This window comes from Bos indicus, chromosome 3, assembly GCF_029378745.1.
Source record: "Bos indicus isolate NIAB-ARS_2022 breed Sahiwal x Tharparkar chromosome 3, NIAB-ARS_B.indTharparkar_mat_pri_1.0, whole genome shotgun sequence".
Taxonomy (NCBI): Eukaryota; Metazoa; Chordata; class Mammalia; order Artiodactyla; family Bovidae; genus Bos; species Bos indicus.
The window spans coordinates 38,936,607-38,997,447 of record NC_091762.1 but is presented as its reverse complement, the minus strand read 5'-3'; the positions used below and the strand labels follow the sequence as shown (position 1 = coordinate 38,997,447).

At 36.3% G+C, this 60,841-nt stretch overlaps 1 non-coding gene across 1 annotated transcript; it reads right to left on the bottom strand.

Annotated features, from left to right (window-relative positions):
• Window positions 1–34,752: 34,752 nt before the first annotated feature.
• Window positions 34,753–34,824, bottom strand: TRNAY-AUA (transfer RNA tyrosine (anticodon AUA)). Its single transcript has one exon. It is a non-coding gene; the product is annotated as a tRNA-Tyr (tRNA).
• Window positions 34,825–60,841: the final 26,017 nt, after the last annotated feature.

Here is a 60,841-nt window from a genome sequence, read left to right as displayed (position 1 = left end):
ATAAATACTGTGACTGTTCACTTGAGGCAGATAAGTACCACTTTTCCAGAGTTCAATGTCAAAAAATGCCTTACTTTCTTGATCTCTGGTATGTATGTATATATGTGTCCTCAGCTGTGTCTGACTCTTTTTGACCCCATGGGCTGTAACCTGGTAGGCTCCTTTGTCCATGGGATTTATCCTGGCAAGAATACTGGAGAGGGCTGCCATTTCCTTCTCCAGGAGATTATCCTGACCCAAGGATCGAACCCTCATCTTCAGATTCTTTACCACTGAGCCACCAGGGCAAGCCCTCCTTGGTCTCTGGAACCAAGTCTATATAAGGAGGCTGCCTTGCCTGTACCTGAGTGCAAGCCAAAACTTGAGGAAATAAACAATCCAAGAGTTAAGTGAGAATACCAAGGTTAGTAACCTAAAGAAAATAATATACACAATTTGGCTTCAGATGTAGTTGGTGAGCCATAGGGCATGGAAGAAATGCACAGGCAAAAACCTGTTGTAGTCATTAGAAGAGATGAATGAAAAGATTATTTGGAAAGATGTGGAAGTAGCATAAATGGCCCATGATTGGATTTTTTTTTTTTTTTTTACTTGAGCACAATGCATATATGCTGGATCATTTCAGTGGTCAGAACTGTAGTGGTAACAATGACCTAATCCTTTATTAACAGTCAATAAATGGGGATCTTCTTAAAAGGCTGGAATATCAGCATATAGCAGAGAATAGGAATGGGAACTAAATACAATTTTCAAAAGACTGGGGTGTGCTGCAGTGTTATTAAATATGGCAGAAAAGCTAAAAACTGAGATCTTTTGAAATGTTGGCTATTATTACAAGGTGACAGTCAAGGAGCTAGTCAAAGTGCTAGGAATATAATCCTGAATTTAAAGGGAAAGTTTTGAAAGAGTAGTGAGCAAATATAGACTAACAGTACACAGATTACTGACTCAAGAAATTTTGGAAGACTGAAACCAATTTTCAAAGATGTACTGGGAAAGATTTGAGGTTTTTAGGTAAGTACTTCAATAGGTCTCAAAGATGTGCAGCGTGAAATAATTTGATGGCAGAAAATTATGAAAGAAACAGGAAGTTTAGAACAGATGCCAGCATGAATACCAACATGAAGGGCATTTTTAATTCTTATACGAGAAGGGAAGCAGTGTAGACTGTAGGATTCTTTGTTAAGACTTTTTAGGAAAGGAGTAAGGACAGAGAAAATTTTGACTTTATTAAAAGAAATGTATGTACTGTAATACAAACAAAACTCTAATAATAGAAATATTTTGAATTATATGGAAATGTATTTCTTGAGAATAAGAAGTTTGAGGTAGTAAAAATCATTTGGCCTCTACTGTTATGATTTGCAGTATATCCCAAAATGTGCAGTAATGGATGAAAATTTGCCTCTCTTCCTGTTATTTAAATATATTTTGGTAATTAGGTAAATTGTAGACATTTACTTAGAGTCCACAGTAGAATAATCCCAAATTGTATTATTTGACCTAGAAATTTAAAATATGTCATTAGAATGGACTTGTACTTTTAAAATTGTGATGGGCAAGCAGATCGAAGATATCTGTCAAATCAAAATCATTCTATAGACATATTCTCTCTGTGACACATGCAAAGCTCAAGTGCCAGATTTGGGTCTTGAACACTGAGATGTACATCTTGCATTTTCACCATCTCATTATTTTGACAGGGTGTCTTGGAGAGCTGAGATACACTAGCTGTAACAGGAGTTGTGAATGTTGGCAGTGTAAGCACCCAAACATATAACTCCAGAAAACTTTCTTGGATCATAATAGTCTGAGAATTCCAGCAGGTTATGAGTCATCAATTAGAGAGTTTGCCTTGTAAGTAAGGAAAATAAGGCACAGTGTAATATTGTTATTTTGGGTGGATCTCATTGAAACCCTTATGGCTACTCATAATTAAATATTTTTATGTACATATATATGTATATATGTGTTTGTATGTGTGTGTGTGTGTGTGTGTATATATATATATAGAGAGAGAGAGAGAGAGAGAGAGAGAGAGAGTTTCTGCAAGTCACTACTGGACCCAACTTGACATTGAATAATTGAACTCCTGTGAGAATACTGTGATTTTTTTAGACTTTAGCCCCATATTAATTGACATTTTGCATCAACTTTATTTGCTGCAGACAATGTGGCAACTATTAAAACTGTGGGGTAATGAGTTCCCTTTGGTTTCTCTTTTCTTTGCCATGTATGCCTCCTCTGCTTTTGCTTTTGCTTCCTGACTGTTCTCCAGATGTCAGTGGCCAAGTTTTGGCTCCCTGGCCCTTCCCCTTCTAAGACAGCTCCATCCCAGCAAGCCTTCTATGATCAGTTAGCCTTATTTCCAGATATCATCTTCTCACCAGAATATAATTTTAATTCCTTATTTTAACTGATTTCATTTAATTAAACATTCATTTAATTAAACATGTCTGCATGTTAAGTAAAATGAAGGCCAGTCACATGCATTTTAGTAAGATCAACCTTACTGAAATAATCAATGAGGAAAGTCTGGATTCATGGAAGGAATTAATATTTTACTTTTTTATTTTTTTAATTTAAATTTATTTATTTTAATTAGAGGCTAATTACTTTACAATATTATATTAGTTTTGCCATACATCAACATGAATCTGCCACGGGTGTACACGTGTTCCCAATCCTGAATCCCCCTCCCAACTCCCTCCCCATACCATCCCTCTGGGTCATCACCTAGATGTCCCATCAGTAGATGAATGGATAGGAATTAATATTTTATAGAAGCATTTCAGATCACAGGTCAGGCAATCCACGGATATAGTGTGATCTGCATGTGTGCAAAGGATGGTGTGGGGGGGGAGTCTTCATCTCACTTTTTTATTCATGTATTTATTCATAGGACTGAAACATTCCATGACTAAATTATCCCCATTCCAGTTTTGGAATAGCACTGTGTTGCCTTTACTGTACTCCTTTGTCCTGTATTCTTAGAAAAGGCTCCAGGGTTGATAATCATCTCTTTGCAAAGGCTTTTCTTCACTTTTCTCCAGTCTCCCAGGAGTAGGAACATTGGCTTCTCCCGTTTTGCGATCCAGCACTTAATGAGGTGCAAGCCTCAGGGTGTGCTTCATGAAGAAAGAAAATTTTCCTGAGCGACTGACATATTTTGAAGGACTTTTTAAAACCTCTGAAGGAAGCATATATAACTTTGTCAACAGCTCAGCTGAGTTGGAGAGAGCTAAATTCTCAGGTATTCAATTAGGTAATCAAAGCAAACACAAAATCAAAGTAACTATAAAACCTTTAATAATTTACTGGATAGTATAAGCAAGATGCTAAAACCGGAGATGGTGCCTACTCGCCTATGTTCATTACCCCCAGCCAAACGCATAGGAAGTGCACCAAGTGAGGGACGGGTGCATTATCATCTCACGGTCCAGGTCCAGGGAACTCCTCAGGACTCCTAACGCACTGGTACTCTAAGGGCCCTGGGGCAGGGGTAAGGAGACAGTATAGGCTAGGAGTGGAAAAGTGTCTTCAGTACCCCCGCGCCTCCCCCCACTCCCCCCCGCTCATAAAGATGCCCATGAGACACGAATAAAGAGACCTAGGAATTAAAGTGGCTGGCCTGATGATGCAAATATGTACAGTCAGCAGGCGGTACCTGCAGGGCTGGAAGGGCCAAGGGTAAGGGATGACTGTATGTACAAATACACAGAAGTCCGCGAGGCCTGGAATGCAACTCCCTTTGAGACTGTGCGCTGGCTGTGCACCAAATGTGATGTGGGCACGTGTGGCTTTCTTTCTCCATGTGGCCTGTCAAGTAAAGCCTTTGTTGTAGCCTGTGGTTGGGCCTAGACAACCACACATAGATTTTTAATCAGTACTCAGGTTTCTCAAACTTAAAGTGAATTATTGAAAATCTGCATAACCGCTTTAGGAGTTGTTTGCAGGGTTGGGTGGGGATTCGCCTTTCTTTAACCTTTCTTTGTAGAGAAAATTATAAAACACTGTCGACTAAGAACATTTTTCTCTACAAATTGCAACGAAGTTGGCATACATCTTTTAAATAAACAGTATACATGTATCTAAGTAACAGCTCACATAAATAGCATCCAGAATCTTTTAAGATGTTTTAAGGAAACAAAACCTTGTTTTATAGAATTGCAATGCTCAGTGTTCTGTAGCAAACCATTTTCTCTTGTAATGGTTCTTATTTATACCAAAACACAAGGTGTTTATTTATCTAGGTATTACACCTCTCATAATCTCTCTTCTCCCTAATTTTGGAAAATAAATATAACATGTTCTCTTTACGAGTTAATTATGTAGAAGAAATGGTACTACATTCCTAAGCATTAGAGCATTTTGAGGGACATGTACTGCTTTAAATATTTTGAGGAACATCTGGATTAGTCACTCTGCACAGTTCTAACTCTTAACATGATGCACAGTATACACCTAAGAAATAGCCACAAATGCAAATGAGTTCCTCCATTTTGCTGATTTTGGTGCCCATTATGAATCTCTCCAGAAAACAACTGTATCCAGTGTTGCTGCTGCTGCTAAGTCGGTTCAGTCGTGTCTGACTCTGCAGCCCCATAGATGGCAGCCCACCAGGCTCCGCCATCCCTGGGATTCTCCAGGCAAGAACACTGGAGTGGGTTGCCATTTCCTTCTCCAATGCATAAAAGTGAAAGTGAAGTCGCTCAGTTGTGTCCGACTCTTAGCGACCCCATGGACTGCAGCCTACCAGGCTCCTCCGTCCATGGGATTTTCCAGGCAAGAGTACTGGAGTGGGGTGCCATTGCCTTCTCTGGTATCCAATATTGTTGTCATATAATTCCACAGGTTCTTCTCTGCTCAGTTTATAGTTGGAAGTTATTAATACAATATCCTGTGAAATAGAGGAAAGAGACTTGGCAATTATACGGAAAGCTAGTATGTAGCACACAGACTATTTCCATAAAGGAGGAAACCTTTATATTAAATTTGGAAAACTCAGGAGTGGCCACAGGACTGGAAAAGGTCAGTTTTCATTCCAATTCCAAAGAAAGGCAATGCCAAAGAATGCTCAAACTACTGCACAGTTGCACTCATCTCACATGCTAGTTAAGTAATGCTCAAAATTCTCCAAGCCAGGCTTCAACAACACATGAACCATGAACTTCCTGATGTTCAAGCTGGTTTTAGAAAAGGCAGAGGAACCAGAGATCAAATTGCCAACATTTGCTGGATCATGGAAAAAGCAAGAGAGTTCCAGAAAAACATCTATTTCTGCTTTATTGACTATGCCAAAGCCTTTGACTGTGTGGATCACAATAAACTGTGGAAAATTCTGAAAGAGATGGGAATACTAGACCACCTGACTGCCTCTTAAGAAATCTGTATGCAGGTCAGGAAGCAACAGTTAGAACTGGACATGGAACAATAGACTGGTTCCAAATAGGAAAAGGAGTACGTCAAGGCTGTATATTGTTACCCTGCTTATTTAACTTCTATGCAGAGTACATCATGAGAAACGCTGGACTGGAAGAAGCACAAGCTGGAATCAAGATTGCTGGGAGAAATATCAATAACCTCAGATATCAGATGACACCACCCTTATGGCAGAAAGTGGAACTCAAAAGCCTCTTGATGAAAGTGAAAGAGGAGAGTGAAAAAGTTGGCTTAAAGCTCAACATTCAAAAAACGAAGATCATGGCATCTGGTCCCATCACTTCATGGGAAATAGATGGGGAAACAGTGGAAACAGTGTCAGACTTTATGTTTTGGGGCTGCAAAAACCACCGCAGATGGTGACTGCAGCCATGAAATTAAAAGACACTTATTCCTTGGAAGGAAAGTTGTGAGAAACCTAGATAGCATATTCAAAAGCAGAGACATTACTTTGCCAACAAAGGTTCGTCTAGTCAAGGCTATGGTTTTTCCTGTGGTCATGTGTGGATGTGAGGGTTGGACTGTGAAGAAGGCTGAGCGCTGAAGAATTGATGCTTTTGAACTGTGGTGTTGGAGAAGACTCTTGAGAGTCCCTTGGACTGCAAGGAGATCCAACCAGTCCATTCTGAAGGAGATCAGCCCTGGGATTTCTTTGGAAGGAATGATGCTAAAGCTGAAACTCCAGTACTTTGGCCACCTCATGAGAAGAGTTGACTCATTGGAAAGACTTGATGTTGGGAGCGATTGGGGGCAGGAGGAGAAGGGGACGATTGAGGATGAGATGGCTGGATGGCATCACTGACTTGATGGATGTGAGTCTGAGTGAACTCTGGGAGTTTGTGATGGACAGGGAGGCCTGGTGAACTGCGATTCATGGGGTCGCAAAGAGGTGGACACGACTGAGCAACTGAACTGAACTGAACTGATAACAAAGGAAGATGGCTCTACAGGTGAACATCAGCTTAACATTTCAGTTGTGCTACACAGGAAACTGAAAAAAAAAAAAAAAAAAACAAAAAAAAAACACCACCACAGAATTTTATTTCTCAAATGTGTTTGGGATGATTTAATAAATAGTAACAGAATTCCCAGTAAAGTTAGAATTATAATTAATAGAGTATGTCACAGACACACTCTACTCAAAAATCTCAGTATGTACCATACAGTGATGGTAGTAAATACTATTAGATTTTATACTTGAGATTTGCTAAGAGAGTAAATTTTAAGCATACTCAGCAAAAAAGAAAAGAAACACCAAACTATATGTGGTAATCGATATAGTAATTGACTTATTTGTGGTAATCATTTCACAATGTATGCATGGTATATCAAATTAACACATGTGCATGTTACATGTATATAAGTTTATTTGCTAAGTAAATACCTCAGTAATGTCAGAATAAAAAAAGAAGGGAGAGTGGACTGTATAACAACTCTCCTGCCTCCACTTCTGTACTCAGTCCTCTGATGATCTGATTAGGTGTAGAATTCCATGGGGAAAGGTGGCCCAGATAGAGTCAGCACCGCCTTTGGTTTTAGACTCTTGCTTATCCCACTGCAGTGAGTGATTAAAGGCTTAACTCTAAATTTGTGGCTTGTTGCTTTAATTGGCTGCTCTGGTATCTAGCAGCTGGGTTCTTCTAGCTCAGATGAGCACTTGAAAATAATCACAGGTCTATTTAAAACCTTTGTGCCAAGTCAAAACTGTTTTATCTTGTTTAATACACTCTCTTGCAGAATACATAAGATTTACCCTTCCTGTCACATTGTTTTACAGTTGAATCTATTAATATTCAACAACACAGGATGCCTAAATATTCAGGGCACCTGATTAGTATTTGAGGTCAAGTTTTGAGGCTTTGCCTGTGTTATCATACTCTTCCTAAATTTTAGCCCTGATCTCAGGCAATGGTCACAGCCTTGTTTCGTTAGTGAGAAGTCGAAGTCGTATCTCAGATTCTCACAGTGAGCTTCTTTGACATTTTAAACAGTTCTTGGTGACCTCTGTTGCAACAGCTCTAAGTTTCATTTTGACTAACTTATTTTTTCTTTCTAGTGTCAGTGGACATATTTTTCTTGATTTTGAAAATGAATGCATCTTTTAAATTTCCTTTCCTATTTTTGTTTTCCATTGACCTGTAGTTATATTTTTGATCAGTAATGTTTTATATATTTTTATATTTAACAATGATTGTTTTTTGACTGTAGTTATCAGAAATACAACCTCTATGTAATTGAAGATTTGTTGAGTTGAGAATTGAAAACAACTGATCTCTGGCCTGTGATAACTTGAAGCAGGGCTTTGGTTCCTGACCAGAGATTGAGGTCGTGTTATGGCAGTGTGACTACCAAATCCTAACCATTAGACCAGTGGTCAGTGACAAGGCCCTGGCCCTTTTGCTTTGCAGAAACAGAATTCCCACAAAGACGGAAAGTAGTGAAACAAGAACAGTATTTATTAGGAGGAGAAAAACTCTTGTCTATTCACAAGTACTGTGAATAGACACAAAGGCAGACTCAGAGAAACTCGCTGAGTCATACCCTTATAGTTTGAATTATTTTCATGGGGAGTTTCTTCTGGGTTTTGTTTGGCCAATCCTTTTGATTTGCCTGGTTCAGAATCCATATTAGATACATCTCAGGATACTCCCATGTATGCACACTCATCTCCTGCCTCGCAACCAATAGGTTTTTTTACACATAATTTTTAATGAAGAATAGTTAGCCAGTATTTTTGACTGAAACAGTTGCATCTTGATTCTGAATACATGAGTATAAATGTCCATTTTTAGTATAACCTACATTTCTTCTAGTCTCCCTCACCCACATTTCAAGTAAAATAATGTAATATTTATTAAAAGCTGTTGTTATTCAAATATATTTTTCTAAATTTTATAACTTTAAGGGCTTGATGACAAAAGTCTTTTGATATAGTGCGGAATTTTAGAATTAGAAGGGACCTTCACATATGTTATAGCAGATTGACCTCCTTAAGGATTGAAGTGAAGTGAAATGAAAGTTGATCAGTCGTGTCTGACTCTTCGAATACCATGGACTGTATAGTCCTTGGAATTCTCTAAAACAGAATACTGGAGTGGGTAGCCTTTCCCTTCTCCAGGTGATCTTCCCAGCCCAGAGGTTGAACCCAGGTTTCCCGCATTTCAGGCAGATTCTTTACCAGCTGAGCCACAAAGGGAAGCCCCAAAAGACTGCAGTGGGTAGTCTGTCCCTTCTCCAGTGGATCTTCTCGACTCAGGAATTGAACCAGGGTGTCTTGCACTGTAGGCAGATTCTTTACCAACTGAGCTTTTAGGGAAGTTTTCTTATGGATTATTTTATCTAATTTTTGCTCATTCTATTAATTCTCATATTCCTAGAGTATATTATTCTAGTATAGTATTCTATTCTATACTGATTATTCAGTCAAGTGCATTCCAATTCAATTTGAGTACATATAAGCACATAATTAGAGAAAAAATAAACAGTATCTTTAAATATGCTATATATTATTTTAAATTCCCATATAAACTGCATATATAAATGATTGTAACTATTTTTGACTCAGAGTTCTTGAATATCAGTTTTTGAAAATATTTAAACAGATAGTAAAAATAAATTAATCTTTAAAATTTCATAGGGCATTAATGCTCAGTGAAAGAAGTCAGACATAAAAGAATACATATTGTATGACTTCACTGTTATAAACTAACCAGTAAAGACAAATCTACAGAGATATAAAATAAAGTTATGGTTATCTTGGAGAGTGTTGAGCACAAAGTCCTTTTTAGTATTTGGGAATGTTTTAAAATTTGATCTTAGTGAAATGCAGTGATGGTTTTACAATTCTTAACTATACTAAATTCACTGGTTTTTCAAAATGTGATTATTTTGACAGAAAATTTGATATAAAATAGTTTGACATTAAAAAAAAGTGGTCAGTGATTTTAGAGTCAGGTGGAGTTGGGTTTAAGTCACAGCTTCACCATCAATTGGTTATCTGACTTTGAACAACTTATTTAACTTCTCTGCCCCTTGGTTTTTCTCATCTGAAATGGGGGCACTAGTACCTACTTCACAATGTTGAATTAGAATTAACTGAAATAAGGTAAATAAAACATACTGCATCTTTTCTGACAAATAGTTAGATTAAGTTAATGGTACACGATCTGCTTGAGATATTTAGGTGTCTTGCTCTAGGAAAATAAAGCTGGCCTCGTGGACCCACATCAAGTTTTTTTTTTTTTTTTTCCCCTATAGCAAACATAGGGAACTAGATCTACTGTGTCCCCAGCATCAAGTCTTGCATACTGTATTTCTCACTCAAATGCCAGCATTGTTTTCTCAGTTAAAAAATTTTTTCTTCTGCCTCTTTAAGATCAAAATTGCATGCTGATTAAATATTAACGTAAGTGAGGTTGGGATTTAATGTTCTTTGTTGCTGTTGTTGAAGTCTTACAGAAAGGATACAGCAGTAGTGTCCCATTAAAACTTGACTATGATTTGATTTGTTCAATATTTCTATACACCTCTTTGTGAATACATTGATATAAGGGTTCCATAAGAATGAAAAGTGCTGAGGGTCTGATTTAAAGATTTTGTTGCTCTTGGGCTAACAGGGACCATAGTTAATTGCAACTGTTGGCAGTAAACAACTCCAATGTGAGGGCTATTGAGCTGCAATCATTTTAACAAGGTTTCCTGGGTGACAGAGCCTATGGTGCCAGCAACTCATTTGAAAAGATTGAAGCCACAAATAATAATACTAACTGAGCCCTCTGGATTAATGAGATACACTAATTCAATTCAGAGGAGCAAAACTTCATAGCTTGTTTTAACTGGTTGTGATTTTTATTAAATATGCCATTTAATTTGAAAGCAAAGCATTAGTCTTTGGCCCTATATCTACGTGTTTCTGTATTATAAATGAAGAAACATATTCAGTTGTAAAGTTTCAGAATGTTCTGATGTGAAAAAAGTGATGCTCTTTTTCCCTTGATGTTTCCACTACTGTTTTCTCTTATAAAGACCCAAAGAGATTTTGTAATACAGACACTAAACTGATTCAGATATGGTAATGCTGCATTTCAGTACTTTTATCCTTTGTATACTCAGAAATATTAAAAATCAAACACTTCTAAGCACTCTTTTCCTTACTCCCACAATGATCCTTTAAACTGTTTTGTGGTTTCTAGGCAAGGTAATGCTGTGGGTTCTTTGTGCCATAGCCTTAGGCTGCAAATGCTCTGAGTCCTTCAGTTTTATCCTTCATAATTGTTCAAACTGCCTCAGTGCCAGCAGCACTGGCTTTCACATTGAGTCTCAGCCTTTTGAGCATCCCAAATTATTAGCAATCCTTCAACTTTTAAATAGCACATTGCCTATGATATGTAGAATATGCAGATCTTATTTTGAATTAAGTGCAAACATTTCTGCTAAAGCTTTTCTGAAGACTGTAATGATTCAGAATTCAAAAAGCAGACATTACAAAATAAAGGTCAGATTGAATTTATTATTGAACTTATTATTCATGATAATTGAACTTATCCTAGTGGTAACTGGTATCAATTTGATAAACTAAAATTGTTTATATTTGATCATTATTGATATTTTTTTCTGAATATGTTTTACAGTGTTCACTTCTTGGTGTATTCCATTGGAGTATTAACTTTTTTAGATTTTTGTGTTTCTCAAATTGGTTATAATACTTGGTTTGCACATTACCTTAGAATAAACACATAAATTAGAAGAATTATCCTTTATTATTAGTGTATTTATGATGGTGACAGTGAAGATAGTTATGAAGATTTATGTTTACTTTTAATTATATGTAAAAGATTATTTTAGAAACAACCATTTTGAGAGAAAGTTACAGAAAGTTCCCCTAAAACCCCTGTTCCCATGCATGTATAGCCTTCCAGTTATCAAAACTACTCAACAAATTCGTACCTTTTTAGGACAGATGAACCTACATTGACACATCATAATCACTCAAAGTCCATAGTTTACCTTAGGGTTTCCTCTTGATGATGTATATTCTATATAACTTTTTAGCAAATGGAAAATGACAAATATACATCATTATAATTTCACACAGAGCATTTTCACTGCACTGAAAATGCTATGCTCTGCCTATTCATTGACTTTCCCCAGTGTTTACTTTTTCCAGACTATAAACTATGAATTTTCAATGAACTGTCTTATTTAAACCTTATAGCAAACTCCCTAGCTGCAATTAATGGGCTGGGGGAATTACTTCATCTGAACCAGACCAATCAGATTCTTTCATTTGGAAATTTGAAATTGGTGTGGGATAAATTGCAGGAGCAAAGGATAAAGTCTAGTGGGGCTGCTACCAGACCCTATGGCCTGCTTATGCTCTTCTTGTGTGCATGGAGAATTAAATAATGGATGCTAGGGGGAAATATATAAGCAGTCACAAAAGAGAAGCAAAAATAAAATTCAGAAAAAGAGAATGGCTTGGGTTCTGGATTTCTAGTTCCTCCTGTTTACGGGACTACTGTACATGAATTACACAAGATGTTTCAGCATATGCTTTCCTTCCTTACATTAGCTTGAATTCTGTTATCTGCAAATTAAAAAACTTTGACTGAAGTTAATATTTTGATCGTTTTGTATACACATAAAATCATAAATATCAATAACCTCAGATATGCAGATGACACCACCCTTATGGCAGAAAGTGAGGGGGAACTAAAAGCCTTTTGATGAAAGTGAAAGTGGAGACTGAAAAAGTTGGCTTAAAACTCAACATTCAGGAAACAAAGATCATGGTATCTGGTCTCATCACTTCATGGGAAATAGATGGGGAAACAGTGGAAACAGTGTCAGACTTTATTTTTGGGGGCTCCAAAATCACTGCAGATGGTGATTGCAGCCATGAAATTAAAAGACGCTTACTCCTGAGAAGGAAAGTTATGACCAACCTAGATAGCATATTCAAAAGCAGAGACATTACTTTGCCAACAAAGGTCCGTCGAGTCAAGGCTATGGTTTTTCCTGTGGTCATGTATAGATGTGAGAGTTGGATTGTGAAGAAGGCTGAGCACTGAAGAATTGATGCTTTTGAACTGTGGTGTTGGAAAAGACTCTTGAGAGTCCCTTGGACTGCAAGGAGATCCAACCAGTCCATTCTGAAGGAGATCAGCCCTGAGATTTCTTTGGCAGGAATGATGCTAAAGCTGAAACTCTAGTACTTTGGCCACCTCATGCGAAGAGTTGACTCATTGGAAAAGACTCTGATGTTGGGAGGGATTGGGGGCAGGAGGAGAAGGGGACGACAGAGGATGAGATGGCTGGATGGCATCACTGACTCAATGGACGTGAGTCTGAGTGAACTCTGGGAGTTGGTGATGGACAGGGAGTCCTGGCATGCTGTGATTCATGGGGTTGCAAAGAGTTGGACACGACTGAGTAACTAAACTGAACTGACTGAAAATCATAAACATAGCACTTTCCCCATCATTTCAAATTACTGAGCTTTGTGTTCCAATGTAATTTCATTTAATCAGTCCAACCAAGAGTTATGACAAGAACAACAAAACCAAAATGACAGTATAGTCATTGTTCATTCCTTAATGCACTTTACTTGAGTGGGTTGCCATGCCGTCCTTCAGGGGATCTTCCCAACCGCAGGGATTGAACCCAGGTCTTCCACATTGCAGGTGGATTCTTTACCATCTGAGCCATCAGGAAAGCCCAAGGATCCTGGAGTGAGTAGCCCTATCCCTTCTCCAGGGGATCTTCCTGACCCAGGAATTGAAAAAGGGTCTCCTGCATTGCAGGAAGATTCTTTACCAGCTGAGGTACCAGGGAAGCCCTAATGCATTGGTAATCTTGAGTAAGTCATGTACCTATTTTGTATGCTAGTTTCTTAAACTGTCTAAGTAGATAAAAATTACATAGTTTCTATTATGTCTAGATTTGTCAGACAGTTATGCAGGTATTTTAAGAATTTCTTTAAAGTGCTAAGAAGGTGAGGAGAGTGAATGGGTGGGGTCTTTTGTCATTTGAAAAGCCCAGTTTTTACACATACACACACACACACACGTGTGTGCGCGCACACTCATAGTTACATACTGTCACATAGAAACTTACACATAAGCATATACTTGTAAATTCTATGTGAAAAGTTATTTTTAATATGATAAGGACACAGTTTGCTATTTGTTCAGTATCCAGTTATATTACAGAGGCACTTGCTATCTTAACTGTTAAATACTCTGCAGCTACTTCTGCTTTATTTTTTTTTTTATCATTATTTGCACTGCCTTTTAAAACCGATGAAAAAAATCATACATTTTCATGGGCAGATAACTCTGGGTCTTAGTTGGAAGAAAAGTGTATTGAAGTAAAAAGAAACATTTTATTTTCAGAAACACTGCTAGTCATAGGTCTTATACAGTTTACACTTCTTCATGTCCTGAACAAACCCTCCAGCTACTCTTGGATTTCTGTTTCTAATTTCAAAGCCTATTCCTAACTAAAACAAAGAGATTTGTACTTAAAAGATTCCCATTGATGAGGACTGCCTTGTTTTGTTCCTTAAAACCTAAGACGATGAGTTATCCAAAGGTGGTGGGGGATAAGGGGGAGAGATGGTAGTATGGAAAGATAACATGATGGAAGACAGCAGATTAGGAAGCTCCAGAAATCAATTCCTTCACCGAAACAACCACTGAACTGGTAGGAATGCAAAGTGGTACAGACGCTTTGGAAAATAATTTGAGTTGGTTGCAAAATTAAACATATCTTACTGTGTAATCCAGGATTTGTTCCCCATGATATTTTTATCCAAAGAAATTGAAAGTATGTGTTCATACAGAAACCTGCACATGGATACTTACAGCAGCTTTATTTATAGTTGCCAAACCTGGAAGCAGTTAAAGGTGTCCTTCAGAGGTGAATAAAGCTGCAGCACATCCAGACAGTGGAATACTATTCATCAGTGAAGCAAAGTGCTCTAGCAGTCTATCAAAGACATATAAAACCTTTAATGCATAATACTGTATTAAAAAATCCAATCTGAAAAGGCTTTCATACTATATAATTCCAAGTATATGATGGTATGGAAAATAAAAGTGAAGGAGACATTAAAAAGACCAAGGGTCATTGATGAATAATAGAGCACAGAAGATATTTAGGACAGTGAAAATACTCTATATGAAACCATAATGGTAGATGCATTGTATTTCACATTTTTCCAAACCCATAGAATTTATTACAAGAGGGAATCCTAATGTAAATTATAGACTTTAGGTGATCATGATATTTCAATGTATGTTCGTCTGTTATAACAATGTACTACTCTATTGTGGGATGCTGCTATGACAGAGTCTATGCATGTATGGAAGGAGGAGGTATATGGGAAATCTCTAACTTCCTCTTCATTTTGCTGTGAACTTAAAACTGCTCTAAAATTATAAATATTAAAAAAAAACTAAAATGAACACTAGTATATTTTATTTTTGATATAGAACTTTTTATTTACTGCATTGTTTTAAAGCAAGTGCATTCAACAGTAAATATGTTACTGCACAAAAGCAGAGTGGTATAATTGGTGATAAATAAAAATTAACACCATAAATGGGATAGCAGAGTTAGATAGGAGAGTTAAGGTATTTTATTAAAGATAATTTGGTATCAATTCAAAATAAACTGTTACAATTTAAACTAAAAATCTCCATGTTAACCACTAAAAAATTAACTCAGGAATACAAAGCAAAGAAAATGAAGAGGTGATTAAAATGGTACACTGGAAAAAATTTTTAAAAATCAAAAGAAGGTAATATTAAAAAAAATAAAGTATAAAAATATGTAAGATATATAAGAATAATAAATGGCAAAAGTGAATATTCCATTATTAGTAATTACTTTAAATAAGCTATGACCAACCTAGACAACATATTAAAAAGCAGAGATATTACTTTGCCGAGAAAGGTCCGTGTAGTCAAAGTTATGGTTTTTCCAGTAGTTATGTATGGATGTGAGACTTGGACTATAAAGAAAGCTGAGTACTGAAGAATTGATACTTTTGAAGTGTGGTGTTGGAGAAGACTCTTGAGAGTCCCTTGGACTGCAAGGTGATCAAAGCAGTCAGTCCTAAGAGAAATCAGTCCTGAATATTCATTGGAAAGACTGATGCTGAAGGTGAAACTCCAGTACTTTGGCTACCTGATGTGAAGATCTGACTCCTTGGAAAAGACCCTAGTGCTGGGAAAGATTGAAGGCAGAAGAGTAGGGGATGACAGAAGATGAGATGGTTGGATGGCATCACCTACTCGATGGCCATGAGTTTGAGCAAGCTTCAGGAGATGGTGATGGACAGGGCAGCCTGTCATGCTACAGTTTATGGGGTCCCAAAGAGTCGGACACAACTGAACGACTGAACCAAACTGAAACCTTCCAGTTGATTTATAGATATTGTAAAAATGGAAGGAAACAACTTATGTTTCAAGCAAATGATGCTTATAAGAGACCACCATTTAACCAAAAGACACAAAGAGGAAGAAAGTGAGAGAATGCAAAGAGACATTTCATACAAAGAGTAATCGAAAATAAGCTGGGATGGCTCTAATAATAATAGAAAATACCAATTTTAAGACAAAAAGCTTTAGAAGACGTGCATTTATATTGATGAGTCAATTCATCAAGAGGGGATATCAAGCATAAACATATGCATGTCTAACAGTAGACCCTTGGAATAGATAAACATTCACAGAATTAAAGGGAAAAACAGATACATCTCGGTAATAATTGGAGACTTTAAACCTCACTGTCACTAATGCATAAAACATCTTGAGTAAAGGTCAGTAAGGAAATAGACAACTTGAACAGTACTTTAAAAACAACTAGACCTTATAATATACAGAAACATTGCAGTTACCAACAGAAGATTTCAGATTCTTCTTAAGTACACATGGAACATTTTCCAGAATAAAGCATATGTCAGGCCATCAAATTTCAGTAAACTTAAAAAGATTGAAATCATAAAAGGTTTCATGTCTTGGCTGCAATGGAGTAAAAGCTGGAAAGAAAGGAAACTAGAAAATTCACAAATATATGGAAATTAAACAGCACACTCTCAACCAACCAGTAGGTTGAAGAATTGTTAAAGAAACTATATTTTGAAATGAATGAAAATGGAAACACATCATACCAAAACTTATAGGATGCAGCGAACTACTACTCAAAGGAATCTATAGCTAAATATCTATGTTAATAAGAAAGATTTCAAATAAACCCACCTTTATCCTAAAGAGGTAGACATATAAAGACAAACTAAGATAAAGATAAAGTCATCAGAAGGAAATGAATAATAAATATTTCAGTAGAAATAAGTGAAAGAGGATAGAAAAAAATAGAATAAATAAAACCAAGTTGTTTCTTTAAAGGATATTAAAATTAATGACTATTTAGCGAAACTCACTAATGAAGAGATACTCAAATAAGTACATCACTCTATATAGGAATTAATTCAAAATGTATCAACTTAATATAAGAACTAATTTTTTGCACTGTTAGAAAAAAATAGGAAATCTTTATGACATCCCATTTGGCATTGAACTCTTGATTTGAAAATGAAAGCATGAGCAACTAAAGAGTTGAACAATCTTAGACTTCAAAAGACTTGGTAATAATTTAAACAGATGGATGAGGGAAAAGGAGTAGGCAAGCTTGATCCCATCATTTTAAGGGATTCACTCTGTGTGTTCTACACTCTTGAGTTTTGGACAAATAATGACATATATGACATAATGACAAATATGACAAATAATGACAGTATCATATAGAGTAATTTCACTGCCCTAAAATACCTCTATGCTCAACCTATGCATCCTTCTCTCTCTGCTCTGAAATCAAGGTAACCTCTGTTCTTTTTTTATCTCTGTAGTTTTTCCTTTTCCAGAGTGCCTTGTAACTATAATTATACAATATGTAGCTTTCCAGATGCACTTCCTTCAGTTAGCAGTTTGTATGTAAGGTCTTTCCTAACTTTTAGGTAACTTTTAAGAGCTCATTCTGTATTATAGTTTCAGTTTAGGAGCTATTATCTGTGCTTTAAATAGTTGTATCCATATATTATTTATTATTTGTGTATTTATTGACTTTGTTTTAGTATATTTGGGAAAATTTATTCAAAATATTTTAGAATCAATTCAGATCAGATCAGTTGCTCAGTCGTGTCCACCTCTTTGCGACCCCATGAATGGCAACACGCCAGGCCTCCCTGTCCATCACCAACTCCCGGAGTTCACTCAGACTCACGTCCATCGAGTCAGTGATGCCATCCAGCCATCTCATCCTCTGTCGTCCTCTTCTCCTTTTGCCCCCAGTCTCTCCCAGCATCAGAATCTTTTCCAATAAGTCAACTCTTCACATGAGGTGGCCAAAGTATTGGAGTTTCAGCTTTAGCACCATTCCTTCCAAAGAAATCCCAGGGCTGATCTCCTTCAGAATGGACTGGTTGGATCTCCTTGCAGTCCAAGGGACTCTCAAGAGTCTTCTCCAACACCACAGTTCAAAAACATCAATTCTTCAGCGCTCAGCCTTCTTCACAGTCCAACTCTCACATCCATACATGACCACAGGAAAAACCATAGCCTTGACTAGATGAACCTTTGTTGGCAAAATAATGTCTCTGCTTTTGAGTATGCTATCTAGGTTGGTCATAATGTTCCTTCCAAGGAGTAAGCGTCTTTTAATTTCATGGCTACAGTCACCATCTGCAGTGATTTTGGAGCCCAGAAAAATAAAGTCTGACACTGTTTCCACTGTTTCCCCATCTATTTCCATGAAGTGGTGGGACTGGATGCCATGATCTTCGTTTTCTGAATGTTGAGCTTTAAGCCAACTTTTGCATTCTCCACTTTCACTTTCATCAAGAGGCTTTTGAGTTCCTCTTCACTTTCTGCCATAATGGTGGTGTCATCTGCATATCTGAGGTTATTGATATTTCTCCCGGCAGTCTTGATTTCAGCTTGTGTTTCTTCCAGTCCAGCGTTTCTTGTGATGTACTCTGCATATAAGTTAAATAAGCAGGGTGACAGTATACAGCCTTGACAAACTCCTTTTCCTATTTGGAACCAGTCTGTTTTTCCACGTCCAGTTCTAACTGTTGCTTCCTGACCTGCATACAAATTTCTCAATGCAGGTCAAGTGTTCTGGTTTTCCCATCTCTTTCAGAATTTTCCACAGTTTATTGTGATCCACACAGTCAAAGGCTTTGGCAGTGTCAATAAGGCAGAAATAGATGCTTTTCTGGAACTCTCTTGCTTTTTCCATGATCCAGTGGATGTTGGCAATTTGATCTCTGGTTCCTCTGCCTTTTCTAAAACCAGCTTGAACATCAGGAAGTTCACGGTTCACATATTGCTGAAGCCTGGCTTGGAGAATTTTGAGCATTACTTTACTAGTGTGTGAGATGAGTGCAATTGTGCAGTAGTTTGAGCATTCTTTGGCATTGCCTTTCTTTGGGATTGGAATGAAAACTGACCTTTTCCAGTCCTGTGGCCACTGCTGAGTTTTCCAAATTTGCTGGCATATTGAGTGCAGCACTTTCACAGCATCATCTTTCAGGATTTGGAATAGCTCAACTGGAATTCCATCACCTCCACTAGCTTTGCTCATAGTGATGCTTTCTAAGGCCCACTTGACTTCACATTCCAGGATGTCTGGCTCTAGGTCAGTGATCACATCATCGTGATTATCTGGGTCGTGAAGATTTATTGTTACAGTTCTGTGTATTCTTGCCATCTCTTAATATCTTCTGCTTCTGTTAGGCCCATACCATTTCTGTCCTTTATCGAGCCCAGCTTTGCATGAAATGTTCCTTTGGTATCTCTGATTTTCTTGAAGAGATCCCTAGTCTTTCCCATTCTGTTGTTTTCCTCTGTTTCTTTGCATTGATCGCTGAAGAAGGCTTTCTTATCTCTTCTTGCTATTCTTTGGAACTCTGCATTCAGGTGTTTATATCTTTCCTTTTCTCCTTTGCTTTTCACTTCTCTTCCCTCCCCAGACAGCTATTTTGCTTTTTTGCATTTCTTTTCCATGGGAATGGTCTTGATCCCTGTCTCCTGTACAGTGTCCTGAACCTCATTCCATAGTTCATCAGGCACTCTATCTGTCAGATCTAGGCCCTTAAAATCTATTTCTCACTTCCACTGTATAGTCATAAGGGGTTTGATTTAGGTCATACCTGAATGGTTTAGTGGTTTTCCCTACTTTCTTCAATTTCAGTCTGAATTTAGCAATAAGGAGTTCGTGGTCTGAGCCACAGTCAGCTCCTGGTCTTGTTTTTGCTGACTGGATAGAGCTTCTCCATCTTTGGCTGCAAAGAATATAATCAATCTGATTTAGGTGTTGACCATCTGGTGATGTCCATGTATAGAGTCTTCTCTTGTGTTGTTGGAAGAGGGTGTTTGTTATGACCAGTGCATTTTCTTGGCAAAACTCTATTAGTCTTTTCCCTGCTTCATTCCATATTCCAAGGCCAAATTTGCCTGTTACTCCAGGTGTTTCTTGACTTCCTACTTTTGGATTCCAGTCCCCTATAATGAAAAGGACATCTTTTTTGCGTGTTAGTACTAAAAGGTCTTGTAGGTCTTCATAGAACCGTTCAACTTCAGCTTCTCCAGTGTTACTGGTCGGGGCATAGACTTGGATTACTGTGATATTGAATGGTTTGCCTTGGAAACGAACAGAGATCATTCTGTCGTTTTTGAGATTGCATCCAAGTACTGCATTTTGGACTCTTTTGTTGATCATGATGGCCACTCCATTTCTTCTGAGGGATTCCTGCCCGCAGTAGTAGACATAATGGTCATATGAGTTAAATTTACCCATTCCAGTCCATTTCAGTTCGCTGATTCCTAGAATGTCGACATTCACTCTTGGCATCTCTTGTTTGACCACTTCCAGTTTGCCTTGATTCATGGACCTGACATACCAGGTTCCTCTGCAATATTGCTCTTTACAGCATCGGACCTTGGTTCTGTCACCAGTCACATCCACATTGGGTATTATTTTTGCTTTGGCTCCATCCCTTCATTCTTTTTGCAATTTTCTCCACTGATCTCTAGTAGCATATTGGGTACCTATTGACCTGGGGAGTTTCTCTTTCAGTATCCTATCATTTTGCCTTTTCATACTGTTCATGGGGTCAATCAATCAGAATCAATTAGAATTTAGAATCTTTAGAATCAATTAGATTAAATTAACATCAAGGTTTAACCAACTTGATTAAGATTGTCACTTATGTGAAGTTTCTTAGACTTTAGTAAGCTTAGTTTTCACATTTGTTTAATTGAAAGTTTTTGTGAATGTAGTAATATGATCTAAATTAATATTTTCCCAAATACACTTAACTTATAAATTATCTTCTCATTAATTATGTCTAGTTTTTTCATATCAAATTTATACATATGTAAAAAATTATTTCCCTATCTTGTGTGTGAAAGTTGCTCAGTCATGTCTGACCTTTGCGACCCCATTGACTGTAGCCTGCCAGGCTCCTCTGTCCATGGAATTCACCAGGCAGGAATACTGAAGTGGGTTGCCATTCCCTTCTCCAAGGGATCTTCCCAACCCAGGGTTTGAAGCTAGATCTCCTGCATTGAAGGCAGATTGTTTACCATCTGAACCACCAGGGAAGCCCATCCTATAATATGTTATTATTTTCTCATTAATTATGCTCAGATTTGTCAAATATCAAACTTACAGGAAAATTTATTTCTCACATCTTAATAAAGGGTAAAGGCTAAGTAATAACTGAAAATGTATGTGTAAAATTCAAAATCAAAGACATACTCAACATATGTGTTTAATTATGTCCGACCCCTTGCCACCTTACAGAGTGTAGCCTGCCAGACTCCTCTGTCCGTGGAATTTTCCAGGTAAGAAAATGGGAGTGATTAGCCTCTAATTAAAATAAATTTAAATTTAAAAAAAAAAAAAAGAATATCAAAGGTACTGTAGATTAAAAAAAAAAAAAGAAAACGGGAGTGGTTGCCATGAACTCTTCCAGGGGATCTTCCTGTCCAGGCATCAAACCCACGTCTCCTGTGACTCCTGCATTGGCAGGCAGATGGAAAGCCCATCCTATAACATAATTAATTTTTTCTCATTAAGTATGCCCAGTTTTGTCAAATACAAAACTTACACATATGTGAAAAAATTATTTCTCTAATCTTAATAAAGGGTAAAGGCTAAATAATAAATAACTGAAAAATGTATGTGGAAAATTCAAAGACATATCCAAACAAATCACCAAATAGATTATTTTTAGATAATCTTTCCAGTGAATGATTGATTTGGGTCTAATGCTTTTTACTTTTAGATACAATATTTTGTTGACCAATCTGCCTTCATAGAGAGGAGTATAACTAAAAGTATTTGTCTGCATAGTTAACTAAATAATAAAATTTCTAGTGCCACACTAGAAAACTAAAGGGAAGAGGTAGGAATTGAGGAATACAGTTTATATTTTTTTCATAAAGACACAAATTTATAAATGCACTTATGAAAATATCTTCCGGAATGCAATGAATATAAACAATTTTATGATTATATCTAGTTATTGAAATTATATGTTTAACAATAATGTAAAAATATTAAAAATAATTATTAGTATTATTGCCTAGCTAAATTTGCCACATACTTTTCAGTCTTTTTCTCTTTATACTCCCAAATATTTAGCAGAAACAGCAAGTCTCCATAGATAAATTGAACAGTTTTTTACTTTCCATCATGAAGAAAAAAATGAAATCTTGTTAACTAAAACCAATGTGTTACATAAAATAAGTTTAGAGAAATGTTTATTAAACTAATGGACCATTTGTGAATTAGTATTAGTACAAATTGAACAATTACTGAACTAACTAGTAAGAATGAACTTGGATCAATGAAAGTTGCTGTAACAGTCCAGTAGACATAAACTCATAGCACTTAAGTGGAAAGGAGTTCATAGAGATACAGATGCAGAGGAGAGCCATAAAATAAGACAGCCAAGGAAGAAGATACAGCTGTTACAAACTTCTATTTACCTAAAAAATTAAAAAAAAAAAAGACATACATAGTCAAAATTCCATGAACCGAAAGAGCTATGAAAAGATGGTGATAGATATTAAAAGGACTTAATCAGAAACTTATATAGGTGTCATTTTTCTAAGGATTCAGAGGATTTACATAATGAATACAATTAATTTAAAATATATTGTAGAACTTTTGTCAAAAAATCACTATAAATCGAGCATTGATAAAAATCATTGAAATTAACTGTAAAGTAAGACACAACATCTGAAAGACGTATTCTCTGACTGAAAATGTAGAATAATAAGAAAGTAACTATTAAGCAAAGTCTAAACATGTCATCAATTAATAAAAAATTACATTGGACGCTGAAATATTTAGTGTTACTTTGCAGGTGTGCAAATCTCTATATACTGATTCAAATTGCAAATATATGCTAGAGACGGTTGATGTATTTATTTATTTATTTATTTTATATATTACTTTTTTTTAATGGTGTCATGTTTTATTTCTTTTTAATTTTATTTTATTTTTAAACTTTACATAATTGTATTAGTTTTGCCAAACATCAAAATGAATCCATCACAGGTATACATGTGCTCCCCATCCTGAACCCTCCTCCCTCCTCCCTCCCCATACCATCCCTCTGGGTCGTCCCAGTGCACTAGCTGTTGATGTATTTAAATAAGGAAACATAAGAGTAAGCATTTCACTTTTTTGGTAGTCATAAAGCTTTAAAAGGAATGGAAGTATCCATTAGTATGCTGCTGCATCGCTTCAGTCATGTCTGTCTGTGTGACCCTATGGACTGCAGACTGCCAGACTCCTTTGTCCATGGTATTTTCTAGGCAAGAGTACTAGAGTGGGTTGCCATGCCCTCCTCCAGGGGATTTTCCCAACCAAGGTCTCCTGCATTGCAGGCAGGTTCTTTATTACTGAGCCACCAGGGGAGCCCCATTCATTAGTATGGAACTGGTTACATTTTTATGTATTTATTATTTATGGATAGTTTTCAAAGCTAATAGTGTCCCATGGAAAACAAGGTTCAAGAAAATATAATTTTGGGAAATTAAATTAAAAATTAAATTATTAAACATCTTATCTATTTATCTATCTGTACACATACATATTAAACACCTTGGGGTTTCCCACATGGTTCTAGTGGTAAAGAAACTGCTTGTCAGTGCAGGAGACATAAGAGCAGCAGTTTCGATCCCTGAGTCGGGAAGATCCCTTGGAGAAGGCAATGGCAACCCACTCCTGGAGAATCCATGGAATAAAGGAGCCTGATGGGCTACACAGTCATAGGGTCACAAAGGGTCACACATGACTGAAGCAACTTGGCACATACTTTAAATGGCTTATGCATCCAAATTCATGATAGTGGTTGGCTTTAAGAATGACTTCAAAGGAATAAGATTAGGAAGCTAAAGTGTAGGAAAATATTTTTTCCATTAAAATAATCTGTATTCTCTGTAATGGCCTATACAGGAGAAGAATCTTGAAAAGAGTGTGTGTGTGTGTGTATATATGTATATGTATGTATAACTGACTGATTTTACTGTGCACCTGTAACTAAGAAAACATTGTAAATCAACTATATGCCTATTTAGAAAAAAATCTCTTATATGTTTCTTGCTATATGGCATTCTGTAAAAGGCAAAACTGTGTAGATGGTAAAAAGATCATTGGTTGCCAGGAATTAGGGGGAGAGAAGGATGAGTAGCTGAACTGTAGAAGATTTTTAGGGCAGTGGAAGTAATGTATATATATATGATGGTGGATACATGCCACCCCTACAGTTGTTCAAAGCCAAGAAAGTATAACACCATGAGTGAAACCTACTGTAAACCATGATTGGTGATAATGATGTGTCAATATAGGTTCAGATCCCTGTATCTTCCTCTCAGTTTTACTGTGAACCTAAAACTACACCCAAAAAGGTCCTTAAAAAATCTGATAAATGTAAATTATATAGGATGATGTAAAATTTGGTTTATAATTTTGAATAAGTATGATTGCTTAAAATGAAATAGAGAGTAAATCACTGATTGACCATTACACTCATCAAACCTTATAAGAAGCTTTAAGATTCTTGATAGCAATAATATACTCGCTGGCCTTGATGTTTACTAAGCTTGCTGCCTGAGATCTTATCTCTCCCCAAATAGTAAGGGATCTGCTAATGGGCATTTACCATGCCTTTTTCTCCTGCAACTGACTTTTGCTGATTTCAGCTTTTGCTGTTTGGCTTAGGCCTGCTTCATTTCTCATGCATTTCATGGTTGGATGATAGGACATGTGGATATGTGTTTATTGTCAATAAGCTAATTAGAGGAAAACAATCTGAGATAAATATCTAAGTCAGTTCCTGGATAAGACAGTTCTTAGCCAGAATAGGGTTATTTAGATACTCATATTACAAATGTCATACAGATTACAAAAGGTAATTAGGCACTACTTCTGCTAACAACTATTGCTGGAATGTGTGTGTGTGTTTTAATAGCTTTGTCCACAGATAAATTATAGACTGTGTCCAAGATAATGTATTTGCACATTTATCAGTGCCTGTTTTCTGTCCGTCTGTTAAAGGCAGCCTCCACTTCATGTTTGTATTCCTCTGTATATATGCTTGTTATGTGACTTTATCTTACATGAACAAAACAGAAAATAAATTTAAGTCTAAATGTACAAATTGGAGGTGCCTCGTTTGTTATTTTGGTCTTCTATGGGGTTTCTTTTTTAGTAGTTTTTAAATAAATATGCCAGTCTCAAGTAGAGATTGTGTGAGTGTGAGCCAAGATTTTAGTGATCTGGGTAAATCTGGATGTATGAAACAAAGGAAAAAAAGAAAAAAAAAACAGAAGGGATATGATAAGAGATAGATCCAGAGGAGATTTCATAGTTTACTGTCTTCCATTTTAACTATTATACTACTCTACTGAAATTGCACTATGGTAAGCATGATAGTTCTTATAATCTGTGGTATTTAACAAAGGTGATTTTGTGTTTTTTTCCTGCCTGTGTGCGTACTTAATTCCTGCATTACCATGAATTTTTCTTTTAAAAACTCAGAAGAACTACCTTCTTTTTTTGCTTCATTTGGCATTATTTATTTGTCCTTTTAATTATTTCACAGTCCTATAGAGTAATGCAATTATAAGAAAAATGTATAACTCAGCATCATAGTTTGTCATTGTAAAAATAGCATGAGATACATGACAAGTGAATTCTCAGTAGGACCTTAGATAAACTGAGGGAGGCTTCTGCTTAGCTGTTGTCTGTTTCGTAATTTAAATTCCTCCCACAGTTCTCTAAAGGACAGTAATTTAGATGTATCATTTAAACTACTAGTGTCATACTGTCTTCCCACAATTATTCAAGTTGAAGTGAAAAATTACTCCCCAGCTATTCTTAACCTGATATTTTATCAAATAAAGGAATTTATGGATTGTTCTAGCGAGCATTTAAATAATAAATGAAAAGAATTCCAGATGAATACATTGTCCTTTAAAGTTAGAAGGGTTTCCTTTCTCAGAGGAGCAACTAAGATGCCAAGGCCTCTCTATGTTGACTTATTAGTGTCACCAAAAGGAAGTAAATTGTTGGAAATATAAAGAAAATAGACTTATAGCCCTCATGTGAATTATTCATGCTCAGTAGATATATAACAGTTTCTCTTGAAATGTAAAAATCTGTATATAGAGAGATACTCACATACTGTCACACTCAACACTTTAATATTATTTGCCCATAAAATATTTCATACTGGTACAATTATGAATAATTAAGAAAATAGAAACTAGGAATCTTAAGAAGGACCAGGCTGTTTCTCACTGGTAAGTAAAAGAACTTAAAAGTAATCTGTGCACTTATCTAATCCATCACTCACATCCTCAACAGATATTTCTACAAGGTTTTCTCTTATGCTTATTTTTCTTTCTCATCCTTTAATATAGAACAGTCAGTAAATTAATAGTAAGAACTGAAATAAACATTTTCAATCAATTTAAAAAAAATCTTTGTTATTAACTAATTTATTATTGATCATCTTATTCCCTCAGTTAGAAGACATTTCAAAGAAACTTTGGAAAAGACAATAGCAGTTTTTCATCAAACTAACACAATTCATAAGACCTGATGATTAAATCCTGCCTGGTCTTTTTCAAATCCAGGAACTAGATTGTATGTTACCTTGTATCACTTATCAGTTTCTTTGGAGAAGTATCAGGTATCCTTGCAGACAAATCGGGCTTTGAGATCAAATGTACCTGGATTGGAATCTCAGGTCTCTCAATGAATGCTCATGTGAACATAGGCAATAATTTCTGATCTTTAAGTTCTCCATCTAGATTTTGGAGGAAAAAAATCTTTTTAATGTTTATAACCTCATTTTTTATTGAGGAATAATTGACATATAACATTAGTTTCAGGCATGCAAAATAATGGTTCAATATTTGTGTACATTGTGAAACAGTCAGCACAGTAAGTCTAGTTTACATTGTCACCTTAGTTACCAAAATTTTTTTTCTTGTGATAATACTACTTTCTTAGCATCTTTTGAATAGGTAATTCAGTATTGTTAACTATAGTCATCATGCTGTACATTAATTCCCCATGATTTATTTACTTGATGACTGAGAGTTTGCAGTTTTGACCCCCTTTACATATTTCTCCCACCACCACCCCCCCTATCCTCTTGCAGTAACCTGCCTGTCCTCTGTATCTGTGAGCTTGGTTTTGTGTGTTTGTGTTTTTGTTTTTAGATTACATACATAAATGAAATCAAACAGTACTTATCTTTCTCTGATTTATTTCACTTAGCATAATTACCTTAGAGTCTATCCATGTTGTTGCAAACAGCAAGATTTCATTCTTTTTTTATGACTAATATTATATCGTTGTCAAAATGTCTATCCATTCCTCTATTGATGGAGACTTAGATTGTTGCTAGGTCTTGGCTATTGTAAATAATGCTGCAATTAGTAATGGATGTATAGATCTTTTTAAGTTAGTGTTTTTATTTTCTTCAGATAAATACCCAAGAGTTATGCTATTTTTTTTAAATGGTGCAAGTATGATTTATTAAGCTTAGTACCTTAGTACAGGTGCTTAGTACTTAGTACACTGTGCCTTAGTATAGATGCTGAGGTTTGCTGAAGGAGCTCTTAATGTTCAGGCCTGGAGGAAATTCTGCCAATTTTTATTGAGCAGTGATACCAGGAAGCTGACAGTGGATATTGTACACAATCTCATCTATCGTCCTCATGTGGCCAGCAACCACTACCATGGACTTTACTTCATCAACTTTGGCCACCATGTTCTTATTCTGGGTCAGCAAGGAAGGGAACTTGTCAGCCTTATTCAGGTCTACACCCAGGATTTGTGGAATCTGCTTGATAAGAGACTCTTGAAGCCAAAAAGGCATCATAGTTCTTGGCCAGCATCTTGACCAATTTCTTATTCTTGTTGAGTTTCTTCAGTGCCTTGTCGTCCTTGTGGGGGATGTCCACAGCTTTGGCCTCATCACAATGTCCCCCAGAACACATATTTTTTAAATCAAATTGTTGATGTTACTATTGCTTTGCTCTTGGATTGTATGAATTGTTTATATATATTGGATATTAACCCATTACCACATATGATATTAGCAAAAATTTTCTCTCATTCGTCAGGTTTCTTTTTCTTTAATTGATGGGTTTTTTTTTTTTTTTTTTTTTCTGCTGTGCAGAAGCTTTTTTTTTCTTTTTTTTTAAATTTAATTTAATTTAATTTTTAAACTTTACATAATTGTATTAGTTTTGCCAAATATCAAAATGAATCCGCCACAGGTATACATGTATTTCCCATCCTGAACCCTCCTCCCTCCCCTACCATCCCTCTGGGTCGTCCCAGTGTACTAGCCCCAAGCATCCAGTATCATGCATCGAACCTGGACTGGCATCTCGTTTCTTACATGATATTTTACATGTTTCAAAGTCATTCTCCCAAATCTTCCCACCCTCTCCCTCTCCCACAGAGTCCATAAGACTGTTCTATACATGAGTGTCTCTTTTGCTGTCTCGTACACCGGGTTATTGTTACCATCTTTCTAAATTCCATATATATGCGTTAGTATACTGTATTTATGTTTTTCCTTCTGGCTTACTTCACTCTGTATAATAGGCTCCAGTTTCATCCACCTCATTAGAACTGATTGAAATGTATTCTTTTTAATGGCTGAGTAATACTCCATTGTGTATATGTACCAAAGCTTTCTTATCCATTCATCTGCTGATGGGCATCTAGGTTGCTTCCATGTCCTGGCTATTATAAACAGTGCTGCGATGAACATTGGGGTGCACGTGTCTCTTTCCCTTCTGGTTCCCTCAGTGTGTATGCCCAGCAGTGGGATTGCTGGATCATAAGGCAGTTCTATTTCCAGTTTTTTAAGGAATCTCCACACTGTTCTCCATAGTGGCTGTACTAGTTTGCATTCCCACCAACAGTGTAAGAGGGTTCCCTTTTCTCCACACCCTCTCCAGCATTTATTATTTGTAGACTTTTGGATCGCAGCCATTCTGACTGGTGTGAAATGGTACCTCATAGTGGTTTTGATTTGCATTTCTCTGATAATGAGTGATGTTGAGCATCTTTTCATGTGTTTGTTAGCCATCTGTATGTCTTCTTTGGAGAAATGTCTATTTAGATCTTTGGCCCATTTTTTGATTGGGTCATTTATTTTTCTGGAGTTGAGCTGTAGGAGTTGCTTGTATATTTTTGAGATTAGTTGTTTGTCAGTTGCTTCATTTGCTATTATTTTCTCCCATTCTGAAGGCTGTCTTTTCACCTTTTTAGAATGATGTACTACTGCTTTTTTGTTTATTTTGTCATTGTTGCTTTTGCTTTTGTTACCAGATTTAAAAAATCATCACCAGGGCCTAGTGAAGAAGCTTATTGTCTACATTTTCTTATAGAAATTTTATGTTTACAGGTCTTACATTTAAATATTTAATTCATTTTCAGTTAATTTTTTGAGTATGGTGTAAGATAGTCATCCAGTTTCATTCTTTTGCATGTAACTCTAGTTTTCCCAGAACCATTTACTGAAGAGACTGTCATTTCTCCATGGTATATTCTTGACTCATTATAAATTAATTGACCATATATGCATGGGTTAAAAATCTTGAAGTATTCAATAAGCTTATATGAAAATAAGTTAATCACTTGATAAAAATAAGCAGAATAATACATAATATTGTTAACAACTTTCTTTTATTTTTTGAACAAGTGTTTTATTTATTTTTTTGCTTTACGATATTGTATTGGTTTTGTCAGACATCAACATGAATCTGCCACGGGTGTACACATGTTTCCAATCCTGAACCCCCCTCCAATCTCCCTCCCCATACCATCCCTCTGGGTCATCCCAGCGCACGAGCCGCAAGCTTCCTGTATCCTGCATCGAACCTGGACTGGTGATTAGTTTCTTATATGATATTATACATGTTTCAATGCCATTCTCCCAAATCATCCCCCCCCCACAGAGTGCAAAAGACTGTTCTATACATTTGTGTCTCTTTTGCTGTCTCGCGTACAGATGGTAACGATAACACTTTCTTTTTATTATTTTCACATCAGTTATTGTCTTTTTACCCCTGTGAATAGAATTATTGGTTTACTTTAGTCTAATACTGAATTAAGAACACTCCTTACCATGGACCATTTCCTTAGCTCCTTATGACCTAATGTCCCAATAATATGACAACTTTATTACAACTCTCACATTAAAACTAATAAACCCACTTTGCCTAAAATATGATTGGCTCTATTATCTAATTGTTTGAAAATACTTTAACAAATGATTATATATCATGTCATCTTTTTCCTGGGTGCTTGGATCTCTCTGTTAAACATAGAGATGTTCTGGATCATTCAAATGGTAGGAATTTCAGTTATTTCTTTGGAGTTTGTCTTTAAATTTTTCCTTTGTGTAGTGGGGGTCCTGACTAGTCATTTTTATTTAATATGCCATATTGCTTAAAAATATCCATATACAGGTAGCTGGAAGGTATTTATCTCCCACAGAGATCTTTTCTATCTCTGAAATTGATGATTCACATGGGATATAAACATTTGTGTTACCACTAGGATGTTTTTGTCTCAGAGTTTACCTCATGGGCTTTATTCACATGTTGGCATATTGTTTGTTAATGCCCTAAATTTTCCCTGAAAAGTTAAGTCTAATGTATAGCAGGATTATAGCACACTAAAACACTATTACCTTTGCCTTTAAAGTAATTGATAATGCAGTTTATTATGTTAGTTAATCATATTTTGGGAATGGTATTGGATACTAAATATTCAAGGTTAAATTTGGAGATTATTATCCTTAATTAAAAACTCATTCAATTTTATTCTTCCTAAATTGTTATAGTAAATGAAAACATATTGGTCAGTGTTAAAACTTTGGTGTTGCATAAATATGTCTGTAAAAAATATATCTACTTATTCTTGTTAAATGCAAAAAAAAAAATGCTTTGTAGATTGTACACTTCCATCATCTGATAAAACTGGGACTCAAAAGTAGTATTGCAAATTATATTCCTAAATCTATTGATACAGTTTCTAGGCATATGATAACATATAAATTATGTCATACTGGTCCTTTATGTATGAAATAATTTGGGGCTGGGAGGATATGCTTTAATTTTTTATTACATTTGTGGATTTGTAAAATTCTTATAAGTTTGTGGGTTTTGTTTTATCTGTATTTTTCTTTATATAATTTGACTTTATGTTAATTACATATGCATATGCTCAATTGCTCAGTCATGTCTGACTCTTAGCCACCTTTTGGACTGTAGCCCACCAGGCTTCCCTGTCCATGGGATTCTCCAGACAAGAATACTGGAGTGGGTTGCTATTTCCTCCTTGAGGGTATCTTTCCAATCCAGGGATCAAACTCAATGTGTCTCTTGCATTGGCAGGCAGATTCTCTACCACTGAGCCAGCCACCTGTGAAGACACTTAGGTGTATATGACTCTTTTAAAATACTGCTTGTGTACCCTTACTTTTCGTAGTATATATTGTCTACTTGATATTTTTGCCTTAAGTTCATTTTTTAATTATAATATTGAGGTACAAGAAATTTCTTGGGAGGGAGATTCCTCTTTTTCAGGTGTAGCTTCCTTCATCCGTTAATTTTTACATATTCTGTGAAGGTGTGCTTAGTGTTATTAGCCAAAACAGTACATAGTTACAAGAGAAGTGCTCTCATTTTTAATAGATGAGATTAACATGTGATTATAGTGACTCTAGACATATATTGCAGTTATTATCACCTGAAATTGTGTTTTTTATTTGCTGTGCATTTTGTTACTTTTTAAAATTTCTTAGTTTTGTAGGGTTGATAGAGTTTTTTCTTTAATCGTTTTTAAAATATACATGGTACTCTTTCCATAGCACGTTTACTATTTTACCGTTGATATATTAATTCCAATTAAAATTAATTAGAATATTTGGCCTCTTATAGGATAAGACATAAAACCAGTGGAATGGTTTCTCTTTGAACTTATTTCCCCCTTTTCTGTATTATTTGTATCTATATTTTTAATTCTAGTTTGCTTTGAATAGAAAATTTGTATTATTTATTTACTTATTTGATGTTTACAATAAATATTATTCATACTTTTTGATGTGCTATATAAATTTCTTTGTTCACCCTAGCTTCCTTTGTACCTTTTAAAATACCTGGATTAATTTATCTGCTGCATTAATTTCTCACTGTAATGAATGATAGTCTTTAGTAATCTATTCACTGAGAGTCTCTAGATAATACATTTCTGCATCATTTCCCTAAAATGTTGACAGTGTACCCTTTCACTTGAGCGCCAGTAGAGAGTAACTAAATGCCAATTTATCAATGTTTTCCATTTACTCTGAAGCTATGACTCCACTGCTTACTGATTCATTCCTGCTTATAAAATATCTGCTAATTTGATTGTTGTACTTTTCCAGATCAGTCTTTCTCTTTTATTTTCATATTTGTCTTTTTCTTGATGTTCTACACTTCAGTATGCAATGTCTAATTGATGATTTTTCTAAAATTTACTCAACTCTGCTAATGTAACCTGGTGATGCTTTTAGTCTGAGGATCCAAACATTATTTGGTGCTAAAAATATTTAATCATGATATTCCCTTTATCTTTAAATAGTCTCCAAATGTTCCTTTATCCTCATTGTCAGTATTCCCTTCCTTAATAACTTCTTTTAAATATGTGATGGAGCTACTCATTCTAGCCACAGTTATTTCTCTGCATGTATCACTTCAGTCTATTTATGTTTATTCTCTGACTCACTAAATCTTTTTTAGATATGTTGTATCTAATATTTGTTCTGTTTGTTAACTGTGTGTGAGATAATTTTTATTTAAACACCTGAATATTTTGTGTCTCAAATCATCTTTTTTCATACTTATCATTTCTTATTTGTATATTTTTTATATTGCTATTTAATGAATTACCAAAATCTGCTGACTGAAAAAAAAAACACACATTCATTGTCACAGCTTCTGTGAACCAGGAGTCCTGGCATGGCTTAGCTGGACACTGCTCCAGGTCATAAAAGGCTATGGTCATGGTGTGGGCCAGGTTGCATTTTATTCTGGTCACTTAACTGGGGAAAAATAGGATTCCAGGTTCATTTAGGTTGCTGTCAGTGTTCATTTCCTCATGACTTTTTAACTGAGGTCCTCAAATTCTTATTGATTGTTGACTTGTGGGCTCCACCAGGTTTTGGAAGCTGCCCCCCATTCCCTGCCATAAGGATCTTCATGAATACTTTTACAAGATGGAAGCTTACTTCTTCAAGGCCAACAGAATACCTCTATCCCTATGTCTGTCTCTCCAGTGGCTAGGAGTCTTACATGAGAAATATAATCATGAGAGTAACATCCCATTATCTTTGTCAAGTTCTGTTGTTCAGAAGCAAGTCACAGATTCCACCTGTACTCCAGGGAGTATACTAAGTGTGACACATTGGGATGTCATCTATTATATATTTACCACAATATTTAATAAATTCCTTTTGTTTATTGCAGGGTTTCTGCTCTTCATACTTTTAGACGTCAGCAACAATATTCATGGTCCTCTGGGGAATGCTGCATAATATTTCCATCTATTGATATTCAATATCCTTAATTTTTTGCATTTTCTGTTAAAAATGGTAATTTTTGTTTGAAAGCTCATGAGCTCGAAGATTTTTTTTTGAAAGTTCATGTTATGTGAGATTATTTTTCTTCATTATATTTCATCTTCTTGCATGATATTTCATTTGACTCTTTGCAGGCATCAGTGTTGCAGATTCTTGGCATGGGTCTTATGTTAGGAAACTTAGTGTTTTGTACTACATGAGGAACAGTCTACCCACCAAGATTAACTTATCTGTGAGGTATAGGTGGCATAGTGCCCAGATTCTACAGTATTGTTGGGGCCTAGGGAAATGGTTTCATTTTAATATCTTTTAAAATAAAAATAAAAAAATAATAAATATATAGCAATGAGTCTTGTCTGGCTTATATTCACCTTCATACTAGCACAGTAATATAATTATATATACACACACACACACACACATATATATATATATGTGTTTACTGAGAAAGGGGCCCACAAAGACAAATGACTAGAACTCATAACAGCCATGCAGTCATGATAGTATCCCACTGGACATTTTAGCTATATGTAGTATTGGGTTATACTGGTCTCATTTCCAGAAGGGAGAAAAATCACTATTTTCTGGTACCTGTAGATCTGTTGGGTTTAACTATTTTAGAATCTCGTTCACTTGCTCATTCACTTGCATAGATGAAACTGTAAGTAAAAGAAGGAACTCCCTAAAATTTTTGGTATAAAAAAATGGACTACTTACAGAGCTGTCCACAGAGTTAATGCATGACACTGTTATCTCTTAGTTGCTGATTTAACTAAGTCTGAAAGTCAGATCAGAAATTTTCAGCTTTAGACTGATTAACATAAACTTGAACCAGAATCAATTAAAAAACAAAATAAATAATAGTTAAACATACCTAAATATTGGGGAAAATGAAACAGTAGGGTCTAAAATGCTGGCATGAGCCAGAATCATTGTTATAAAAGTGAAATCACTCAGTTGTGTCCGACTCTTTGTGACCCCATGGACTGTAGCCCACCAGGCTCCTTGGTCCATGGGATTTTCTAGGCATGAGTACTGGAGTGGGTTGCCATTTCCTTCTCCAGGGGATCTTCCCAACCCAGGGATCAAACCCGGGTCTCCTGCATTATAGGCAGATGCTTTACCATCTGAGCTACCAGGGAAGCCTCATGTATATTGTTATTATATTATATATCCCAGCAAGACGGTAGGAGGGGCAAAATTACATTAGAATCAAAACCCTTACCCGCCAGAGATGCTCAGAGAGCTCAAACTAACCTTGCGTGCACCAGGACCCAGAGAACCTATGGAGACTGAACAAGAACTGTGTTTGATTGTCTCCTGTGAAGGTAAGGGTCAGCAGTGGCCTAAGGCAGGGCAGAGGTTCTGGATGCAACAGACCTGGGTATGGCATAAGCCCTTTTAAAGGAGGTCACCATTAACTCCTCCATAGAGCCGCCAGATCTTACACAGGACTGGGGAAACAGACTATTGGAAGGCACAAACAGAACCATGTGCTCACCAGGACCCAGGAGAAAGGAGCAGTGATCCCACAAGAGACTGACCCAGACTTGACCATGTGTGTCCAGGAGTCTCTGGCGGATGTGTGGGTCGATGCAGGGTCAGGGGCACTGAGTGCTGCAGTGTGTGGATGGGACCTTTTGAAGGAGGTCACCGTTATCTTCATAACCTCCACCATGTTTGCCCTCAGGTCAACAACAGGGAAGGAACATCCTCCTGACCATCAAAAGAAAATTGGATTCAAGATTTACTGAGCATGACCCCACCCATCAGAACAAGACCCAGGTTCCCCCTTAGTCAGTCATTCCTATTAGGAAGCTACCATAAACCTCTTATCCTTATCTATCAGAGGGCAGACAGAATGAAAACCACAGTCACAGAAAACTAACCAAACTGATCACATGGACCACAGCCTTATCTAACTCAATAAAACGATGAGCCATGCTGTGCAGGGTCACCCAAGACAAATGAATCATGGTGGAGAGTTCTGACAAAATGTGGTCCACTGGAGAAGGGAATGGCAAACCACTTCAATATTCCTGCCTTGAGAACCCCATGAATACCATAAAAATGCAAAAAGATAGGACTCTGAATGATGAACTCCACAGGTCAGTAGGTGCCCAATATGCTATGGAAGATCAGTGAAGAAATAACTCCAGAAAGAATGAAGAGATGGAGCCACCGCAAAAACAACACCCCGTTGTGGATATGACTGGAGATGGAATTAAAGTCTGATGCTATAAAGAGCAGTATTGCATAGGAACCTGAAACATTAGGGCCATGAATCAAGGCAAATTGGAAGTGGTCAAACAGGAAATGGTAAGAGTGAACATCCACGTTTTAGGAATCAGTGAACTAAAATGGACTGGAATTGGTGAATTTAACTCAGATGACCATTTATATCTACTACTGTGGGCAATAATCCCTTAGAAGAAATGGAGTAGCCATCGTAGTCAAAAAGAGAGTCCAAAATTCAGTATTTGGGTGCAACCTCAAAAGCGACAGAATGATTTCTGTTTGTTTCCAAGGCAAACCATTCAATATCATAGAAATCCAAGTCTGTGCTCAGAACAGAAATACTGAAGAAGCTGAATGGTTCTATGAAGACCTATAAGACCTTATAGAACTAATGACCCAAAAGGTGTGCTTTTCATTATAGGGGACTGGAATGCAAAAGTAGGAAGTCAAGAAATAACTGAAGTAACAGGCAAATTTGGCGTTGGAGTACCAAACAAAGCAGGTGAAGGCTAACAGAGTTTTGCCAAGAGAACACACTGGTCATAGCAAACACCCTCTTCCAGCAACACATGGGAATACTCTACACATGGCATCACCAGATGGTCAATACTGAAATCAGATTGATTATATTCTTTGCAGGCAAAGATGGAGAAGCTCTATACAGTCAGCAAAAACAAGACCGGGAACTGACTGTGGATCAGATCATGAACTCCTTATTGCCAAATTGAGACTTAATTGAAGAAAGTAAGGAAAACCACTAGACCATTCAGGTATGACATAAATCAAATCCCTTACGATTATACAGTGGAAGTGAGAAATAGATTCAAGGGATTATATCTGATAAACAAGAGTGTCTGAAGAACTGGATGGAGGTTTGTGACATTGAACAAGAGGCAGTGATCAAGACCATCCCCAAGAAAAAGAAGTACAAAATGCAAAATGGTTCTCTGAGGAGGCCTTACAGATAGCTGAGAAAAGAAACAAGCTAAAGGCAAAGGAGAAAAGGAAAGATATACCCATTTGAATTCAGAGTTCCAAAGAATAGGAAGGAGAGATAAGAAAGCCTTCCTCAGTGATCAGTGCAAAGAAATAGAGGAAACAATAGAATGGGAAAGACTAGAGATCTCTTCAAGAAAATAAGAGACACCAAGGGAACATTTCACACAAAGTTGGGCACAATAAGGGACAGAAACTGTATGGACCTAACAGAAGCAGATTATATTAAGAAGAGGTGGCAAGAATACACAGAAGAACTGTACAAAAAAGATCTTCATGACCCAGATAACCATGATGGTGTGCTCACTCAGTTAGAGCCAGACATTCTGGAATGAGAAGTCAAGTGGGCCTTAGGAAACATCACTATGAACAACGCTAGTGGAGGTGATGGTATTCTAAATCCTAAATGACGATTCTGTGAAAGTGCTGCATTCAATATGTAAGAAATTGGGAAAACTCAGCAGTGGCCACAGAACTGGAAAAGGTCAGTTTTCATTCCAATCCCAAAGAAAGCAATGCCAAAAAGAATGTTTGAACTACTGCACAATTGCATTCATGTCACATGCTAGCAAAATAATGCTCAAAATTCTCCAAGCCAGGCTTCAACACTATGTGAACTGTGAACTTCCAGATGTTCAAGCTGGATTTAGAAAAGGCAGAGGAACCAGAGATCAAATTGCCAACATCTGTTGGATCATCGAAAAAGCGAGAAAGTTCCAGAAAAACATCTACTTCTGTTTTATTGACTACACCAAAGCCTTTGACTCTGTGGATCACAACAAACTGTGGAAAATTGTTAAAGAGATGGGAATACCAGAACACCTGACCTGACTCCTGAGAAATCTGTATGCAGATCAAAAAGCAACAGTTAGAACTGGACACGGAACAACAGATTAGTTCCAAATCGGGAAAGGAATACATCAAGGCTGCATATTGTCACTCTGCTTATTTAACTTATATGCAGAGTACATCATGAGAAATGCTGGACTGGATGAAGCACAAGCTGGAGTCAAGATTTTTGGGCAAAGTATCAATAAACTTACATATGTAGATAACAACTTCTTGGCAGAAAGCAAAGAAGAACTAAAGAGTCTTGTGATGAAAGTGAAAGAGGAGAGTGAAAAAATTGGTTTAAACTCAACATTCAGAAAACTCAGATCATGGCATCTGGTCCCATCACTTCATGGCAAATAGATGGGGAAATAATGGAAACAGTTACAGACTAGTTTTCTGAGCTCCACAATCACTGCAGATGGTGATTGCAGCCATTAAATTAAAAGACACTTGCTCCTTGGAAGAAAAGCTCTGACCAACCTAGACAACATACTAAAAAGCAGGGATATCACTTTGCCAACAAAGGTCCAGCTGGTCAAGGCTATGGTTTTTCCAGTAGTCATGTATGGATATGAGAGTTGGATTAGCAAGAAAGCTGAGTGCTGAAGAATTGATGCTTTAGAACTGTGGTGTTGGAAAAGACTCTTGAGAAACCATTGGACATCAAGGAGATCCAACCAGTCCATCCTAAAGCAGATCAGTCCTGGGTGTTCATTCGAAGGACTGATGTTGAAACTGAAACTCCAATACATTAGCCACCAGATACGAAGAGCTCACTCATTTGAAAAGACCCTGATGCTGGGAAAGATTGAGGACAAGAGGAGAAGGGGACGACAGAGGATGAGATGGCTGTATAGCATCACTGACTCAATGGACATGAGTTTGGGTAAACTCTGGGAGTTGATGATAGATTGGGAGGCCTGGCTTGCTGCGGTCCATGGAGTCAAAGGAGTTGGACACAACTGAGCAACTGAACTGAATATGCTTTATACGATGAGAGGAGGTACTGGGGTTTTGTTAAGTTTCTTATGTTATTAATAGAAAATGTAGCATTTAAAAAACAGCCATGGCTTTAGAAATGACTGTTCTTATAAAGAGTTTACCTTAGATTTCACATATTAATATTTTAAAACTTGTAACTAATTTATATTTTTAGTACTGTCCCTTTACAAATTTCTCAGAAAATTCTACATATGTTTGGGAGAGAATATTAAATAATATTTATGCCACCTATTTAAATAAGTAGACTGAAAAAATGATCACATAATAGGTTATTCATAAGTTCATTTTAAGAAATTTAACATATAGAGATGCCTTAAAAAAATCTAGTACTAAAACTACCATATGACCCAGTAATCCCACTACTGGGCCCACCTGCACCCCACTGTTCATCACTGCACTGTTTACAATAGCTAGGACATTGAAGCATCCTAGATGCCCACTGACAGATAAATGGGTAAAGAAGTAGTGGTACATATATACAAAGGAATATTACTTGGCCATAAAATGAATGTGTTTGACTCAGTTCTAGTATGGCAGATGAGTCTAGAGCCTATTGTACAAAGTGAAGTAAGTCAGAAAGAGGGAAAAATATCATATATTAACACATATATATGGAATCTAGAAAGATGATACTGATGAACCTCTTTGCAGAGCAGCAGTGGAGACACAGACATAGAGAACAGATTTGTGGACGGGGAAAAAGACAGTGGGGTGATTGAGAGAGTAGATTGAAATACATACACTGCCATATGTAAAATTAGATAGCCAATAGAAATTTACTTTATGATGCACAAAGCTCAAATTTGGTACTCTGTAATAACCTAGAGGGTAGGATGGGATGGGAAGTGGAAGGGGGGCATATGTATACCTGTGACTGATTCATGTTACTATATGGCAGAAGCCAACACAATGTAAAGCAATCATCCTCCAATTAAAAATAAATTAATTTTAAAAGTTAAAAAAGAAATTTACTAGATAATCTTTAAACTATATCTAATGATAATTATTTAACATTTTCTTGCTAGATTTATAGTTATTTAATTCACTTATATAGTTAAAAAGTGCTTATTCAATATATTTTGTGCTTACTCTCATCACTCAAACTCTGCCTGTAATTATAGATTGAGATGCAACCTGTATTTCATAATACTGATCTCCAATTTATAACAAATATTAGCCAGTCAGTTTCTTAATACCCAAGTCATCAGAAATTTTTGGCAGCTCTTTCTCAAAACTTTAATAATATACCTAAGTGACCTTAGATTTTCTTTTTTTACCTGGATATCAGTTCAAAATGCCTGAGGCTGAAATAATATTTCTTGCCTGTAGCAACCCCATGCCACTTGCCCCAACTTGAACCATCCTTACTTTCTCCGTCTCCCAACTCTTCCATAGGTTATATCCTATTGTATTTGATTTTTTTAGATTGAATTTAAACTCCAGGTTAAGGTCATTCCTCACATTTTTAAATTTATATTTCCTTTGCCTTTCTTCTTTTTAATATACAGAGGCTAATATTTCTTTTTGCAGTGACTTTTTCTTCTCTGCTTGTTCATCATTAATCCCTTTAAATAATGATGAATTATTTAATGACTTCTAAGGCTAACAAGTGTTATGGTTTCTTCATTATTCCCTACAAGACCATAAACCCCTCATTACTCTGTTACCTTTAATTTTGTAGTCCCACTGAAACAAAGTCAATAATACATCCCCGGTAGATCAGACATCTTAACACTGTTTTATTTTGTCATCTGACTTAGTTACTAAGTTTTATATCATATAGGTGATTTATAAAGTGTCACCTATATTAAAATAACTTAGTGAAATAAATGTAACATACAATGAAAGCATCACATTAGTATTTTTGAATAATATAGATAATGGTCTCTATTGATGTATCTAGAAAGGCCCCTCATTATTGGGGTGGTTAGAGGAATTGTGTCATTTATGTAACAGAATTCTAATGTACAGAGGGACTAATTGAAAAATAATGATATTGTTGAGTTTATTAAGAGGGAGTAGATATGTGTATGAATATGGCTGACTCATGTTGTTGTACAACAGAAACTAACACAACATTGTAAAGCAGTTATATTTCAACAGAAAAAAGGCTGATATCAAAATGAGTATAATAAATGTAGATCTGTACACACTAGTTCTCATTTACTTTTGAGGATGTGCCATCTTTTTTCAAGACTAGTAAGAAACACATTACTGCATAAACTAGTAAGAAACACATTCCTGTATTTTACTGTACAGAATTGGTGGTGTCTTATCTAAATATACTCCTCTAAATACAAAGCATTTCTAAATATAAGTCTAAATAAAAAGCATGTCTAAGTTGAAATCATTTCCTGTGCTTTTGGTTAATAACTCTTTTAAAGGTCATTTTATTCTTTGCCAAAACTAATTAGAGATAGCAATAAATCTATTTCTAATTGTACATATGAGAATTATATGTTTGGTTCATTATCCAAAATACAGTGTCCTAAAAATTCAAGTCAGCTTATATTAATATTCTTATAGATTCTTCCACCTCACTGGTGTTTTCTCAATGAACGTTTTAAACAAATTATAAAAAATTGCCTGAGAATGACTGCTAGATTTGCCTGTGTCCTTCATGCAAGCAGTCTTGAAAACACTTTAAAAAATGGAGCATCTACTATTGCAAGGATACGTCTTACATGCTGAGAAAGACCGTATCTCTTATATAGACCAGTTTAATAAATAATCAAGGAAATATAAGTCTAAAAGAAGAATGACTCTTATGTGTGTGTGTATGTTTAAGTTCAACCTAAAAATTATTTAATCCTTGGAAGCAGTGGGAAAGGATAAAGGCAATTGATTCAATTTGGGGCTGGTTGTCCAGAGGTTTCTATAAGCAAGGAAAGATCCAAAAGGAAACTTTTCTTTCATTAATTTATTTATTTAATCTATGTTTATTGAGAATCTACTGGGTACTGAACACAATTCGAGGTACCTGGTAAATAGCAATGATACAAAATAATTAATATTTATTGTAGTTATATAGTTCATTATTGTAGTCATGGAAACTATTCTAGCAATGATAGACTAGTGCAATGAGTAATTAAATTATACACTATGCTAAAACAATAAATGGTATTTTTTAAAAAAGTAAAGCGGGTTATACAGTAAGGTACACTAGGGGTAAAGGTAGTTATTTTTAGCTCTAAAAAAATTGATTTTTTGCTCAGGATCTCCAGACCTAAATTCCTGCCACAGTTCATTTTTCAGTGTATTGATAATTTTAATTTTACTCCCCAAAAATTGCAGTTGTCTTCAATATTGAATTTAATGATAAATAAATTGTTGTTTATGTGCATGGTTTGATCAGAGTAATTTGTGATAAATGAAGGGTATTCTCAAATTTTTTGGCTTAAATAAGTGAGAAGGCAGGTTATATTAGGCAGCATGCAAATGTAGCCAGATAAGAATGTATGATAATGTGCTTCTCTGGAAATTATAGAACTAACATTCAAAGAGAGTAGCTTAGACTGAGAGGTGATCCTCCTTATTGAGGGTTGACATTTGGGATAATTTTAATGGAAGAAATAGGATTTGGCCTATGGAATATAGTAACTATCACTTTTGTCTCAAAGCCAAATAACACCCCTAAATTGAAGGGAGCACCCCTCAGGGGGGTGCCATGCCACCTTTTCTTGAGGTGGAACTGGGAGAGGCTGAAGGCAGCCTCAGAAAAGATCACAAAGTCATTAACATCAAAGTTACTTTAACAAGTAGAATAATTTTTTGAAATAAAAAGATACTGGGTTGTATTCTTTCATGGAAGACACAGTCACCATTTTGAGAAGGAAATGGCAACCCACTCCAGTATTCTTGCCTGGAGAATCACATGGATGGAGGAGCCTGGTGGGAGACACCCCATGGGATCTCAGAGAATCGGACGTAACTGAACGATTAACACACAGTGAACCACCACAATCATTTTGAGGGGTTTTAGGAATATAGGAATACGTGATTTTCTAGACTTTAGTAAGAGTAATAGCAGGCATCAACGTTTCTTTCCAGCAGTGGCAGAGAAAGATTTCTCCTTCACCTCCGCCACTCTCTAACTTCTACTATGGAAATGCCACAATTGTCAGAATTAACAAAAACAATTTGGAACACAGAACAAAGGAACTTACCTTATGTGGATGATTGTTGATTATAGGAGAGTAAATAAGTAGAAATCTAGAAAAAAAGATGTTATAAATTAAGCTTTTAGGAAGATCAGGGGAAATAAAGGTTGAATATTAACAACACTTTGTCAATAAATTCTATGCTTGTAAATGTGAAGATAGTATAAGAAGTTTATAATTAATGTTGTATAGAATGAATTGGGGAGAAGGCAATGGTAACCCCCTCCAGTACTCTTGCTTGGAAAATCCCATGGACGGAGGAAACTAGTAGGCTACAGTCCATGGGGTCGCTAGGAGTTGGACATGACTGAGTGACTTCACTTTCACTTTCATGCATTGGAGAAGGAAATGGCAACCCACTCCAGTATTCTTGCCTGGAGAATCCCAGGGACCGGGGAGCCTGGTGGGTTGCTGTCTATGGGGTCTCACAGAGTCAAATACGACTGAAACGACTTAGCAGCAGCAGCAGAATGAATTGGAATTCTTAATTAAGATGGTAAAAGAATAAAATTTAGTCTTGTTCATATAGAAAAAAGCAGAATACTGGAATTGGTAGCCCTTCCCTTCTCCAGGGGATCTTCCCTACACAGGGATTGAATCCAGGTCTCCCATATTATGGGCGGATTCTTTACCAGCTGAGCTACAAGGGAAGCCCAGAGAAAAACAGAATGAAGATAAATGTGAAATGATCATAATTGTACATGCAAAGATCAAAATATAAATTTATTTATTTATTATTTTTATTTTATTTTTTAACTTTACAATATTGTATTGGTTTTGCCACATATCAACATGAATCCACCACAGGTATACACGTGTTCCCCATCCTGAACCCTCCTCCCTCCCCGTACCATCCCTCTGGGTCATCCCAGTGCACTAGCCCCAAGCATCCAGTATCGTGCATTGAACCTGGACTGGCAACTCGTTTCATATATGATATTATACATGTTTCAATGCCATTCTCCCAAATCATCCCACCCTCTCCCTCTCCCAGAGTCCAAAAGACTGTTCTATACATCAGTGTCCCTTTTGCTGTCTCGTATACAGGGTTATTGTTACCATCTTTCTAAATTCCATATATATGCGTTATTATACTGTATTGGTGTTTTTCTTTCTGGCTTACTTCACTCTGTATAATAGGCTCCAGTTTCATCCACCTCATTAGAACTGATTCAAATGTATTCTTTTTAATGGCTGAGTAATACTCCATTGTGTATATGTACCACAGCTTTCTTATCCATTCATCGTCCCTGGGATTCTCCAGGTAAGAATACTGGAGTGGGTTGCCATTTCCTTCTCCAATGCATGAAAGTGAAAGTGAAGTCGCTCAGTCATGTCCAATTCCTAGCGACCCCGTGGACTGTAGCCTACCAGGCTCCTCTGTCCATGGGATTTTCCAGGCAAGAGTACTGGAGGGGGTTGCCATTGCCTTCTCCCCAATTCATTCTATATAGCATCTAGGTTGCTTCCATGTCCTGGCTAAATTTTATTAAATTTTCCAAAATGCTGTTAAAAATGATGATGTTACCAGCTAAACCTGTGCTGTTGACAGTGATTACTCAAGTTTCTGTGAGATATCAAAGGAAACATAAAGTAGAACAGAGGAGAGATTCACAAAACTTTGAGTTGGAAGATTTGGGTTTAATCAAAACACTGTAACTTATTAAATGTGCAACTCAATCCTATCACTTAAATTCTAGGCAATGGTTTTCTTGTCTACAAAATGAATATTACAGAAATTACTCTGAATCTCAGAATGTTAAAATTATATAAAAATGAGATTATGTGAGTGCAAGTTATGTGCAAACTTTAAAAAGCTTTAAGATGATATTGTGATATTTATGATAGACTAAACTTACTGAAAAATTGGTATGGTTAAATAGTTTGTTTGTGCAGTATCAGAAAAGAACTATTATACAATTCAAATAAATACAATTTAATCTCACATGCTTCTTATTGTGGTTCTGATACCCAGAGTGGGAATTACAGAACTTAACATTTAATGCACTAGTTCTAAATACCTCTCTTGTAAACTATTTGAATTGGAATGTTCCATGTTTATAACACTTACGTGATTTGCTTGCCAAACAGGTGGAAAATAAGGGATAAATCATATCAACTTGAGAATATAATTTAACCTTTTAATTTGACCATAATTATTTTATTAACAATAAATGGAGAATATAAGTCATAGCTAAATTTCAGCATTTTTATTTTAATTCCCCATGTGAATTTTAATTAAAACATGATTGTATTTAATATTTTTTAATGGCATAACAATATGCCAGCAAATTTGGAAGATTCAGCAGTAGACACAGGACTGGAAAAAAGTCAGTTTTCATTCCAGTCCCAAAAAAGGCAATGCCAAAAAGAATGCTCAAACTGCCACATAATTGCACTTATCTCACATGCTAGCAAAGTAGTGCTCAAAATTCTCCAAGCCAGGCTTCAGCAGTACGTGAACCATGAACTTCCAGATGTTCAAGCTGAATTTAAAAAAGGCAGAGGAACCGGAGATCCAATTGCCAACATCTGTTGGATCATCGAAAAAGCGAGAGTTCCAGAAAAACATCTATTTCTGCTTTATTGACTATTACAAAGACTTTGACTGTGTGGATCAAAACAAACTGTGGGAAATTGTTAAAGAGATTGGAATACCAGACCACCTGGACCTGCCTCCTGAGAAACTATATGCAGGTCAAGAAGCAACAGTTAGAACTAGACATGGAACAACAGACTGGTTCTAAACCGGGAAAGGAGTATGTCAGGGTGTATATTGTCACCCTGCTTATTTAACTTATATGCAGAGTACATCATGAGAAATGCTGAACTGGATGAAGCTGGAGTCAAGATTCCTGGAAAAAATGTCAGTAACCTCAGATATCGGAGAAGGCAATGGCACCCCACTCCAGACTATTGGCTGAAAAAATCCCATGTACAGAGGAGCCTGGACGGCTGCGGTCCATGAGGTCGCTAAGAGTCGGGCAGGACAGAGCGACTTCACTTTCACTTTTCACTTTCATGCATTGGAGAAGGAAATGGCAACCCACTCCAGTGTTCTTGCCTGGAGAATCCCAGGGACGGGGGAGCCTGGTGGGCTGCCGTCTATGGGGTCGCACAGAGTTGGGCACAACTGACGAGACTTAGCAGCAACCTCAGATGTGCAGATGACACCATCCTTATGACAGAAAGTGAAGAGGAACTAAAGAGCCTCTTGATGAAAGAGAGTGAAAAAGTTGATGTAAAACTCAATGTTCAAAAGACTAAGATCATGGCATCTGGTCCCATCACTTCATGACATTAGATGGGGAAACAGCAGAAACAGTGGCAGACTATTTTTTGGGCTCCAAAATCACTTCAGATAGTGACTGCAGGCATGAAATTAAAAGACGCTTGCTCCTTGGAAGAAAAGTTATGATCAACCTGGACAGTATATTAAAAAGCAGAGATATTACTTTGCCTACAAAGGTCTGTCTAGTCAAGGCTATGGTTTTTCCAGTAGTCATGTATGGATGTGAGAGTTGGACTATAAAGAAAGCTGAGCACCTAAGAATAATGTTTTGAACTGTGGTGTTGGAGAAGCCTCTTGAGAGTTTTGGACTGCAAGGAGATCCAGCCAGTCTATCCTAATGCAATCAGTCCTGAATGTCCATTGGAAAGACTGATTCTGAAGCTGATACTCCAATACTTTGGCTACCTGATGTGAAGAACCGACTCATTGGAAAGACCCTGATGCTGGGAAAGATTGAAGGCGGGAAGAGAAGGGGACAACAGAGGATGAGATGATTGGATGGCATTACTAACTCAGTGGACATGAATTTGAGTAAACTCCGGAAGTTGGTGATGGACAGAGAGACCTGGCGTACCACAGTTCTTGGGGTTGCAGAGAGTTGGACACAACTGCATAACTAAACTGAATGACATAACATTACAAGGTTTAGAAATTGTATTATGTGGTTAATTAAGTAGAAGTGTTGCTTTCCCTCCTATTTATTTTCTTTAGTGTTTTTTTCAGATTTTAAGTGTTTTTTCAGTTTTAGATTTGCAGAAAAAGGATGGATATATTTTGAGAACTTCCATATACCTCACATCATTTATAGAATTATCAGTAATATTATATTAATCAGCACACTATATGAATATGGTGCATTTGTCACAAAGAACCTAGATTAATACATAATTACCAATAAATTCAGATTTTCATTTTCTTGGTCTTTTTTGTGTTCCAGGATTCAGTCTAGGATTCTACATGACATTTAGTTGTAAAGTTTCCTTAGGCTTTCTTGTCTGTGACAGTTTTTCTGACTTCCTGTTTGTAAAGATTACCTTGAGAGTTAAGCATCACTGTCAAGATATTTTGTTGGATGCCTCTCTATTGGAATTTGTCCCATCTTTTACTCTCTAATGATTAAACTGAGTTTATAGATTTGGGGGATAAAAACCATAGAGTTAAGTAAAAATGCCTTTATTTCATATTAAGGGTATATCACTTAGATGCTCTAAAGAGTAATAGTGCATAGGAACCTGGGATTGTAGGTCCATGAATCAAGGTAAATAGGACATGGTAAAACAGGAGATGGCCAGAGTGAACATCGGCATTTTAGCAGTGAACTAAAATGGACAGGAATGGGCAAGTTTAATTCAGATAATCATTGTTTCTACTACCATGGACAAGAATCCCTAGAAGAAATGGAGTAGTCCTCATAGTCAGCAAGAGAGTCTGAAATGGCTGTACTCGGGTGCAATCTCAAAAATGACAGAATTAACTCAGTTCATTTTGAAGGCAAAGCATTCAACAGTACAGTAATCCGAGACTATGCCCCAATGAAGCTGAAGTTAAATGCTTCTGTGAAGACCTGCAAGACCTTCTAGAACTGTTATTAATTTAAGATATTCTTTTCATCATAGGGAAATGGAATGCAAAGGTACAAAGTCAGGAGATACCTGGAGTAACAGGCAAGTTTGGCCTGGGAGTATGTAATGATGCAGGGCAAAGACTAACAGAGTTTTGCCAAGAGAATGAACGGATCATAGCAAACACCCTCTTCAACAATATTAGAGACGACTCTACACATGGACATCAGCAGATGGTCAACATCAGAATCAGATTGATTATATTTGCAGCTGAAGATGTACAAGCTCTGTAAAGTCATCACAACAAAACAAAAAAAAACCCCAAAAGACCTGGAGCTGACTGTGGCTCAGATCATCAGCTCTCTATTGCAAAATCCAGGCTTAAATTGAAGAAAGTAGGGAAAACCACTAGGCCTTTCAGGTATAGCCTGAATTAAATCCCTTATAATTATACAGTGGAGGTGATGAATAGATTCAAATGATTAGATCTGGTAGACTGCCTGAAGAACTATGGATAGAGATTTGTAGCATTGTACAGGTAGTGGTGATGGAAACCATCCCAAAGAAGAAGAAAAGCAAGAAGGCAAAGTGATTGTCTGAGGAGGCCTTGCAGATAGCTGAGAAAATAGATGGGGCAAAAGATAAAGGGAAAGATACACGCAGATGAATGCAGAGTTTCAGAGAATAGCAAGGAGCGATAAGAAAGCTGTCTTAAGTGATCAATGCAAAGAAATAGAGGAAAACAATAGAAAGGAGAAGACTAGAGATCTCTTCAAGAAAATTGGAGATACCAAGGGAACATTTCCTGTAAATATGGGCACAAAATAGGACAGAAACAGCAAGGACCTAACAGAAGAGGAAGAGATTAAGAAGACGTGACAAAAATACAGAGAAATAATGTACAAAGACCTTATTGACACTATAATGATGATGATATGGTCACTAACCTAGAGCCAGACATCCTGGTATGTGAAGTCAAGTGGACCTTAGGATGTATTAATAAATAAATAAAAATGTAGGTCAGTCATGTCCAACTCTTTGCGACCCTGTGGACTGTAGCCTACCAGGCTCCTCCCCCCATGGGATTCTCTAGGTAAGAATACTGGAGTGGGTTGCTATTCCCTTCTCCAGGGGATATTCCCGACCCAGGGATCGAACTTGGGTCTCCCACATTGCAGGCAGACACTTTAACCTCTGAGCCAACAGGGAAGCCCCATCCAAAGCTAGTGGAGGTGATGGAATTCCAGCTGAGATATTTAAAATCTAGGAAACGAGTTGCCAGTCCAGGTTCGATGCATGATGCTGGATGCTTGGGGCTGGTGCACTGGGACGGCCCAGAGGGATGGTATGGGGAGGGAGGAGGGAGGAGGGTTCGGGATGGGGAACACATGTATACCTGTGGCGGATTCATTTTGATATTTGGCAAAACTAATACAATTATGTAAAGTTTAAAAATAAAATAAAATTGGAAGAATAAAAAAAAAAAAAAAAAAAGATGATGTTGTTAAAGTGCTGTGCGTTAGCTTCCTTTGTGGCTCAGCTAGTAGAGATTTTGCCTGCAGTGTGGGAGACCTGGGTTTGATCCCTGGGTTGGGACGATCCCCGGGAGAAGGGAAAAGCTACCCGCTCCAGTATTCTGGCCTGGAGAATTCCATGGATGTCTGAGCGACTTTCACTATCAATATGTCAGCAAAGTTGGAAAACTCATCAGTGACCACGGGACTGGAAATGGTCCAATCCCAAAGAAGGACAGTGCCAAAGAATGATCAAACTGCAGCACAATCGCCCTCATTTCACATGCTAGCACAATAATGCTCAAAATCTTTCAAGCTGGGCTTCAGCAGTATGTGAACAAAGAATTTTCAGATGTACAAGCTGATATTGAGAAAAGGCAGGGTAACCAGAGATCAAATTGCCAATCTTCACTGAATCATAGAGAAAAAGGGGAGTTCTAGTAAAACATCTACTTCTGCTTTTTGACTACACTAAAGCTTTTGACTGTGTGGAGCACAACAAACTGTAGAGAATTATTCAAGGGATGGGAATGGAAGACCACCTTACCTATCTCCTGAGAAACCTGTATGCAGGACAAGAAGCAACATTTAAAACCAGACTTGAAACAACAGATTGGTTAAAAATTGGAAAAGAAGTACATGAAGGCTGTATATTGTCACCCTGCTTATTTAATTTATATGCAGAGAACATCATGGGAAATGCCAGGCTGGATGAATCAAAAGCTGGATCAAGATTGCCTGGAGAAATATCAATAACCTCAAATATGCAGGTGATGTCATTCTAATGGCAGAAATCAAAGAGGAACTAAAGAGCATCTTGATGAAGTTGAAAGAGGAGAGTGTAAAAGCTGGCTTAAAGTTCAACATTTAAAAAACTATGATCAAGACATCCAGTCCTATAACTTCATGGCAAATAGGTGGGGAAAAATTGGAAATAGTGACAGAGTTTATTTTCTTGTGCTCCAGAATCACTGTGGTTGGTGACTGCATCCATGTAATTAAAAGACACTTGCTCTTTGGAAGAAAAACTATGATGACCTAGAAATATAATTTCTTCTTTATCAGGTTATATTTTCTCCCTTTACATAATGTACTGGTTGAAAGTACACCACAGTGCATACCTCACACTTAACAAGTGTGGAGTTATGCTCCACTTCTTGTGGGTGGAGCATCTATATAAATGTTGGATTCTTTTATATGAGAGATTTGTCTCTTCTCCTGTATTTATTCAATAATTTATAAATAAAGACAGACTTGTGGGTATATTTTAAGCTTTGTGTTCTTGTCCAGTACTATTTTATATTTTTGTGTTCAAATTATTTTAGCTTGGCCATTGGAAGCCCTTTCAGTTGGCTTTTGGGTATTTTCCTTCGTTGGTGTGTGTGTTTAAGTATTTCCTTTCTTTCTTGTGCTGTAAGATAGTCTAGGCTAATCATGTATTTCGTGGTTAAATCTGGAATTAGCCAGGTCTGTAAGGAGCTTTGGTTCCTCTCTTTGGAAAATGATGTTAGAAACTGGGATTTGGGTCCAGGTGTGCTTGTGTAATGTGAATATATGACATTAACCTTTTGTCAAAACACACAGACCCTTTTAGCATTAAATCAGTCAAATGTCTGCCAAAAAATCATTTAGGAGTCAAGGAATACCACAATAAAATCTAGAATTTGATGTAATAATCTAACATTCTGCATAAAAAAAAATTGAATATGAGGGTTGTATAATTGTTTGCTTTCCTTATCTTCTTTTCAGCCCCTAACAACTAGCATCTGCTGGGTTGCTTTTTCTGTGAATTACTTTAAATATTTTTCTTTGTTTTGTTTGTTACTTCTCTTTTTCTTTGGAAGTAAAATGAAATAGAATACAACATAGAACATCTGTTTTCATTGGTTTGTTAACATTAACAATAGTTCCTTGCATTTATTAAGGAATATACATTCGTATATATTCCCTACAGTTAGAGTCATTCAAACAGTAGGAAATTTTAGTGTTGATAAAATTACTGACCATAGAAACATTAAAATTATATCTCCTGTAGTAATAACCAGTACACAAGTTGTATATTAATTAGGAAATCAATAGACTTGTCAATAAAAAGGCAGCCTTTGATAGGATGATATTGTTGGAAGACCAAGTAGCTGAGAGGCCAGAAGTTACTAACTCATCAAGTGACTTATTTGATTTTAGGCTACACTCAAATTTCTTCTTCTTAGGCTCCACAATCACTGCAGATGGTGACTGCAGCCATGAAATCAGAAGACAATTGCTTCTTGGCAGGAAAGTGATGACAAACCTAGACAGTATGTTCAAAAGCAGAGATATTACTCTGCCCACAAAGGTCCGTATTGTCAAGGCTACAGTCTTCCCAGTAGTCATTTATGGTTGTGAGAGCTGGACCATAAAGAAGGCAGAATGCCAAAAAAATGATAGTTTCAAAATGTGGTGCTGGAGAAGACTCCTGAAAGTCCCTTGGACAGCAAGGAGATCAAACCAGTCAATCTTAAGGGAGATCAACTCTGATACAACAGCACTCTCAAATTATATATGAGGAGATAACAGGTAGAACTAAAATGTCGGATGCTGCATATTATCCATTCATGTAACTTGTTTTATAAGAGCAAAGGCTGTGATGTAGTTTAGTCACTAAGTCATGTCCAACTCTTGGGATCCCAAGGACTGTAGCCTACTAGGCTCCTCTGTCCTTGGGATTTTCCAGTCAAGAATACTGAAGTGGTTTGCCATTTCCTTCTCCAGGGGATCTTCCCAACCCAGGGATACAACCCAGGTCTCTTGCAAGGCAGGCAGATTCTTTACCGACTGAGTAACCTTACTTGTTTAATTTCTAAAACACTTACTTTGTATTTCCTATCATAACTCTATAAATTATTCCAAACTGGCAGAATATTTATGAAAAACTTCCCAATTTTATCCTTTCCCATAAATCCTGTTCATTATTATTTTAAACTACTCTTTTTAGCAATGTATGTTGGAGAATCTGTGTACTGAATTTAAACCAAAGTATTCTGGGAATATAGTTTGATTATGTGAATATTTCAGGCCAACTACAATTCAAAAATAATAAAAAGAAAAATTACCACAACAAAAGTAGCTCAAATTTTCCTTCTAAATTATTTTAGTCCAGAGGCAGTGTCATTTACTTATTTTTAAGGATATAAAGAAGAGCCTTGATTTTTTTCATTTGTTTGCATTTTGTTGTTTGAAACTGTTTTACCTTGTTTAATTTGTAAGTCAGTTAACATTTTAATGAATCATAATGGTCCAAATTGTAATAGGATAGTTCTTCAAAATGATGCTTCTTCCATAAGTTGTTCTATCAGGATTTACAGAAAGGGAAATAATGAACAATAACAACAACAAAAATAGTGTCAAAGTTGAGAAATCCTTCAGATTTTCCTAGAAACACCTAAATTGTATAATTGAAAGCATTATTGATTTTGTTGTATATATAATGCCATATTTTATATATAATATATAGTATAACATGTTATAGTATGTATAGCAAATGTTATATTATTTTGCTATAATTAATGTTAATGTCAAAAAAAGTGTTTAAAATTTGAATTTCCAACAAATGTTTAAAAGATAGCCATAAGCTAAGTTTTTCTAAAAACCTCCTTTTAAGAATATAGTGTTGCCATTTCTTCTGCCCTCTGTAACACTATGTAGGTAATGACTAGTTGAAAACAGTATAAACTATACTGTTTCTTTTAAATAATAGTAAATCTTCTAAAAATTGGAATGAAATAATGCTTTTAAATTATTTGTATCCCATTTGTAAAGATAGAACACAATATAGAGCAAAAAACTCAAAATTTATATCATGCCAAACATAAAGATTCTAAAAGAATTTTGCTGAAGTACAGAAGCAATTCATTTGTTGACCGAAGTCATAATTTATTTTAAATTAAGGAAAAAATTTAAAAGTTATACACCCAGAGTTAAATACCACAGAGAGGCCAGAGTCATAGTTTTACAAAAACTACCTTAAGTAAGAAAACAGAAGAAAATGAAAGACATTAGCACTGAAACTAGCATTACTATTGTTGTTGAAAGTTGTTATTATTACATTTTGTTAAAATAAAATTGGTAAGGCAATTATAACTTTATTAAGGGGATCATTTCAAGTGTTCAGTATAACTTCTTGTGATTATGCCTCTTTGTTCTCATTCCAAACAAATGTCTCATAGTTTAAATATCACATATTACAGATGATTCAAATTAAAAACGGAAGCACTTTTACCATAGTCAATTCGTGTTAATTTAAAATACTTCCTATAGCTTTTGGAATGTGCATTTACTTTTTTGTAATATGTAATGTGATAAGCATTCTCCTAAAAAACTTTGTATATCCTCAATTCTGTTAGAAATTTCTAAGTGTATTCTGAAAAAAAGTTAATGCATAGGAATGCCATTAACATTTACCTTCTAAAAGATTTATTTAAATTCTGAATAGTTACATGTAATTGAAAATAGTGTATTCTTAATTTTCAATACTATAATTTACTTTCTTTTTACTTTAAGTTAGACTTTTGAAAGATTTTGATGATCTGTTACTAAAAAAATAATGGATGAACAGTGATATTTGAACATAATTTTAAACATAAAGATTAAAAGAATAATGTTTTAATAAGTATGGCAAAAGTAATACGTGCTATGTGTTTGAAGATAGGTAACTTAATGAGAGAAAATATTTCTCAGTAAAGAAGTTGAAGTAGGAATTATGGTGAAATCATTTAAATTAAATTGTAAATGAGTTTTAATTTACCTTAATGGTATAAAGACATAACTGGGAAGTTAAATCTATAGAGAAAATATATGGAAAGCCACATATTAACTATTTGAGCGATATTTTTGGTTTATATTATTGAGTATACTGTTTTCTGTGATTAACATAGCTAATCAAAACTGACAATAATTGGGTTTTTATAAATATATATTCTGCAAATATTGGTCCATGATTTCAGCTATACAAAAACTGTCATTAAATCATATAGTGACAGCAAAGTTAAAATAATTTACAATGCTAATTGTCTTTGCCATAGATTTTAACAGTTTAATTATTTTCTTGTTGGATAATCTTTAATTCTAACACTGTATTCCTTCAAGCAGTTCTAATTATATGGAATTTGAAGCTGATTTCCTACATTGATTAATATCACAAGCAATCAAATTTAAGTGTTAGAAGACTCTGAGTCTCTGAGTATTTAAACTGTGTATTTTAGTACAGACTTATTTAGAAACCAGTGATAAAATTAATGTTTCTGTTTAGAATAACAGCAAATTATCCAAATATTACAATTTCTAATTATTTATTTTATTAAATGCATTTGCTTTAAAGCATTTTGAATTTGAAAATTATTTTTTAAAATATCAGATCAGATCAGATCAGATCAGTTTCTCAGTCGTGTCCGACTCTTTGCGACCCCATGAATCACAGCACGCCAGGCCTCCCTGTCCATCACCAACTCCTGGAGTTCACTGAGACTCACGTCCATCGAGTCAGTGATGCCATCCAGCCATCTCATCCTCTGCTGTCCCCTTCTCCTTTTGCCCCCAATCCCTCCCAGCATCAGAGTCTTTTCCAGTGAGTCAACTCTTTGCATGAGGTGGCCAAGTACTGGAGGTTCAGCTTTAGCATCATTCCTTCCAAAGAAATCCCAGGGCCGATCTCCTTCAGAATGGACTGGTTGGATCTCCTTGCAGTCCAAGCGACTCCCAAGAGTCTTCTCCAACACCACAGTTCAAAAGCATCAATTCTTCGGCGCTCAGCCTTCTTCACAGTCCAACTCTCACATCCATACATGACCACAGGGAAAACCATAGCCTTGACTAGACGAACCTTTGTTGGCAAAGTAATGTCTCTGCTTTTGAATATGCTATCTAGATTGGTCATAACTTTCCTTCGAAGGAGTAAGCGTCTTTTAATTTCATGGCTATAGTCACCATCTGCAGTGATTTTGGAGCCCAGAAAAATAAGGTCTGACACTGTTTCCACTGTTTCCCCATCTATTTCCCATGAAGTGATGGGACCAGATGCCATGATCTTCGTTTGCTGAATGTTGAGCTTTAAGCCAACCTTTTCACCTCCACTTTCACTTTCATCAAGAGGGTGGTAAGGGTGGTGTCATCTGTATATCTGAGGTTATTGATATTTCTCCGGCAATCTTGATTCCAGCTTGTGTTTCTTCCAGTCCAGCGTTTCTCATGATGTACTACTCTGCATATAAGTTAAATAAACAGGGTGACAATATACAGCCTTGACGAACTCCTTTTCCTATTTGGAACCAGTCTGTTGTTCCATGTCCAGTTCTAACTGTTGCTTCATGACCTGCATACAAATTTCTCAAGACGCACACAAGAGAAGACTCTATACATGGACATCACCAGATGGTCAGCACCAAAATCAGATTGATTATATTCTTTGCAGCCAAAGATGGAGAAGCTCTATACAGTCAGCAAAAAGAAGACCAGGAGATGACTGTGGCTCAGATCATGAACTCTTTATTGCCAGATTCAGACTTAAATTGAAGAAAGTAGGGAAAACCACTAGAACATTGAGGTATGACCTAAATCAAATCCCTTATGATTATACAGTGGAAGTGAGAAATACATTTAAGGGCCTAGATCTGATAGATAGAGTGCCTGATGAACTATGGAATGAGGTTCGTGACATTGTACAGGAGACAGGGATCAAGACCATTCCCATGGAAAAGAAATGCAAAAAAGCAAAATTGCTGTCTGGGGAGGCCTTACAAATAGCTATGAAAAGAAGAGAAGCGAAAAGCAAAGGAGAAAAAGATATAAACATCTGAATGCAGAGTTCCAAAGAATAGCAAGAAGAGATAAGAAAGCCTTCCTCAGCGATCAATGCAAAGAAATAGAGGAAAACAACAGAATGGGAAAGACTAGGGATCTCTTCAAGAAAATCAGAGATACCAAAGGAACATTTCATGCAAAGATGGGCTTGATGAAGGACAGATATGATATGGACCTAACATAAGCAGAAGATATTAAGAAGAGATGGCAAGAATACAAGGAAGAACAGTACAAAAAAGATCTTCACGACCCAGATAATCACGATGGTGTGATCACTGACCTAGAGCCAGACATCCTGGAATGTGAAGTCAAGTGGGCCTTAGAAAGCATCACTATGAACAAAGCTAGTGGAGGTGATAGAATTCCAGTTGAGCTATTCCAAATCCTGAAAGATGATGCTGTGAAAGTGCTGCACTCAATATGCCAGCAAATTTGGAAAACTCAGCAGTGGCCACAGGACTGGAAAAGGTCAGTTTTCATTCCAATCCCAAAGAAAGGCAATGCCAAAGAATGCTCAAACTACCGCACAATTGCACTCATCTCACACGCTAGTAAAGTAACGCTCAAAATTCTCCGAGCCAGGCTTTAACAGTATGTGAACCATGAACTTCCTGATGTTCAAGCTGGTTTTAGAAAAGGCAGAGGAACCAGAGATCAAATTGCCAACATCCGCTGGATCATGGAAAAAGCAAGAGAGTTCCAGAAAAACATCTATTTCTGCTTTATTGACTATGCCAAAGCCTTTGACTGTATGGATCACAATAAACTGTGGAAAATTCTGAAAGAGATGGGAATACCAGACCACCTGATCTGCCTCTTGAGAAATTTTAAGATATGATTTTATTCAAATTTTAAAATGTCTATTTTTCATCTGTAGTGTTACGGAGTTTTAGTAGAGAAATGCTATCTGGTTTTGCTAACTAGGATGTTTCAGGCTGTATATCTACATTTGATTTATTTCTAACTCTGTGGTATGCATTTGTCTTCCTAGGGCCTCTAAGGTGCTGAGTATTTCTTGGTTGTTCATCTTAATGAATATAGTATAGTAGAACAATCCTAGAGAAATAAATGTCACCCCACTCCAGTATTATTGCCTGGAGAATCCCATGAACCAAGGAGTCTGGCAGGGTACAGTCCATGAGGTTGCAAGAATTGGACAGGACTTAGCGACTAAAGAGAGAGAGAGTGAAACAATGTGATGTGTTATCCAAATGGTCCATTCAATTTAGTTCTATAAAATGGTAGAGGACAGAATGGGTAATACAGCTCTGGAGCAAAACTGAAAATATATGTTGTCTCCTGTTCTATGTAAATATGAACTATTTAAAAAAAAAAAAAAAAAAACAATACGAGAGAGAGGTGAACCTGTACAGATAATCCAAACTGGGTATCATGCAAAAATCACTTGAAATAGATGCATCTTCTTGTGGATATTTTATATAGATTATTAAAATTAATTCAATCACTAGAGTTTATACAACATGACAAGTTAATAAGCATGTAAGTACACCATACCAAACTGGGAACAAACTTTAAAATGGGCTCTGCACCCAAAGTTCATAGCAGCATTATTTACAACAGCCAAGACATGGAAGCAACCTAAGTGTCCATCAACAGATAAATATATAAAGATGACATGGTACATACATACAATGGATTTATCATAAAAAGAATAAAATATTGTCATTTGCAGTGACATGAATGGATCTAGAGAATACCACACTAAGTGAAGTCAGGGAGAAAAAAAGACAAATATTGTATGATAGTATTTATACATGGAATTGAAAGAATTATACAAATCAATCTATATAGAAAACAGAAACAGATGCACAGATGAAGAAAACAAACTTAGGGTCACCAAAAGGAAAAGTTCAGTTCAGTTCAGTCGCTCAGTCGTGTCCGACTCTTTGCGACCCCATGAATCACAGCACTCCAGGCAAGGAAAAGGGAAGGGGGCAAATGATAAATTGGAGGATGGGATTAACAGACATGAACTACTAAACATAAAACAGAAAAGCAAGAAGGATTTACTATATAATACAGGGAATAATATTCAATGTCTTATAATAGCCTATAATGGAAATATAATCATAATATATACACATATATAAATCCAGATCACTTCGCTGTAAACCTGAAAGTAACACAGTATTGTAAATCAACTATACTTAAAATTTTAAAACTTAATGTATTAATAATTCACACATTAACAAAATAAAGAAAAAATAAAAAAAGAAGAAAACACTTACCAAATCAATGTTGCATCTCTATGTCCAAGGCCATAATAATGTATTATAGCAGGACTACATTTCTAGCACTGCAGTTGGGGCCTAGAGTCACCCTGCAAGATCCATATATTTTCTGCAGGGGCCAGCCTGTTAAACTAAACGAATATATGATGGAGACCATTGCATCTGCCTCCTTCAGGTCCTTATTAATTTGCACTGTTTGGTCCAGGTTTCATTACTGTCTGTTTACCATCCTGGCAGATTGGTAATTTCACTGTCTTCATTTTGCCTTCTGCACCATGAGAAACCTTACTACACAGAACAAGGAATCAATGTGGGGATTAAGCCAAGTGCCAAGTATCCCAATCACAATGGGAACTTAGGTATTGTACATTTAGGTATTTTAAAATGATAGCTAAATGGATTCATGCATCTTAGTACATCCACAGGAAGCTGAACCTTGCTTAGTATGCCATTAAGAAGGGGACCATAATGATGATTTAGAAGTCTCTGTGTCGGGTTTCATTGTTAGATATTTTCCTTTTTCCCTAGATGCTTAAAGGTTGAATGTCAATTTCCTTTTGCCCTAGGTAATTATAGGTCTCTCTGCGGAAAGACTGGGTATTCATTAATGATTATGTTTGCTGTAGTATTGCTTTATGTTTCTTCTCAAAGACATAGGCACCTCTTTAGTCAGTAGGTTCTGAATCTGAAAACAACACAAGACCAGAAACTTGGCAAGGGATTATAACATATTTATTAGGTTGGCTTCCTTCAGCCACTTAGTCTACCATTCTCTGTTTCCTGTGATTGTAGTACCTGGGTAGTGCCCTTGTCAACTGGCCATCTTTTTGTTTCTATGAACCATAGAACTGTCTCTATAACTGTCAGTCAAAATCCTTGGCTACCTCTCTGACCCTGGCAGTCATTAGGATATTGTAATCAGTCATAAAGATATAGTGCCAGCTCTTGGCACTAAAGCATTGCTCTTTGTCCTAAATTGTCTCCATTGTTTCAGGGTTCTCCTATCTGTGTTGCTTCCAGTAAGCTTAGTTCTGTATCAGTCTTTCAAAACTCAGATTGTCTTACAAAGGAGAACTACATAATCTTGTTGAATCAGTGTCTCACCAATGCATTCCTCATAGCTTTGGTAAATGTGAATCCTCTGGGCCTTCAAACTGGAGCATTATCATTTAGTGAATCCATTGGTCTTGAATAATATATCCTGTTATTATGTCTTCCCTTGTCTGCTGTAGCAATTCTGAAGTTTTATTTACTCTTACCATTGCTTGCTCATGCTTCTAAGAGCTGTCAAATAATTAATTTGGACAGTCTTCAGGGATTTTAACTACGTATCTTACAAGAAAGGTCCCAAATCAATAAATTATTGCCTATCCATTATTTTGTTATGGTACACTTTATCAGTGCAAATTCAGTGCAGACTTGGGCAATACTGTGGAGAAATTTGCAACATTACAAGGCCATTAAAGTGATGACTCCATTTGCACTGAAATGGAAACCTTTTTTATCTCCACTTATGTTATGGTCATAATGGAGTGGTCATGAATGGAGACTGCCTTGCAAAAGTGTGCCCTTATACAGAATAGTTCCTTGCAGTTTAGACAAACTCTAAAATACCAATAGCAGGAGTCTGTCTATTGCAAGTTTGGGCAAAGACTCCTTCCTTGAGAGTTGATCTGGGTGGTGTGTCTCACTTTTTACCATACATTGAAGTAAACATATTAAAATATCTAGAAAATTTAGACAACCAAAGACAGCATACTATTGCTTTGGAACCAAGCAAAAGTTGATTTGTACTTTTATTGCGTTGACTAGATGATTTGCCAGTTTGATGAGGATGTTGTTGATAGCTGTATAACAATCAATGTAACTAATAACTCAGATTAAATTTTTCAGGGCTAAGTGATTTCCCTAATCATAATGTTTTAATACTTCCTCCAGAAACAAAAGCACATAGGTGGAACAGTTGATCGAAGATGAGACAATAACATGCTCCATCCACTAAACCACAAAACTTGGTTTTCTGAACTTGATTTGTGAGCTAAACAAAAACACTGCAGGACAGGAGAGTTTGTCTTTTCTATCTATGTCAAGATGATTGTACTTACATATATGAGAAAAATTAATCATGAAACTAAATATAAATATACACAAGACAGAAACCTAAACCATTCCTTTTTACATTCAATATAAAATTTTATATTTCCAAAATATTAAATGATTACTACATTCTTTTCTAAGTACGTGCTACCAATTTTATATTTCTCTCATTGTGGACCAGTGATTGGTTATGGTATGTGAACTATTAGCTACTTTGATCTAAATTATTTCAATCAGAGATATTCAGGGTTTTTTTTTTTTTTTAATTTGAAGGTAAAGATGTATTTTTTTCTTTATGTGAATACAGGAGAATGTTACTCCAGCGAACATGAGGGGAGCTATTTTCACATGAAACTGATCTTGCAAAGAGCAGAGTAG